The sequence below is a fragment of the Orcinus orca genome, chromosome X (assembly GCF_937001465.1).
Source record: "Orcinus orca chromosome X, mOrcOrc1.1, whole genome shotgun sequence".
In the NCBI taxonomy this organism is placed as follows: Eukaryota; Metazoa; Chordata; class Mammalia; order Artiodactyla; family Delphinidae; genus Orcinus; species Orcinus orca.
Window position 1 is genome coordinate 123,766,155 of NC_064580.1, and position 72,089 is coordinate 123,838,243.

Consider the following 72,089-nt stretch of genomic DNA (forward strand, 5'->3'; position numbering starts at 1 on the left):
AAAAAACCTCAAATGCTGACTTATAGATTTGCTGTTAGACATTATTGTAGAGAGGAGAGGTGAGAAGGAGGTTTCTTGGAAATGCACGTTCCTCGGTTCTACACCTGGAAATCTGGCATAAATTCAGGATCCTGTCTTTGGCTTGGAGGAGGCATCTTTCCTTTTGTCTGTGAAGCAAAGCTAGATTTTAGAACCACTGCATAATGGAAATAACGTTGCTTCATAGCCTAGCGCATATTTACAGCACCTCCCCCCAATTTTATATATACTGTGATAGGCACAATAATACCCCCCAATGATGGCTACGTTTCAACCCCCCAAACCTCTGAATGTGTTAATTTACATAGCAAAAGAGATTTTGTAGATCTGATTAAGTTAAGGATTTTGAGATGAGAAGATTATCCCGTATTATCTGGGCCCGTTGTAATCACAAGGTCATTATAAGTAGAAGCAGGAGAGTCAGAGAAGAGAGAGAGGTTTAAAGATGCCACACTGCTCTTTGATGTTGGAGGAGGGGCCATGAACCAGGGATTGTAGGCAGCCTCTGGAACCTGAAAAAAAAGCAAGGAAAGAGATTTCCTCCTAGAGTCTCCAGAAGAACACACCTTGCTGGCACCTTTATTTTAGCCCAGTAAGACACATTTTGGACTTCTGACATCCAGCACTACAGGATAATAAATGTTTATCGTTTTAAGCCACTAAGTCTGTGGTAATGTATTACGGCCCCCATATTAAATGTTCATACTGGTGTAATTGAATTTAACACCTTTTAGTCATGGGAAACCAAATTATTGCGATAACATAAATTCTGCCAATTTACAATCCATGGGTCTAGCTCTCTGCTGCCCTTAACACTAAGAACACAAAGGGGAGAGATTAGCAAGCTATGTTAGTGACACAGAAGCTAGGATCTTTGCTACTTGGCAAGGTTCCCAAAGCTTTGAATGCAGGTCTGCCTGACTGCAAATTTCAGGCTCTTTTATCCACATCAACTACCTCTCTGAGCATATACTGCATAACTATCACCACGCTTAGTTTACCACCTTATATCAGAATTACAATATAGGGGGTAAGTGAAGATGTGGAAGTGCTTCAATTTGGGGAAGTATTATCATCACTAAGAGTAATGTCATATTGTAGTGCAGCTGGAGGGAAGGGAGAAAAACACTATTCCTGGGAGAAAGACATGAACGGCTACTAGAACCAGCATTATGGCCGGTGGACGGGCAGAAAGACTCGTGAAGATCACACACACGAAACTGACTTATACAATGCCTAAAACTAAGGTTGAATCAGACTTCAGAGTTTACTTCCTTCACCCACTCCACTGCAATGCTAATAAGCAGTAAGTCAAAATAACGTTGAAATACAGCTGGTGGAGCTGTTGGTTAACACGTGGAGGTGCTGGGAGGGTGGTGCAGCTGGAGAAGGCACGGGAGTTCCATGCCCTTTCCCACATACCTGGCCCTGTGCATGTCTTCCATCTGCTTGTCCCTGAGTTATATCCTTTTAGAATCAACTGGCGATCTATGGTTGTGGTTGCCAGCAGCATGTTCCAGACCCAACGTTACTCACCCTCAAGGTTTTTATTGGCACCTCAGTGGGAAGATTCTTGTGGCCCAGCTTCAGCCTGCTAGTATCCCAGCACGTGGCATCCTGCGTGCCAGCACCAGCCCATGGCACCCCTGAGAACTTCACTGGAACCCCATCCAACGGCTTCTTGTGAACAAGCTCTAGTCTGTGACACCAAAGCAAACTCCTCCGCCATCCAGTAGCCTGCAGCCACACGCTCTCCATTGATGTTTAAATTTCAGCCTTGGGGTAGGAGGCTCTTCCAAGTCTGTTCCTTCCTTTGGGATTCTCCCAAGCTCTAGCTGCCCCTTACATGTGCTATTCCTATTTAGAGGCTAGCTAGTGGTTTTCATATTGACTTTTCACTGTTCAAATTACTGTTACGGTTTCTGTCTCTGGAATGGACCCTCACTGATACAATCTACTGTTTCATACTGAAGCACCTCCTGTAACGTGGCATTACCCATTGGACAGGATTTACCAACTGTACAAACCAAACACTATTAAAACTTAATTACAGTTACTTCTACAACCATTCTTTTAATGATACTTTAAGTAAAGAGCTGGAAGAAGTTTTAATTTCTTGAATGAAAGAAGGTAGTTTGATCTCTAGTCCAATATACCATGATAATGTAGACGCAAAAAATGATGGTGAACTGACATAATTACTACCAACTTCTAAGTCAAGCCTTGCTATGAAGGACCCTCTCACCTTCAAGGAATCCACTAAATCTCTTTGTCAAATACATTCTCCATTTCATGCCTGACAGTATAAAATCACTGTAGCCAGAACAAAGTCTCGTGAAAACCTAAAGGGAAAAGTATACTAAAGTGAGGAGCAACCGGGGGCTCTGAGGTTGGGGTGGGTGGAGGGAGGGGGCAGCTGCAGGGGTCAGGACTGCTCATCTTTCTCCCTGTTTGGAAGAAATGCCTGAGCAGGATCCAGGACACACAAGACCAGGCAGCCAGGAACAAGCAGTCGCTGCTGCCCATGCTGGATGGGTGGTGATGGTGGCAGTGGCAGGACATCAGTGGGAGCCAGGCCTGCCCCTGTGGGTGCTCAGACCTCTGCTGGGGCACAGGAGTCCAAGATGGCCTTTCTCCTCTGTGGGCTGCGGAGGGAGGTCAGACCCAGACCTTGCTGGAAACCACTGATTTTACAGTGTAAAGGCAAACAGGTAGTGGGACTTAGGGACAAAGGGTATACCGAAGAAAGTAGAGAATTTAAGTCAATAATAGTAAAATCAGTGGCTTCAAGCTGTATGGAAGTGAGGACAGCATTAGAGTTTGGGACCAAAGGGAATCTGGGCTGAGAATTTCAACTTTTAAACCAATCGGTACTCCATTCATTGACTCTGACCCGCGTGACCTTTTCAAACCAGAAAGAGGCATCTCCAGACCAATAATGAGTAAGGATATTGAATCAGGAATCAAAAAACCTCCCAATAGAGAACTCAGGACCAAATGGCTTCACTGATGAATTCTACGAAACATTTAAACAATTACCACCAATTTTTCTCAAACTCTTCCAAAAATAGAAGAAATATAGCTAACCACATTGACTCAGAGAGAAATAAAATACCTTAACAGGCCTACAGCTATTAAAGAAACCGAAGCAGTATTTAGAAACCTTTACAGAAGTTCCAGTTTCTGCTTGGGTATAGACACATCTGGAAAGCACACAGCTCCCATCCTTACAAGAAAGAAAAATAGACAAATTGCTAATTTGTGACTTTTCAACTTTTTTTTGACTGTATAATAGAGGTAAGGTTGCAGGAAACCCAAATAAGCCACAATCTGGAGAGAGCCACATGCAGAAACAGACTGAGTATGAATGCTGGCTTACCTGGGACAGAAGCTACTGAACACCGGTAAGAGAAATTCAGCTGTAACAGTTGACAGACAGGTAGATTCAGGCAGGCAAGAACATGTGAATCTCCTGGGGGCTGCAGGTCATACTCCTGAAGCGTTATTGTCTCTGGATCCTAATGGGTGCTCATAAGGAAGGCTGAGGAGAGTCCAGAAAGAGCTTCCTTTGTGGAGGGAGCCTAGGAGAAAAGAGTAGCTGCTGCAGGAGGGGCCCAGAACCCTCCAGGCCTCTTCCCTCATTTTACATAACAAAAGCCCCAATCTGTTTGTGGAAGAACAAAATCTGCTGGCCTGGTGCACTGTCAAAACCTAATGCATGTATCTTTTCGAATTATGGTTTTCTCCCGATATATGCTTAGGAGTGGATTGCTGGATCCCATGGTAGCTCTATTTTTAGTTTTTTAATGAACCTCCATACTGTTTTCCATATGTACAACGGATTCACTTTGCTGTACATCTGAAACTAATAGAACATTGTAAATCAAATGTACACCAATAAAAACTTTAAAAAAACAAAAACCCGGTTTCCGGGAAGATGGCAGAAGAGTAAGACGCGGAGATCACGTTCCTCCCCACACATACACCAGAAATACATCTACACGTGTAACAACTCCTACAGAACACCTACTGAACGCTGGCAGAAGACCTCAGACCTCCCAAAAGGCAAGAAACCCCCCCACGTACCTGGGTAGGGAAAAAGAAAAAGGAATAAACAGAGACAAAAGCATAGCGACGGGACCTGCACCACTGGGAGGGAGCCGTGAAGGAGGAAAGGTTTCTACACACTAGGAAGCCCCTTCGCGGGCGGAGACTGCGGGTGGCGGAGGGGAGAAGCTTCGGAGCCGCGGAGGAGAGCGCAGCAACAGGGGTGCGGAGGGCAAAGCGGCGAGATTCCCGCACAGAGGATCGGTGCCGACCGGCACTCACCAGCCCGAGAGGCTTGTCTGCTCCCCCGCCGGGGCGGGCGGGGCTGCGAGCTGAGGCTCGGGCTTCGGTCGGTCGGTCGGAGCGCCCAGAGAGGACTGGGGGTGGCGGCGTGAACACAGCCTGCGGGGTTAGTGCGCCACGGCTAGCCGGGAGGGAGTCCGGGGAAAAGTCTGGACCTGCCGAAGAGGCAAGAGACTTTTTCTTACCTCTTTGTTTCCTGGTGCTTAAGAGCGCTGCTTTAAGGAGCTCCAGAGACAGGCGCGAGCCACGGCGAAAAGCGCGGACCCCAGAGACAGGCATGAGACGCCAAGGCTGCTGCTGCCGCCCCCAAGAAGCCTGTGTGCGAGCACAGGTCACTATCCGCACCCCACTTCCGGGGACCCTGTGCAGCCCGCCACCGCCAGGGTCCCGGGATCCAGGGACAACTTCCGCGGGAAAACGCTCGGCGCGCCTAGGGTGGTGCAACGTCATGCCAGCCTCTGCTGCTGCAGGCCCGCCCCGCACTCCGTGCCCCTCCCCCTCCCCCCCCCCCCACGGCCTGAGTGAGCCAGAGCCCCCGAATGAGCGGCTCCTTTAACACCGTCCTGTCTGAGCGAAGAACAAACACCCTGCAGTGACCTACATGCAGAGGCGGGGCCAAATCCAAAGCTGAGCCCCTGGGAGCTATGAGAACAAAGAAGAGAAAGGGAAATCTCTTCCAGCAGCCTCAAAAGCAGCGGATTAAATGTCCACAATCAACTTGATGTACCCTGCATCTATGGAATAGCTGAATAGACAACGACTCATCCCAAAATGGAGGTGGTGGACTTTGAATGCAAGATTTATGATATTTTCGCCTCTTCCTCTTTTTGTGAGTGTGTATGTTTATGCTTCTGTGTGAGATTTTGTCTGTATAGCTTTGCTTCCACCATTTGTCCTAGAGTTTTATCCGTCCGCTTTTTTTTAAATTTTTATTCTTAATAATTAATTTTAATAACTTTATTTTATTTTACTTTATCTTCTTACTTTCTTCCTTTCTTTCCTTCCAACCCTCCTTTAGACAACAAATCATCCCAAATTGAGGAGGTGCACTTTGAGAGCAAGATTTATGATTTTTTTCCCCTTTTCCTCTTCTTGTGAGTCTGTATGTGTATGCTTCTGTGTGAGATTTTATCTGTATAGCTTTGTTTCCACCATTTGTCCTAAAGTACTATCTGTCCATTTTTTGTTTTTTTTATTTTTCATAATAATTATTTTTTAATTTAATAACTTTATTATATTTTATTTTACTTTATCTTCTTTCTGTCCTTTTTCCTTCCGTCCTCCCTCCCTCCCTCCCTCCTTTCTTTCTTTCCTTCCTTCTTTTCTTCTTTCTTTCTTCCTTCCTTCCCTCACTCCTTTCTTTCTTTCTTTCCTCCTACTTCTACCAATTCTTTCTCTCTACGTTTTCTCCCTTTTATTCTGAGCCATGTGAATGAAAGGATCTTGGTGCTGCAGCCAGGAGTCAGTGCTGTGCCTCTGAGGTGGGAGAGCCAACTTCAGGACACTGGTCCACAAGAGAACTCCCAGCTCCGCATAATATCAAATGGCGAAAATCTTCCAGAGATCTCCATCTCAACACCAGCACCCAGCTTCACTCAATGACCAGCAAGCTACAGTGCTGGACACCCTATGCCAAACAACTAGCAAAACAGGAACACAACCCCACCCATTAGCATAGAGGCTGCCGAAAATCATAATAAGTCCAAGACACCCCAAAACACACCACCAGACACGGACCTGCCCACCAGAGAGACAAGATCCAGCCTCATCCACCACAACACAGGCACTAGTCCCCTCCACCAGGAAGCCTACACAACCCACTGAACCAACCTTAGCCACTGGGGACAGACACCAAAAACAACGGGAACTACAAACCTGCAGCCTGCAAAAAGGAGACCCCAAACACAGTAAGATAAGCAAAATGAGAAGACAGAAAAACAGCAGTTGAAGGAGCAACATAAAAACCCACCAGACCTAACTAATGAAGAGAAAATAGGAAGTCTACCTGAAGAAGAATTCAGAATAATGATAGTAAAGATGATCCAAAGTCTTGGAAATAGAATAGACAAAATGCAAGAAACATTTAACAAGGACCTAGAAGAACTAAAGATGAAACAAACAAAGATAAACAACACAATAAATGAAATGAAAAATACTCTAGATGGGATCAATAGCAGAATAACCGAGGCAGAAGGACGGATCCGTGACCTGGAAGATAAAATAGTGGAAATAACTACTGCAGAGCAGAATAAAGAAAAAAGAATGAAAAGAACTGAGGACAGTCTCAGAGACCTCTGGGACAACATTAAACACTCCAACATCCAAATTATAGGGGTTCCAGAAGAAGAAGAGAAAAAGAAAGGGACGGAGAAAATATTTCAAGAGATTATAGTTGAAAACTTCCCTAATATGGGAAAGGAAATAGTTAATCAAGTCCAGGAAGCACAGAGAGTCCCATACAGGATAAATCCAAGGAGAAATACGCCAAGACACATATTAATCAAACTATCAAAAATTAAATTCAAAGAAAACATATTAAAAGCAGCAAGGGAAAAACAACAAATAACACACAAGGGAATCCCCATAAGGTTAACAGCTGATCAGTCAGCAGAAACTCTGCAAGCCAGAAGGGAGTGGCAGGACATACTGAAAGCGATGAAGGAGAAAAACCTGCAACCAAGATTACTCTACCCAGCAAGGATCTCATTCAGATTTGATGGAGAAATTAAAACCTTCACAGACAAGCAAAAGCTGAGAGAGTTCAGCACCACCAAACCAGCTTTACAACAAATGCTAAAGGAACTTCTCTAGGCAAGAAACACAAAAGAAGGAAAAGACCTACAATAACGAACCCAAAACAATTTAGAAAATGGGAATAGGAACATACATATCGATCATTACCTTAAATGTAAATGGACTAAATGCTCCCACCAAAAGACACAGATTGGCTGAATGAATACAAAAACATGACCCATATATATGCTGTCTACAAAAGATCCACTTCAGACCTAGAGACACATAAGACTCAAAGTAAGGGGATGGAAAAAGATACTCCATGCAAATGAAAACCAAAAGAAAGCTGGAGTAGAAATTCTCATATCAGACAAAATAGACTTTAAAATAAAGACTATTAGAAGAGACAAAGAAGGACACTACATAATGATCAAGGAAGGGATCGATCCAAGAAGAAGATATAACAATTGTAAATACTTATGCACCCAACATAGGAGCACCTCAATACATAAGGCAAACACTAACAGCCATAAAAGGGGAAACTGACAGTAACACATTGATAGTAGGGGACTTTAACACCCCACTTTCACCAATGGACAGATCATCCAAAATGAAAATTAATAAGGAAACACAAGCTTTAAATGATACATTAAACAACATGGACTTAAATGATATTTATAGGACATTCCATCCAAAAACAACAGAATACACATTTTTCTCTGTGCTCATGGAATATTCTCCAGGATAGATCATATCTTGGGTCACAAATCAAGCCTTGGTAACTTTAAAAAAATTGAAATTGTATCAAGTATCTTTTCCAACCACAACGCTATGAGACTAGATATCAATTACAGGAAAAGATCTGTAGAAAATACAAACACATGGAGGCTAAACAATACACTACTTAATAACGAAGTGATCACTGAAGAAATCAAAGAGGAAACCAAAACATACCTACAAACAAATGACAATGGAGACACGACGACCCAAAACCTATGGGATGCAGCAAAAGCAGTTCTAAGGGGGAAGTTTATAGCAATACAAGCCCACCTTAAGAAACAGGAAACATCTCGAATAAACAACCTAACCTTGCACCTAAAGCAATTAGAGAAAGAAGAACAAAAAACCCCTAAGTTAGCAGAAGGAAAGAAATCATAACAATCAGATCAGAAATAAATGAAAAAGAAATGAAGAAACGATAGCAAAGATCAATAAAAGTAAAAGCCGGTTCTTTGAGAACATAAGCAAAATTGATAAACCATTAGCCAGACTCATCAAGAAAAAAAGGGAGAAGACTCAAATCAATAGAATTAGAAATGAAAAAGGAGAAGTAACAACTGACACTGCAGAAATACAAAAGATCATGAGAGATTACTACAAGCAACTCTATGCCAATAAAATGGACAACCTGGAAGAAATGGACAAATTCTTAGAAATGCACAACCTGCCAAGACTGAATCAGGAAGAAATAGAAAATATGAACAGACCAATCACAAGCACTGAAATTGAAACTGTGATTAAAAATCTTCCAACAAACAAAAGCCCAGGACCAGACTGCTTCACAGGCAAATTCTATCAAGCATTTAGAGAAGAGCTAACACCAATCCTTCTCAAACTCTTCCAAAATATAGCAGAGGGAGGAACACTCCCAAATTCATTCTACGAGGCCACCATCACCTTGACACCAAAACCAGACAAGGATGTCACAAAGACAACTACAGGCCAATATCACTGATGAACATAGATGCAAAAATCCTCAACAAAATCCTAGCAAACAGAATCCAACAGCACATTAAAAGGATCATACACCATGATCAAGTGGGGTTTATTCCAGGAATGCAAGGATTCTTCTATATACGCAAATCAATCAATGTGATAAACCATATTAACAACTTGAAGGAGAAAAACCATATGATCATCTCAGTAGATGCAGAGAAAGCTTTTGACAAAATTCAACACCCATTTATGATAAAAACCCTGTAGAAAGTAGGCATAGAGGGAACTTTCCTCAACATAATAAAGGACATATATGACAAACCCACAGCCAACATCATCCTCAATGGTGAAAAACTGAAAGCATTTCCACTAAGATCAGGAACAAGACAAGGTTGCCCACTCTCACCACTCTTATTCAACATAGTTTTGGAAGTTTTAGCCACAGCAATCACAGAAGAAAAGGATATAAAAGGAATCCAAATCGGAAAAGAAGAAGTAAAGCTGTCACTGTTTGCAGATGACATGATCCTATACATAGAGAATCCTAAAGATGCTACCAGAAAACTACTAGAGCTAATCAATGAATTTGGTAAAGTGGCAGGATACAAAATTAATGCACAGAAATCTCTGGCATTCCTATATACTAAAGATGAAAAATCTGAAAGTGAAATCAAGAAAACACTCCCATTTACCATTGCAACAAAAAGAATAAAATATCCAGGAATAAACCTACCTAAGGAGGCAAAAGACCTCTATGCAGAAAATTATAAGATACTGATGAAAGAAATTAAAGATGATACAAATAGATGGAGAGATATACCATGTTCTTGGATTGGAAGAATCAACATTGTGAAAATGACTCTACTACCCAAAGCAATCTATAGATTCAATGCAATCCCTATCAAACTACCACTGGCATTTTTCACAGAACTAGAACAAAAAATTTCACAATTTGTATGGAAACACAAAAGACCCCGAATAGCCAAAGCAATCTTGAGAACGAAAAAAGGAGCTGGAGCAATCAGGCTCCCTGACTTCAGACTATACTACAAAGCTACAGTAATCAAGACCGTATGGTACTGGCACAAAAACAGAAAGATAGATCAATGGAACAGGATAGAAAGCCCAGAAATAAACCCACGCACACATGGACACCTTATCTTTGATAAAGGTGGCAGGAATGTACAGTGGAGAAAGGACAGCCTCTTCAATAAGTGGTGCTGGGAAAACTGGACAGGTACATGTAAAAGTATGAGATTAGATCACTCCCTAACACCATACACAAAAATAAACTCAAAATGGATTAAAGACCTAAATGTAAGGCCAGAAACTATCAAACTCTTAGAGGAAAACATAGGCAGAACACTCTATGACATAAATCACAGCAAGATCCATTTTGACCCACCTCCTAGAGTAATGGAAATAAAAACAAACATAAACAAATGGGACCTAATGAAACTTCAAAGCTTTTGCACAGCAAAGGAAACCATAAACAAGACCAAAAGACAACCCTCAGAATGGGAGAAAATATTTGCAAATGAAGCAACCGACAAAGGATTAATCTCCAAAATTTACAAGCAGCTCATGCAGCTCAATAACAAAAAAACAAACAACCCAATCCAAAAATGGGCAGAAGACCTAAATAGACATTTCTCCAAAGAAGATATACAGACTGCCAACAAACACATGAAAGAATGCTCAACATCACTAATCATTAGAGAAATGCAAATCAAAACTACAATGAGATATCATCCCACACCAGTCAGAATGGCCATCATCAAAAAATCTAGAAACAATAAATGCTGGAGAGGGTGTGGAGAAAAGGGAACACTCTTGCACTGCTGGTGGGAATGTGAATTGGTTCAGCCACTATGGAGAACAGTATGGAGGTCCCTTAAAAAACTACAAATAGAACTACCACACTTTGTTATAAAGCAGAAACTAAGACACCATTGTAAAGCAATTATACCCCAATAAAGATGTTAAAAAAAAAAAAAAGAACTACCATATGACCCAGCAATCCCACTACTGGGCATATACCCTGAGAAAACCAAAATTCAAAAAGAGTCATGTACCAAAATGTTCATTGCAGCTCTATTTACAATAGCCCGGAGATGGAAACAACCTAAGTGTCCATCATCGGATGAATGCATAAAGAAGATGTGGCACATATATACAATGGAATAATACTCAGCCATAAAAGGAAACGAAATTGAGCTATTTGTAATGAGGTGGATAGACCTAGAGTCTGTCATACAGAGTGAAGTAAGTCAGAAAGAAAGAGACAAATACCGTATGCTAACACATATATATGGAATTTAAGAAAAAAAATGTCATGAAGAACCTAGGGGTAAGACAGGAATAAAGACACAGACCTACTAGAGAATGGACTTGAGGATATGGGGAGGGGGAAGAGTAAGCTGTGACAAAGCGAGAGAGACGCATGGACATATATACACTACCAAACGTAAGGTAGATAGCTAGTGGGAAGCAGCCGCATAGCACAGGGATATCAGCTGGGTGCTTTGTGACTGCCTGGAAGGGTGGGATAGGGAAGGTGGGAGGGAGGGAGACGCAAGAGGGAAGAGATATGGGAACACATGTATATGTATAACTGATTCACTTTGTTATAAAGCAGAAACTAACACACCATTGTAAAGCAATTCTACCCCAATAAAGATGTTTAAAAAAATTTTTTTTTGGAAGAGATTAGGTAGGAACATTAGCCTCCTCCTCATATCAGGGAAGCTAAATCTTAATTTGAAGTGAGAGAAATATTTGAAAATATCCCCAGTTTATTGGGTCCCACAGGTATACCTAAAGGAGGGGCATCAGTATTTTCTTTAAACCCCTTATAGTTATAAAAATAGGTGCTACTCATTCATAAAGCACTTCTGGCCAGGCACTGTTATATATGCTTTAGATACATTAATTCGTTTAGTCCTTACAATGATCGTATTAAAAAGGTATTAACTGTATCCCCACTATGCAGATGAGGACACTGAGGCACAGAGAGAGATGAAGTGGATCGTCCACAGCCAGTTAGTAAATGGAAGACATGGAGTTTAAAATATGATCTCATACTACTCTTTAATTAGTATCATCTCTTGTTACTTTTCTTTCTTTGCTAGTTTTTTTTTCCCCTTAAGATGCACATCTCCCATATTTCCTCAACTGTACTCAAACCTCTTTGAGAATCTGAGGTTCTTTTATTTTTGTACCTCCCAGAGTACATAGCAAAGTGCTGTTATGACATACCATTTTGAGAGTAGAGTGATTACATTTTAATGTCAAATACTCCCTTATACACACAAATACAGACACAAACCCCTGCAACAGTTTAGACACAATGCAAGGAGTGACTGTACCCAAAATGGTGGTGTAAAATACTCATCCATCGTCACAGATATGAGAAGATGTTGGTCCCACATAATCTCTTTGATTTTCCTGATCTTGACAGAGAGAAGATTGTAGAGTCTTGAGATTGGAGAGACAATTCTGCACTAATACATGCCTACTTCCAGGGCTGTGAAGAGGATATTTGAAGGACGTAATGTTGTTTATATGTTAAATATTGCTTAGGACTCAGAACTTAAAGGCTGCATTTAAAAATACTTCACAAATACTATGAGCTTTTTTTCCCTTATAGGAACAAGAGCAAGACCAAACCAAGGGAAGTAAGTGCAATACCAGACACACAAACAACGGAAGAGACACCGTAAGAAGTCTCCAGGGCCACAGTTCTTAAGGATTATCAGCAACCTCTTAATGAGAAGAAATGACAGATGACAAGGAGAACTTCTCCACCCTACAGAGAGTTTGCGGCATCTACTTTAAACTGAATGGAATTCTCATTATGGTCTACACTGAGGTTGTACCCCTTCACATTATAGCTTTACTGGTCATCTTTACAATGACCCAAGTTCCAAACGGCCCTGGAATCATGTTCTATACAAATGACTGAACTGGCAATGGCGGGGGAGACCCAGCCTGAGGGGTGAAGACAGACACTAAGAGCCACAGAGAACAAACCCAAGTAAGCCACGCCCATTCGGAACTTGTTCTTTCATCAGGGGATATTCAATAAGTGTTAATCAGTGCTTGGTGTAGAGACCTGTACACAGCCCCTTATGGGCCTTTTTATCATACCTCCCTGTTCCAGGCTCTCGCATAATATACCGCGAGAGACAGCTTGTAATGGAAGCTGAGGTTGGACTCGATGTCTCCTTCCTACTGCCTCAGTTGCCAAGAGACATTAAGCAACAAGAAAATAAGGTCACATTTTTCCTTCATTTCAGCAGATAATAATAAGAGCTAGTTTTTATTTAAAAGTAGACGATGTAGCACATGTATTGATTGATTAATGGCATATTCCCTTGCAAAAAAAGGTAAATGCTGGGATCCCAGGTAACAAATGAGGAGACAGACAGAAATAGGTTTAGTGCTTTCCCAAGGCCACTCTCTATGTCACTCACAGCCACAGCTTTGACACTTTGCCCAACGCTCAGTCTCCAAAGATGAATTTCTGATCTTTAATAATAACGTAGTTGCTGGAGAAGAAACACTGTGCCTATTTCAAGATACTGAAACAATTAAATAGAAAAACATACTGTTTTTCCAGATTCTGGCATCTCCCTTAAGCACGTCCGAACTCATGTTTTTCCCCAAAATGTAGTGGTCAACATTTAGTGCCATGACATTAGTTCATCTGTATGAAAATGGTGGGATCACACCAAGGGCATGGAGTGAATTTTCACAGTAATCACTCAATAGGCACAGTTAGAACTCTCTCATTTTAGAGAAGCAGGGAAAGGCTTCTGGCTGAGCGTTCATTGAATAGTAAAGTCAGCCGTTGGCATCTGTGGTTCCACATCTATGGATTCAACTAGCCATGCACTGAAAATATTCAGAAAAAAGAGTTCCAGAAAGTTCCAAAAAGCAAAACTTGAATTTTCCATGCATCGGCAACTATTTACATAGCTTTTACACTGTATTGGGTATTATAAATCATCTAGAGATAATTTAAAGTATGCGGGAGGATGTACTTAGGTTACATGCAAATACTATGCCATTTTATATAAGGGACTTAAGCATCTCAGATTTCGGTATCCACTGGATCTTGGAACCAATCCCCCAGGGATACTTAGGGATGACAAACTTCATCTAAGGCATTTAGCCCAGCAGCTAGATTAAGGTACAAGTGAGGGGTACACACTGGGTACAGTCCTTCTAAAGTTCTGTTAACTTCACTATTTTTTTTGTATTGAAGTACAGTTGATTTACAATATTGTTAGTTTCAGGTGTACAGCAAAGAAAGTGTACATTCTTTTCCATTATAGGTTATAAGATATTGGATATATGTCCCTGTGCTATACAGTAAAATCCATGTAGTTTATTTTATATATAGTGGTATATACCTGTTAATCCCATCCTCCTCATTTATCCCTCTCCCTTTCCCCTTTGGTAACCATAAATTTGTTTTCTGTGTGTGTAGGCCTATTTCTATTTTGTATGTAGCTCATTTGTCTCATCTTTTTAGACTCCACACATAAGCGATTTGTCTGTCTCTGTCTGACTTTTTTCACTTAATATGATCATCTCTAGGTCCATCCACGTTGCAGCAAATGGCAATATTTCATTCTTTTTTATGGCTGAGTTAACTTCACTATTAACACAAATATCTCACCTGGGGAGCTTTTAAGAAATACATTCCCACACCCCACCCTTGACCTAGTAAGTCAGTATCTCCAAGGGAAGGGCCTAGGAATCTGTATACTTACAAAGCACTCCACTAGTCAATGCCCCTACATTCAGACAAATTCCTAGTTTTCAATGAGCAGATCCTTAAATGTTTGTGGTTGGCTACAGGGATCCTGCATGGAAGACGTAAACTATCCTTACTACTGATCAGACCACTCAAAGAGTTAAGCCTGAGGTGTCACATTCATTTTGACTACGAGAGGAGACTGGGGAAAAGTCTTCACGGGAAAGGCAAGAAATCATCCTTTCTCTCTGTGTTCAAATAGTATGATATAGCAGTCGTTAAGCACAGACTCTAGTGCCAGACTATCTGGGTTCAGATTCTGGCTCTGAACCTTATTAGCCTGACCAAGGGGGCAAGCCACTTAACCTCTCCCTGTTAGAGCATCTCCGACTATAAAATGGAGACAATGTTAGTACCTATTTCCTAGGGTTGTTATGTGCCTTAAAAGTTATTTACACATCCTAAGTACTTTAAAAAATATTAGGTTTTGTTGTATAGCATTCATGCTTTCAAAAAGGTTTTGTATATATCCTATGGGATAGGTTGGGGTCTGTCACCCCCAACTACTGAGATGACAAAACTTTCACACATAGACTAAATGATTTTTCCCATGTTACTCTGAAAATTCATGGAAGAGATGGTAGCAAACCCAAGGCTCATGCCTTCTAGCCTTTTCCTCTTTCTATTATACACATGGTTTCCCTTCACTCCCAATTCAGTATCCTCTTGGACTGTGAGTTATTATGTACACTACAGTCTGCCTACAAGAAGAACATATTAGGTTCCTCAATACATGACTTTTCACTAGCATGTACGGAAGAAAGCATTTAAAACAAACTCCTGAAACTTAATAGGGTAACTTTCAGTTGTGTGCAGAATTCAGCTATGCACAAATACGTATTTCCCGTGTTAGACCCAAGAAATACTTTCAAGCTTCATCTTGGAAAAAAAAATCACTCTGCTATTAATCTACTGTTGCGTGACATCAACAACCTCTATGACAACAGGTGACAGATAGTTGTCCAAGATGATAAGCAAAAGGTATTATAACTTTAGGCGTGTCAAGAAGCTTTGAGACAGACTTTGGGAAACAGATCTGAAACTGCCCTTTCCCCTACAGTGCTGTCTTTTACAAAGAGACATTTGAAAAAGAAATCTGACTCAATACCTGTCTTCAAATTACAACGTGGCAGCAAGTCAACACGACTGTCTTCAGCATGGCTCCTGCCACTACAAACAATGCCACTGCCTTAAGTAAGTGCTGGTTTTATGCCATCCAGAACTTGGCTAGGTGCCAAAGAAGGGTTGAACAGCTCAAATTTGTTCCATTTGAATAGAGAGTCTTACAGCAGCAGAAGTTAGTCAATTAGAGACCTCTCTGAGACTCACTCTATTGTCAACTCAGTGCCCCAGAGGGCACTGAAATCACTGGACGGGCCACCATGCAGACTTCTGCTCAATTAACTGGGGACCAGAGGGCTGGCAGGATGTTTGCCTCCGAGGGGCAAGAGGCCAGCATGAGCCTGGCTGTGTGCCTGGAAGGCTAAGCAATAAAAGGCTGAACAATGTTATTGATTCATTTTATTTTTAGATACTTTAAAGGAAACTCAATCTATTAATTAATCTTAATTAAGATGTTATAATTAGCAAAAAAAGTACAGACCAATATGTTTTCCTCCAAGTGCACATGGTATATATTTAACCAAGAAGAATTAGAACCCCAGTCAACAAAAGAACAACTTTTTAAACTGAAATGTTTTCCAGTGGAAGTTTATATACAGGCTATCATTACTACCCCTTCAATCTTATATAGTACCAAAATTATTGTAATGCTACATAATATATCTTGTTACTGTGGCTCAGAGTTTAGAATTTACTTATCCAAAACAAAATATGATTATTTAATCTTACATTTAAAATATCGATGTAAAAAAAAACCTTCATTTACAGGTTGTACACACAAACACAAAATAAAACTCAGAAATGCAGTATTAAAAGATGTGTCAACGTATACAACAGTGAAACAAGACTAAGGACTGAAAACTGGTCAGTGTTAAACAGATACGAAGAGGTGAGAAATGCGAAAAAGTCTCATTTGTTAAAGATGAATATGCCTAAAAGATTCATGTCAAAAAACCTAAACTTTTCCCCACAGACCACTTTTCTACAGAGCTCCACTGACTGTCTTCAAAGAGACAAGTGGATCAAACAGAATACGACTAAAAGGAAATGGAATTCATTATTCTGTTCAAAGGAAACAGAGCAAACAATACTAAAGGCAAGCCTAAGAGTGATCAGTCTGAACAGAAAGCATCATCTAATTATGCTAGGCCAGGTCCGACGGAGGACATGAGGGGCAAAGCAGCCGAATGTGGGCCATTCTGGCTCTCAGCCGCTCCCAGACCCAACACTGCAGAGAGACACGACAGGCATTCACCAGATTTCCCCGCAGTGGGGCCGATGACACCTTTTCCATCCCAACCACCAATAAATTCACACACTGGACAGCGAGGCACAATGGAGGTTACAGAAAAAGCAAGTGCTCCCCTTCAGGCAGCCAAACTTCCTTAGAGAACCTTTTCAAAGATTGCAAGCCATGTGCAAATTATTTATGAGATGTATCATCTCTGACCAGACCAACTAATTTACAGCCTGGTTTCTGTGCTTCGGATTTTCCGTTTGCAAAATACAGTATTAATTCGGGCCAACTCAATATGGCAGTATGGCTGCTGCCCTAAATAGTATGTGGATTGAGTATGCTGCAGTATGAGCCATCACGAACAAGGTGCTTCTCAATGAGCTTAGAACAGGGTCGCACTGCCATTCACTTCTAAAATGGGGTAAAATAAGACGTAGGCAAAGCATACGCACCTGTCGTAATGGCAGGAAATACCTGGGAACTGCAGCTACAAATGAGCACAGAAATAAACTACAGATCTGACAGAGCCAAAACCAGATGAAACTTAATTACTTAAGTGGCCAAAAGCCACCACTGCACTCCATGAGGGCTTTTAATCATGACCCTAGTCATAAACATTTGTTTGGGACCTATTCTGTATCTCAAATAGCGAGGGTTCAACGAATGGTTATTACTATTTCATTATTAACTTCACTATCTCATTCTGTCCTTACAATCACCCTTATAAAAAGGTAGGTGTAATTATCATACCCATTTTTAGCTAGATAAATTGTGGTGACAAAGAATTTAAGTGACATATCCAAGTATTAACAGCTAGTAAAGAGCAAACTCCAGGCCTATCTGATGCCAATGATCTTTCAAATACACCCCGTTGCTTCCCCAACAGTCTCAACGTGGCTCAGTGTATCCAGCGTAAAACATCAAGGATGGCTGTGTAGTATGCAGAGTAACGCACACCCCCAAATGTCCACACCCTAATGCCCAGAGCCTGTATTGTTTGTTTACAAGGTAAAAGGGGATTAGGTTATAGATGAAATTAAAGTTGCCAGTCAATTGATGTTGAGATGGAGAGACTGTCCTGGATTATCTGGACAATTATTACAACCTAATGTAATGAAGGGGAAGGCAAAAATGGGAGAACCAGAGAAATGGTAGCAAGAGACTCAACCAGCCATTGATACTTCTGAAGACAGAAGGGGGCTATCAAGCCAAGGAACGAGGGCAGCCTCTAGATGCAGGGAAAGGCCAGGAGCAATAACTCCAGAAAGAATGAAGTCCTGATGACAATCTTGATTTTAGACCACTGAGATCCATTAAGGAATTCTGACCACCAGAATTATAAACTAAATTTACATTGTTTTAAATCAATGTACATAGGAAACTAAATCCCAGGAAGCTCAAGAATTTATAAAGATGTGAAAACATGGTCACCCTCACTCATGTTTCAATTTTCATTTGTCCAAACAAGATAATCCTTTTCATCTTTGAGGTTTGACAAAAATGTTTGGTAAACCTAGTCCTGGCAAATTCTACCACAAATTTAGAATCTTACCAACACAAATCTATTATCTTACAGTTCTGAAGGTGCGAAGTTTGAAATGAGTCTTAAGAGGGCTAAAATCAAGGTGTCAGCGGGTTGAATTCCTTCTGGAGGAAGAGAATCCCTTTCCTTGCCTTTTCCAACTTCTAGAGGCCACCCACATCCTTGGGTTCCTGGCCCCTTCCTTGCATCATATCTTCACATCTCACTCTGAATCTAATCTTCTGCTCCTCTTATTATTTGTATGTTTTCTATATAACCTTGATACATATTTGTATGAGGTTTTTTTATATATTCCTGATAAGAATGATTTTTTAGGACATATATTAAGATTATTGTCCCAGTCTTTTACTTGCCTTTTCAATTTCTTTTTTTTTTTTTCCTCCCGGACCGGGGCACGAACCCGCGTCCCCTGCATCGGCAGGCAGACTCTAAACCACTGCGCCACCAGGGAAGCCCCTGCCTTTTCAATTTCTAAGCAGTACCTTTGATTAACGTTAAGTTTTAAATTTTGTTAGGTCCAGCTTATCATGTTATTCATTATTGCTTTTTCTATTATAAAAAATATTTTCTTGTCCACAGTGACAAAGCTATCCCCCCCAAAGCTTTCTTCTAGGATGTTTACAATGTAATTCTCACCTTTATTAATGTTTGCAAAACATTTCAACTTAATGTTTCTCTATGGTGTGGGATATGAGTGACTTTTTTTTCCTTTTAGATATTTAGTTCTTCCTGCACCATTCCTTGAAAATACTTTCCTCTCCCTAATGAATGGCATTGGTACCTCTGTCAGAAGGAATTGGACCATACATGTTAGGGGCTATTTCTGGATTCTCCTTTCCATTTCACTGATCTATTTGTCTATCCTTTAAGTCAATACATTATTACTACTGCTACTATTTCAACTACTATAGATTTGAACAAAGTCTTTATTTTTAATTGAAGTATAGTTGATTTACAATGTTGTGCTACGTACTAAGTCTTAAAATCAGGTAGTATAAATCCTCCAATTTGTAATTTCCCAGCACTGTTTCACCTATTCTAGATTTTCTGCATTCACATATAAGCTTTAGTGTAATCTTGACAATTTCTACATAAAAGTGTTGGAGTTTGGACTATAATTGCAATGAATCTATAGGTCAATTTGGGGAACACTGACAAGTTAAAATTAATTAGCCTCTATTCAATATCCTGCAATAAACCGTAATGGAAAAGAAAATGAAAAACATATATGTATAACTGAATCACTTTGCTGTACAGCAGAAATAACAACACTATGAATCAACTATACTTCAGTTAAATATTTTAAAAAATAGGAAAGAAAGCCTCATTTATCTCATTAAAACATATATTCCATAAAACTTATTTTTACTTAAAAGAGTAGTCTCTAATCTAGAAACATAGTATATGTATTTATGTAGATTCAGTTATTTTTCAGTTCTATGTTTTGTAGATCCGTGGTAGAGGCCTTACATATTTTTTTGTCAGATTTATTCCTAAGTATTTTGGGTTTTGATGCTATTGTAAATAGTATTTTAAGATATCATTTCCAGGTATCAATTATGAGTAAAATAAAATACAATACTTTTTGTTTCACTTTGAGTCCTGCAATCTAGCAGACTTCAAGTTTTAAGTCTAATACTTTGACTTACAATACTGTCTGTCAATACCAAGAGGTTTACTTTTTCTTACCAAATAGTTATGCCTTTCATTTTATCATTTCCCTATTATTTAGGCTAACACCTCCAGTACAAAGTTCAATAGAAGTTTAAGACTTTTCATTAAGTATGCTGTTTGCTTTAAGAATTGCATTATATCCCTTATCAGGTTGAAAAAAATTCCTTCTAGTTCATATATTATTGAGTGTTTTTTCATGAAAGGGTTTTAGATGTCATCAAATTTTTACATCTATTTATCTAACCACATTATTTTCCTGATTTGCTTTGTTACTGTGGTGAATTACACTGATCGAGTCTCATATGTTAAAGTAATCTTATATTCCTGGGACAGATCTCAGATGGTCACGATGCATTATGCCTTTTGATATTACTAAATTTGATTAACTAATATTATGTTAAAGATTCTTACATTTATATTCATGAAAGATATGACGAATTTTCTTTTCCTATAATGCTTTAAGTTTTGCTATTAGGGCTACACTGGGCTACCCTAATTTGTTCCCTAGAACAAATTAGAAAATGTTCTCTATTTTATGAAAGGGCTTGTGCAAAATGGTATTATTTCTTTTATATTTTTGATAGAATTATGCAATTATGCCTCCTGGACCAGAGTTCTCTATAGCAAAAGTTTTCAACTGTCTATTTCTTCAGGTATCAATTTTGGTCAGGAGAGAAAAAATATATACAACAGGCAAGACAAATAACAAGCACAAAATAATAGATATTTTCCTTGTCTCATGTTATGTGCCTCAGAAAACCTTGAAACCAATATTTAACAATGACCTTTAAGAAGTAAAAGTACAGGCCACTCACACTCATGACCATCGATCTAAAAAATTCTGAAATAAGACAAACCAATTCCAGTAATTTACAAAATGTCATGACCTGGTTGAGTTAATTCCACGAATGCAAGTTTTGTTTAACATTAGATAATTAATGTTGCTCACCATACTAAATACTCAGTAAATTAAAATAGAAAAATGATCATCTCAAAAATGTAGAAAAATTGATCAATTTTAACCCACCTATAGTTAAAAAAAAAAAAGTTTGACCTAGGAATGAAAGAGAACTGCCTTAATATTACAAAGTTACCTATAAAAACATTAAAAGACATATATTCAATGGTAAAATGTTGAAAGCTTTCCCTTGGAGATCAAGAACAAAACAAGTGGCAGGACGCGGAGACCACCCTCCTCCCCCCGGATACACCAGAAGTGCATCTACGCGTGGAACAGCTCCTACAGAACACCTACTGAACGCTGGGAGAAGACTTCAGACCTCCCAAAAGGCAACAAAAACCCCCACGTACCTGGGTAGGGCAAAAGAAAAAAGAATAAACAGAGACAAAAGGATAGGGACGAGACCTGCACCAGTGGGAGGGAGCTGTGAAGGAGGAAACATTTCCACACACTAGGCAGCCCCTTCGCGGGCGGAGACTGCGGGTGGCAGAGGGGGAAAACTTTGGAGCCAGGGAGGAGAGCACAGCAACAGGGGTGCAGGGGACAAAGCGGGGAGATTCCCGCACAGAGGATCGGTGCCGACCGGCACTCACCAGCCCGACAGGCTTGTCTGCTCCCCCGCCAGGGCGGGCGAGGCTGGGAGCTGAGGCTCGGGCTTCGGTCAGAGCGCAGGGAGAGGACTGGGGGTGGTGGCGTGAACACAGCCTGCAGGGAGTTAGTGCGCCACGGCTGGCCGGGAGGGAATCCGGGAAAAAGTCTGGACCTGCGGAAGAGGCAAGAGACTTTTTCTTACCTCTTTGTTTCCTGGTGTGCTGCTCAAAGGAGCACCAGAGACGGGCGCGAGCCGCGGCTAAAAGCGCGGACCACAGACACCGGCATGAGACTCTACGGCTGCTGCTGCCGCCACCAAGAATCCTGTGTGCAAGCACAGGTCACTATCCACACGCCGCTTCTGCGGAGCCTGTGCAGCGCGCCACCACCAGAGTACCGGAATCCAGAGACAACTTCCTCGGGAGAACGCACGGCACGCCTCAGGCTGGTACAATGTCACAAGGGCCGCTGCAGACCCGCCCCGCACTCCGTGCCCTTCCCTCCCCCCCCCCCCCGCACTCCGTGCCCCCCCACCCCCACCCCCCGGCCTGAGTGAGCCAGAGCCCCCGAATCAGCTGCTCCTTTAACCCTATCCTGTCTGAGCGAAGAACAGACGCCCTCCCTCCGGCGACCTACACGCACAGGCGGGGCCAAATCCAAAGCTGAGCCCCTGGGAGCTGTGAGAACAAAGAAGAGAAAGGGAAATCTCTCCCAGTAGCCTCAGAAACAGCGAATTAAAGCTCCACAATCATTTGATGTACCCTGCATCTGTGGAATACATGAACAGACAACGAATCATCCCAAATTAAGGAGGTGGACTTGGAGACCAAGATTTATGATTTTTTTCTCCTTTTCCTTTTTTTGTGAATGTGTATGTCTATGCTTCTGTATGAGATTTTGTATAGCTTCGCTTCCACCATTTGTCCGAGGGTTCTATCTGTCCGGGTTTTTTTAAATTATTTTTCTTAATAATTACTTTTTATTTTAATAACTTTATTTTATTTTATCTTAATTTTATTTTACTTTATCTTCTTTCTTTTTTTCCTTCCTTCCCTCCCTCCCTCCTTCCCTTGCTCCTTTCTTTCTTTCTTTCTTTCAAATTCTACTAATTCTTTCTCTCTACTTTTTCTCCCTTTTATTCTGAGCCGTGTGGATGAAAGGCTCTTGGTGCTGCAGCCAGGAGTCAGTGCTGTGCCTCTGAGGTGGAAGAGCCAACTTCAGGACACTGGTCTACAAGAGACCTCCCAGATCCACATAATATCAAACGGCGAAAATCTCCCAGAGATCTCCATCTCAACACCAGCACCCAGCTTAACTCAACGACCAGCAAGCTACAGTTCTGGACATCCTATGAAAAACAACTAGCAAGAGAGGAACACAACCACATCCATTAGCAGAGAGGCTGCCTAAAATCATAATAAGGCCACAGACACCCCAAAACACACCACCAGACGTGGACCTGCCCACCAGAAAGACAAGATTCAGCCTCATTCACCACAACACAGGCACTAGTCCCCTCCACCAGGAAGCCTACACGACCACTGAGCCAAACTTAGCCACTGGGGACAGACACCAAAAACAACAGGAACTACGAACCTCCACCCTGCAAAAAGGAGACCCCAAACACAGTAAGATAAGCAAAATGAGAAGACAGAAAAACACACAGCAGATGAAGGAGCAAGATAAAAACGCACCAGACCTAACAAATGAAGACAAAATAGGCAGTCTACCTGAAGAAGAATTCAGAATAATGATAGTAAAGATGATCCCATATCTTGGAAATAGAATAGACAAAATGCAAGAAACATTTAACAAGGACCTAGAAGAACTAAAGATGTAACAAACAACGATGAACAACACAATAAATGAAATGAAAAATACTCTAGATGGGATCAATAGCAGAATAACTGAGGCAGGAGAACGGATCAGTGACCTGGAAGATAAACTAGTGGAAATAACTACTGCAGAGCAGAATAAAGAAAAAAGAATGAAAACAACTAAGGACAGCCTCAGAGACCTCTGGGACAACATTAAACGCACCAACATTCGAATTATAGGGGTTCCAGAAGAAGAAGAGAAAAAGAAAGGGACGGAGAAAATATTAGAAGATATTATAGTGGAAAACTTCCCTAATATGGGAAAGGAAACAGTTAATCAACTCCAGGAAGCACAGAGAGTCCCATACAGGATAAATCCAAGTCCCATACAGGATATCCTGTATCCAATACAGGATAAATGGATCAGCTGTTTATGCATACAGGATAAACAGCTGATCTTTCAGCAGAAACTCTGCAAGCCAGAAGGGACTGGCAGGACATATTTAAAGTGATGAAGGAGAAAAACCTGCAACCAATATTACTCTACCCAGCAAGGATCTCATTCAGATTTGATGGAGAAATTAAAACCTTACAGACAAGCAAAAGCTGAGAGAGTTCAGCAGTACCAAACCAGCTCTACAACAACTGCTAAAGGAACTTCTCTAGGCAAGAAACACAAGAGAAGGAAAGACCTACAATAACGAACCCAAAACAATTTACAAAATGGGAATAGGAACATACATATCGATAATTACCTTAAATGTAAATGGACTAAATGCTCCCACCAAAAGACACAGAGTAGCTGAATGGATACAAAAACAAGACCCTTATATATGCTGTCTACAAGAGACCCACTTCAGACCTAGAGACACATACAGACTGAAAGTAAGGGGATGGAAAAAGATATTCCATGCAAATGGAAACCAAAAGAAAGCTGGAGTAGCAATTCTCATATCAGACAAAATAGACTTTAAAATAAGGACTATTAGAAGAGACAAAGAAGGACACTACATAATGATCAAGGGATCGATCCAAGAAGAAGATATAACAATTGTAAATATTTATGCACCCAACATAGGAGCACCTCAATACATAAGGCAAATACTAACAGCCGTAAAAGGGGAAATCGACAGTAACACATTGATAGTAGGGGACTTTAACACCCCACTTTCACCCATGGACAGATCATCCAAAATGAAAATAAATAAGGAAACACAAGCTTTAAATGATACGTTAAACAAGATGGACTTAATTGATATTTATAGGACATTCCATCCAAAAACAACAGAATACACATTTTTCTCAAGTGCTCATGGAACATTCTCCAGGATAGATCATATCTTGGGTCAGAAATCAAGCCTTGGTAAATTTTAAAAAATTGAAATTGTATCAAGTATGTTTTCCGACCACAACGCCATGAGACTAGATATCAATTACAGGAAAAGATCTGTAGAAAATACAAACACATGGAGGCTAAACAATACACTACTTAATAATGAAGTGATCACTGAAGAAATCAAGGAGGAAATCAAAAAATACCTAGAAACAAATGACAATGGAGACACGACGACCCAAAACCTATGGGATGCAGCAAAAGCAGTTCTAAGGGGGAAGTTTATAGCAATACAAGCCCACCTTAAGAAGCAGGAAACATCTCGAATAAACAACCTAACCTTGCACCTAAAGCAATTAGAGAAAGAAGAACAAAAATACCCCAAAGCTAGCAGAAGGAAAGAAATCATAAAGATCAGATCAGAAATAAATGAAAAAGAAATGAAGGAAACGATAGCAAAGATCAATAAAACTAAAAGCTGGTTCTTTGAGAAGATAAACAAAATAGATAAACCACTAGCCAGACTCATCAAGAAAAAAAGGGAGAAGCCTCAAATCAATAGAATTAGAAATGAAAAAGGAGAAGTAACAACTGACACTGCAGAAATACAAAAGATCATGAGAGATTACTACAAGCAGCTCTATGCCAATAAAATGGACAATCTGGAAGAAATGGACAAATTCTTAGAAATGCACAACCTGCCAAGCCTGAATCAGGAAGAAATAGAAAATATGAACAGACCAATCACAAGCACTGAAATTGAAACTGTGATTAAAAATCTTCCAACAAACAAAAGCCCAGGACCAGATGGCTTCACAGGCGAATTCTATCAAACATTTAGAGAAGAGCTAACGCCTATCCTTCTCAAACTCTTCCAAAATATAGCAGAGGAAGGAACACTCCCAAATTCCTTCTACGAGGCCACCATCACCTTGATATCAAAACCAGACAAGGATGTCACAAAGAAAGAAAACGACAGGCCAATATCACTGATGAACATAGATGCAAAAATCCTCAACAAAATACTAGCAAACAGAATCCAACAGCACATTAAAAGGTTCATACACCATGATCAAGTGGGGTTTATTCCAGGAATGCAAGGATTCTTCAATATACGCAAATCTATCAACGTGATACACCATATTAACAAACTGAAGGAGAAAAACCATATGATCATCTCAATAGATGCAGAGAAAGCTTTTGACAAAATTCAACACCCATTTATGATAAAAACCCTGCAGAAAGTAGGCATAGAGGGAACTTTCCTCAACATAATAAAGGCCATATATGACAAGCCCACAGCAAACATCATCCTCAATGGTGAAAAACTGAAAGCATTTCCACTAAGATCAGGAACAAGACAAGGTTGCCCACTCTCACCACTCTTATTCAACATAGTTTTGGAAGTTTTAGCCACAGCAATCACAGAAGAAAAGGAAATAAAAGGAATCCAAATCGGAAAAGAAGAAGTAAAGCTGTCACTGTTTGCAGATGACATGATCCTATACATAGAGAATCCTAAAGATGCTACCAGAAAACTACTAGAGCTAATCAATGAATTTGGTAAAGTATCAGGATACAAAATTAATGCACAGAAATCTCTGGCATTCCTATACACTAATGATGAAAAATCTGAAAGTGAAATCAAGAAAACACTCCCATTTACCACTGCAACAAAAAGAATAAAATATCTAGGAATAAACCTACCTAAGGAGACAAAAGACCTGTATGCAGAAACTTGTAAGACACTGATGAAAGAAATTAAAGATGATACAAATAGATGGAGAGATATACCATGTTCTTGGATTGGAAGAATCAACATTGTGAAAATGACTATACTACCCAAAGCAATCTACAGATTCAATGCAATCCCTATCAAACTACCACTGGCATTTTTCACAGAACTAGAACAAAAAATTTTGCAATTTGTATGGAAACACAAAAGACCCCAAATAGCCAAAGCAATCTTGAGAACGAAAAAAGGAACTGGAGGAATCAGGCTCAGACTATACTACAGACTATACTATACTATACTACAAAGCTACAGTTATCAAGACGGTATGGTACTGGCACAAAAACAGAAAGATAGATCAATGGAACAGGATAGAAAGCCCAGAGATAAACCCATGCACATATGGACACCTTATCTTTGATAAAGGTGGCAGGAATGTACAGTGGAGAAAGGACAGCCTCTTCAATAAGTAGTACTGGGAAAACTGGACAGGTACATGTAAAAGTATGAGATTAGATCACTCCCTAACACCATACACAAAAATAAGCTCAAAATGGATTAAAGACCTAAATGTAAGGCCAGAAACTATCAAACTCTTACAGGAAAACATAGGCAGAACACTCTATGACATAACTCACAGCAAGATCCTTTCTGACCCACCTCCTAGAGTAATGGAAATAAAAACAAACATAAACAAATGGGACCTAATGAAACTTCAAAGCTTTTGCACAGCAAAGGAAACCATAAACAAGACCAAAAGACAACCCTCAGAATGGGAGAAAATATTTGCAAATGAAGCAACCGACAAAGGATTAATCTCCAAAATTTACAAGCAGCTCATGCAGCTCAATAACAAAAAAACAAACAACCCAATCCAAAAATGGGCAGAAGACCTAAACAGACATTTCTCCAAAGAAGATATACAGACTGCCAACAAACACATGAAAGAATGCTCAACATCATTAATCATTAGAGAAATGCAAATCAAAACTACAATGAGATATCATCTCACACCAGTCAGAATGGCCATCATCAAAAAATCTAGAAACAATAAATGCTGGAGAGGGTGTGGAGAAAAGGCAACCCTCTTGCACTGCTGGTGGGAATGTGAATTGGTTCAGCCACTATGGAGAACAGTATGGAGGTTCCTTAAAAAACTACGAATAGAACTACCATATGACCCAGCAATCCCACTACTAGGCATATACCCTGAGAAAACCAAAATTCAAAAAGAGTCATGTACCAAAATGTTCATTGCAGCTCTATTTACAATAGCCCGGAGATGGAAAGAACCTAAGTGCCCATCATCGGATGAATGGATAAAGAAGATGTGGCACATATATACAATGGAATATTACTCAGCCATAAAAAGAAACGAAAGTGAGCTATTTGTAATGAGGTGGATAGACCTAGAGTCTGTCATACAGAGTGAAGTAAGTCAGAAAGAAAAAGACAAATACCGTATGCTAACACATATATATGGAATTTAAGAAAAAAAAATGTCATGAAGAACCTAGGGGTAAGGCAGGAATAAAGACGCAGACCTCCTAGAGAACGGACTTGAGGTTATGGGGAGGGGGAAGGGTGAGCTGTGACAGGGCGAGAGAGAGTCATGGACATATACACACGTATATACAAACGTAGTAAGGTAGATAGCTAGTGGGAAGCAGCCGCATGGCACAGGGATATTGCCTCGGTGCTTTGTGACAGCCTGGAGGGGTGGGATAGGGAGGGTGGGAGGGAGGGAGATGCAAGAGGGAAGACATATGGGAACATATGTTTATGTATGACTGATTCACTTTGTTATAAAGCAGAAACTAACACACCATTGTAAAGCAATTATACCCCAATAAAGATGTTAAAAAAAAAAGAAATATTAAAAAAAAAAAGATACCAGTAATACCAGAAGAGCTTGCTAAAGATTTTACAAGAGAGAACAATAAGCCTCAGTGCCTTCCAATCTCTAATACTTGCTCCAAACAATAATATGTTTAAAAAACCATATCAACTATAAGCCATAAAGAAAAAAATATAGCTTACTAGAAAAGAATTAAGGATGTCTACATGCCAGAAAGATGATGAACACATTTCTCAAAAGACAAATGGGAATCTGGGTACCATTTTAGACAGATCCATTTGACAAACAAAAGGTAATTTTACATAATACAGTATGACCTTCACACAATTAAAGAGTAATTACTTTATACAAATAGAGAAATTAAGGACAAAGAGGCCCAAGGAAAGGGACATGAATAAGGACATCAGAGGAAAGAAACACCAATGGCTTACTGGCATGTATAAATATGTATTAGTCTTAATGAAATGCTTATTTAAACAAAATGAGGATTATTCAACACAATAATCATAGATGATGATGTGAAAGTTAACATTTAGTGCTTCCCAGTAGCAGTATTCTCACGGGTGCCTATTTGTTTATTCATGTGATCATTCACTCACTCATCCAAGCATTTACTGAGCCGTTGTTACATGTCCACTGCCTGAATAGAGAGCAAAGCCTCCCACTTTCTGTTCACTAAAATCTCACATTATAATAATAAAAGTAAAGGTGTGAAAGATCAGAATCAACTGTGATTAAAAATTTCTGAGCTGGGGGAAATCTCAAATGTTTCAGTTCTACTCCCCACAAGCACAAATGTAGGGGGATTTCCCCTCCACTCACTAGGGGTCCAGAGACCTATACATTTTTCTAATTCTTGCAGATGTTCCGGGACTTCGCAGTGAAGGTTCAGCCTAGGGCCATCAGATGGACACCTGGAAAAGTTTTTAGGCTCAGGCAACTGTCCAACTAGATTAGTCAGCGGAGGAGGTACTGACTGCTGACCAAGGGTGGTCCTCATCAGAATTATGGTGGGTGAAGGGGAAGAGATGGAAATCATTATGCCAGGCAACAAGAAACCAAAGGAGAAGGAGAGAAAAAGCAAAGATAGAGGATCTGAATAATAGAATTAATAAGCACAAACTGGTATAGAGAAAACTTACCCTCCACAAGTAGAGGATACACATTCTTTTCAAGCACTCAAGGAATAGTCTCAAAAGTTTACCATGTACAAGTTTACAAAGAAAGTCTCAGAAAACTTTAATGAGTTAATATCCTACAGACTGTGTTGTTTGACTATAATAAAATTAGGTCTTTTAAAGGATAGCTTAAACACCTAACATGCTTAGAAACTAAAATCATACTACCTAATAATCCTTGGATGAAAGGAGAAATAATAAAAATGAGATACTCCTAACATGAATTAGCAGGAGAAGATTTGTGACTTGTAGCTAACACAGAACTCTGTGAGAAAATTGCTGCTCTGAATACGTTTATCAGAATTCAAAAAAGTATATTGAAGACAAATAAGCTTTGTGTTCAATTTAACAAGCTAGAATGAAGGGCAACAGACTAAATGTGAAAGAAACCATAAAGGAGGAAATAGATATAAACAAACAAATGAGGAAATACAGACCAAAAATAAAGAATAATTATAAAATCAAGAAATGATTACTTTAAAAGATTTACAAGATAAACCATGGGAGACATCAGGGAAAAAAAAGAGCCAAGACTAAAGCAAAATATGAATGAGAAAAGTAAAAATACTATAGCAATTTAAAAAGTAACGAAATAATATTATGAATTCGTGTATGCCAATAAGCTTGAAGCCCAAGAAGAATGAGCATACTGCTGGGGGAAATAATATAAATGGCTAAATTTTGCAGAGAAAAACCTGAAAAGGCCAATTGTTTGGGAGACTCTCACTTGTTCTAGTATAACTTTTTATTTTATTTTACTTTATTTTTGGCAGCGCTGTGTGGCATGTAGGATCTTAGTTCCCCAACCAGGGACTGAACCCGTGCCCCCTGCAGTGGAAGCATGGAGTCCTAACCACTGGACCACCAGGGAATTCTCTCTGGTCTAACTTTTAAACACATTTAGCCTCACTCGCTTCTCGCCAGGAAGAGACAGGGATTTCTTTGGTAAAATTGTAAGCAGCAGTGGGGCATGCTTCACCCAGCCCCTTCGGATCCACTCACTTTTCACAGGATCAACCTACCAGCTGAATGATGAATTCTGATCTGCCACGTAGTAAGGAGTGGAGCAAATTCAGGGGTGAATTATTAGCAAGTCTGCTTGGCTAGAGATCTAAAGTCACAACTTGCAGTCAGCTTTATCTATGTCTCTCTGATGCATACGTATCTACCAATAGGTTCCAAACTCGGAAAGGGAAGAAATGGGTATTATTAATTAGCCCATCTCACAAATCCAAATGCCTGTAACTATTACAGAAATAAAACAGTCATCAGACTCACCCTTGTCCACTGCTCCACATACAGGAAAGCCCTAGATCTATATAGCTTTAGAGATATATTGTACAAAATGTTCAAGGAACAGATAATTCCACCTCTCACACAAGCTGTTTCAGAAGATAAAAAATGAGAGAAACCTTACCAACCCGTCTTATAAGGCTCGTATAAACCTTGGTTTCATAGCTGAGATAGAACGGATCATACAATGAAATTTAAAGGCTATCTCCCTTATGAACATAGATACAAAACTGTAAAATAATATATGATAATAGGATAATGCATCATAATCAAGTAAGATTTGTCTTAGGAAGAGAAGACTGATTTAAGATAGGAAAATACGTCTGTGTGATCCCCCACCCTAAGAAGATAAGGAAAACATTTAATTTAAATAATCATCTCAATGGGGAGATCAAAAGCATTTGGTAAAGACACATGATTTTTTACAAAGTGCTTTCCAAAACCTAAGAATACCAGGAAACTTCTTTAACATGAGGTAGTCTCTGTAGCAAATAAAACAAAATAAAACCCAGAAAACCTTCTCCTAATTACTATAACACATTAGGCACATAAATTTCAGGATATCCATGTCTGATATTGTCTCTACATTCAACCTAGTACTAGAGGCCATGATCAATGAAATAATACCCCTTCAAACTAAAAGGTATATGATAAAGATATCACCACATACCACATGGTGCAGGAACTCTATGTGGAGGATAACACAAGTATTGAACATTACCCAAAGCATATCAAAGTTCACTAACAAAGAATTAGTATCCATAAAATACAAAGGAATGGTAAAACCAACATGAAAAAGAGAAGAAATCCAACAGAATGAGAAACATTATTAACCAAGAAACAATTTAAAGAATAGAAAATCTAAATAGCTGAATCACTAGTAATCACAGAAGTGAAAGGAGATTACACTATTTACCAATCAGAGTTTTTTAAAATTAAAAGTCGGGTAATACTAAGTGTCTTTGTTATCACTTGTTGTGTAAAAACTTACCCCAAAACTTAGTGGCTTGAAACAACAGAATCTATTATCTCAGAGTTTCTATGGATCAAGAATATGGGTGCAGCTTAGCTAGTCCTCTGGCTCTGCATATCTTATAAGGCTACCTCATCTCAAGTCTCAGTTGGGAAGGATCTGCTTCCCTAATTCGGTGTTGGTAGCACGCAGCTCCTTGTGGGTCGTTGCACTAAAAAGCTGAGGTCCTCAGGAGCTGTTCCTTGATATGCGAGTCTCTTCACTGAGCACCACACAATATGCTTTCATCAGAATGAGAAAACAAGGGGGCAAGAGAGACCGTCAGCAACAAAGTTCTAGCAAGAGGAAACTTAATCATGTTGATCACATCCTATGACTTTTGCTGGCTTCTATTGATTCAACTCATTAGAAGCAGGACACTAGGTACAGCCCACACTCAAGGAGAGTGGATTACACAAGCATGTGAACATCAGGAGGCTGGGATTATTGGGAGTCATATCAGAAGCTGCTTCCACACTGTGTATTGATGAGTATGCAGGGAAACAAGTAATAATAGAATTCTATTGGGAAAACAGACTGGTACTGTCACTCTGGAGAGCAACCTGGCAGTATTTAGAAAAAAATATTGCTTATAGACAATGTTTGTGTCCCTCCAAAATCCATATGCTGAAACCCTAGCCCTCTAGATGTGATGGTATTTGGAGGTGGGGCTTTTGGGAGAAAACTAAAGTTGGATTAGGTCATGAGGATGGGGGCCTTATGATGGCATTAATGCCCTTGGAAAAAGAGGAAGACACAGGAGATAGCTGTCTCTCTCTTTGTGTGTACACACTGAGCTAGGCCATGTGAGGACACAAGCAGGAAGAGGGCCCTCACCAGAACCCAACCATGCTGGCATCCTAATCTTGGCCTTTCAGCCACCAGAACTGTGAGAAGTAAATGTTTGTTGCTTAAGCCACCAGTCTATGGTATTCTGTTCTAGCAGCTCAAACGGACTAAGGATATCTATGACCTAGAAATTCTATTCCTGAGCGTATATTACAGAAAAATATATGCAGAAGTCCATAGGGAGACCATGAATGAGAATGCTCCTCATAGCAATGTTTCTGGCAGTGGAGTGGAGAGCCAACATAGATGTCCCTCAAAAGAGGAAGGAATGGACAAGTTATACTTGGGATATTCGTTCTAATGGAATATGATGCAGCATTAGAAACAATTAGCTAGAGATACATATAGCTACATAAGTTGAACTTAAAAGCATAAGGTAAGAAACAGAACGAGGTCTATGGCACAATGCACCATATTCACACACACACACATTTCATAAGGCTATATGTTTCGCAAGAGTACAAACATATACGAGGGCATGATTCAAACACATCCGAGTAGGTGCCTAATTGTGGGAAGGAAATGAGTGTTGGACTCTAGGATGAAAGAAAAATAGAAAAACTGTAGGAGAAAGAACCTTGTCAAACTCAATGATGACAATATGGCCAGAGTCCAAGAATAGAATAAAAGAAAAAATAAAAGCAACCTTCATGAGTGGGCAGTTAATTCTAATCCCTGCCTTTAAGTCGCAGAGCGGGCAGAAGATAATTTAATCAAAATCAGCAGGCTTTAATGCCAGATGCTCTAGGTAGGGAGATGTTTATTCATGGGAGCTGTCTTTTTGTTAGTTTGTAAGATGATTCATATCTCCACCAATATTTAAATTCAGCCATACAGCTTTTGGAGGGATTTTAAGTAAGATATCCAAAACACTAGCTGATAACTAAGGGTGGGAGATCTCAGAATAAACCACTGAGTAGGGGTGGCCTTGGAGAATAGCTTGGAGGAAAGGTTTGTTCTCTATCATGTGCACCACCACAACTGAACATAGGGATATGAGGAGGGTGGCAGTTCGGCTTGGGAAGACTCTTCTCTCTAACTGAGCCATCCTGGCCTCATCATCATCCCCCCCCCACCCCGCCTCATCATCATCCCCCCCCCACCCCGCCCCAGGTGTCAGGAATGGTTCTTTGAAATGTCTGAGCTACATCAACAGACGTGTCACAAGGGCTGCTTTGTGATGGCTAAGTCCCTCCTTAGCCACCATTGGCTGAGGGTACGGACCCTTCATCGTCCTGGGGAGCTGTATATATAGCGTGGTCAGTAGGCCCAGAGTAGACCACTGGTAGGCTTCAATACAGCTGAGGCGTGCCAAAGACTACGAGAGCCTGATACAGACATGGATCGAAAACCCTCGAGAGACAAACGGAGGAGGGTGGATGAGGCTCCCTATAACCTCAGACCTAGACGTGGTGGCCACGTAAGATGACCCTACCCAAGCTGTTTTCTTCATGGATTCCCTCTCCCCCAAGAATCCTACCCTCTCCCTGCCTGGCACAAACCCCCTCCTCAGCCCTGACCCCTTCTCATGAAGTCTCCCTTTCCATCAATAGCCCATCTTCTTCTCCCTAATCCAATGTCCTTTTGACCTCACTCTGTTGTCCTTCCAGGTGCTGAAGACAGCCAGGACCGTGACGAAACCCCGTCAAAGGAGTCTGAATAAAAAAGCCTCTAAGAAAGCTGTCAACCCCACAAAACAGCAGAAGAAAGCTACAAGACAAAGACTCTCCAGCTGTTCTCACAGGCTGGATGAGACACTAAATCAACATCAGAATAATGCAGAGCAGAACCAAGAGGCCGAGCAGAACCAAGAGGCCGTGCAGAACCAAGTGCCGTGCGGCAACACCCCTCCAAGCAAAGAGCTGGTGAGCCAGTAAAGCTCAGGGGGAGGCCAGAGACCTCAGAAATATCTGCCAAGTCTGAGGTCTGAGAAATGGCCAACTGTGTAGAAACGGAATTTTATAGCATCAGGGTACACGGATGCTAATTAAATAAAAATCAACTTGTGAAAATTTCTGTGTGTTTCTGCAAGTTCTCTCATGGTGGGAGCAGGGAAGGAAGGAAAGAGGCAGGTGTGTGAGGAGGGAGGGACATTGAGTCCTGCAAGGTTGCGGGGGACACTGGCAGAATCACAGTTAACCAGACAGTGGGGATAAGGAATGGGTCAGGACTGAGTGCTGAAGATAAATTTCCTACTTAACACTTGAACCCACAGGCAAGGTGGAAAGGGGCTTGGCGTTTCTGTCTTTGGGGTAGGGGGCTGGACGAGGGGCACGACAAAGTGTACATTGCCAGATCCTATGTGGTTTGAGGTGTGTAGGTGGCAGTATCATCCCAAGAAATAGACAAATCACTTCCAGGCCACCTACGTCATACAAGTGTTTGCTACATCTCACCCTACGATGCCAGCGACTAAAGGTCCTCCAGAGGGCCAAAATTCTCACCCTACTAAAAGTTATTGAAAGCACCCTGAGGACTAAAATAATGGTGGATGGAAGCCACAAACTCAACACTGATCAGCCCACTTTCTAAAGAAACTTAAGGTGGAGCAGTGGCTTCCCAAGGGCAGGGAAGTAAGAGCTGTCTGCTCTCAGTACAGGCAACTGTCTACAAAGAATTCTAAAACAACATCATCTCCCCTCCAAACATCTTTTATCTCTATTCCTTCCAAAGTTGTTGTTTTTTCTCTGAAGAGACGATCCTTTTAAGTGGTTTTATTGAAGTATAATTGACATATAATAAATTGCACATGCTTAAAGTGACCGCTGAATGAGTTTGGTCATATGTGTATACTTGTTAAACCATTACCACAATTATAAGTGTGAAAATACCCATCACCCCCATAAGTCTCCCCTTACCCCCTGACAATTGCTTCCTCTTGTCCCTCTCTGCACCCCCATCCTCAGATAACCACTGATTTGCTTGCTGTCTCCATAGATTACATGTTCTGGCATTTTATATAAATGGAATCAGTATGTACTCATTTTTATCCAGCTTCTGTTACTCAGCATAGAGAGTCAATGTTCTTGTGTACATCAATATTACATTTCTTTTTAATATTATGATTGTTATTTTGTTGAGAGTTTAGTAGCATTTAAATGATGCCACAAACTTGCTTTAATTTTATTTAAAAATTAAGATCATCGTCAAGCCATGTGCAGTCATAAGAAATAGAAAGATACCTTATACCCTTAAATGTTGCATATAATGCAACATTTAATAATCTCCCACTACATAATTTTCTCTTTACATCCCATTTTAACCCCCAGTATCTACCTCATGGGTTTCACTGAAGTATATCTGTCATATACAAAGAAAGAGAGAGAGAAAGAGGGAGGAAAGGAGAAAGAGGGAGAGGGAGAGGAAGGAGGGGGTCGGCGGGGGAGGGAGAGAAATTCCACTATAATGCCCTGTATGGGGTGTTTATTTTATTTTCCTATAAACATTAGAACACACTATGCACATCATTATGCAGCTCATTTACTCTTCAGATCACTCCATGGACATCCATGCCAAGATGCATATATATCACTGGATAGATACATAGATTTATGGATATAGACAGCAGATTTTAAAATTTAGCCTCCGTAAACCACAATGTCTTGTGGGAAGAGCTAGTTTTTGTAAAATGGAATCGATTTTTCAATGGGAGATTCAAATTTCTCTAACAGCATTTTATGTGTTCATTTATTTTCCTACTGTACACATCATTAAAACTCTAGCTATAAATATATATTAAAAAAACTCTAGGTAATGCCATATTTTAAAAATGCACGTAGGACAGAGCCTTCATATACTCTGGTTTCTGCTATTGCCAATCTTCTCAGCAGGCTCCTTTTTTATGGTAAATCTAGAAGATTTTTGTTAAGACTTCATGTGGCAACTAACTAAAAGTTGCGCAGGTTTGCAAATACCAGTTGTGTTGACTGGAGATTTGACTTATAAAAAGTGAAAATAAAATGAAATATCCAATATTTGGGGGGAAAAAGATAAAAGCTGTGACCACTGGTGAGAATAGGAGAGTAATAATATAATAATAGCCCAATAAGATAATGAGGAATTATGATATATACATTATAAGCAGGGGTCCTAGAATCTGGGAGACTGGATCTAAGTCTCAGCTCTGTCAGTTACATATTAGTGTGAATTTGGGCAGGTTACTGGACTTCTCTGAGATTCACTGTTCTGATCTATAAAATACTGGGTCAGTAAACATTTTCTGTAAGGGGTCAGGTAGTAAATACTTTAGGCTTTGTAGGCTATATAGGTTTCTGTTGTGTTAGCACAAAAGCAACCACAGACACTATGTAAGTAAAAGTGTACAGCTATGTTCCAACAAAGTTTTATTTGTAGAAATAAGCAGCTGTGGTCTATATTTACCCCCACATGGACACTGGTTTTCTGGCCCCTAAATCCCAGTGACTATATATATATATATATATATATTTGTTTTTTTCAATAACTGCCATCGAGAAAGAACTCAAGCAAGAATGTAAAATATCCCAACATATTAAATACCCATAAAAGAGATTTTAAAGTGAAGGATTACTATAAGCCACGCTAAGATAACAGGTTTGAAAAATGCAGTCTGATCGATTTCCTTAAGATTATAAAATACCAATTTTCACATATTAAATTTCAAAAAAAGGAAAGAAAAGCAGAATAACCGACCCAACTATAAAATTATTAAATGTATTCTATAAGTCTCATTTGGTCCTTATTAAAAATATAATAAAGGAGATTTCATTCTAAAGGTTGTTTATAATGGAAAGGCAAAGCTCTGACAATCTGGCCCATCAATACAACCCCCAAATGATTTAATTGTGATGCAAATAAGATAAAATGTGGAAGTACAATATTACAGAAAACATTTGATTTTTTAAAAATATATTTAAAAAATTATTTGTCAGCCCTGGATTTATATTTAGAAAGATAGATTTCTCATATCCTGAAATTGCTTTATCAGGGGGAGAGCATATATATATACTTTTTACCAGTAATAAGAAATATTAATCAGGTCATTACTGACAGTCCAGTCCTATATTGACTATTTCTTGGTACTCCATGCAAAAAGGATAATTTACTCATTAATATTTTACTATTAGAAGTTCTTCCGGGCTTGAAAAGTTAGTTCAGGTTCCAGAAAGACCTAATTGTAAATATTGAGTTAGGTAAAGATCAACATTTAAACATTTGAAAATATTCCTCCTTTGTTTTAAGGTTTTTGCTGTTTTTAAGTGGATTCTGAGGCTGCAGCAGAAAATTACGGCACCATCAATTAGCTATGCTTTCATATATGCATTATGGTGGTTGTAGAAATGTCATTTCCCTACCTATTTTTAGCATGAAAGACAGACACTAACAAAAAACTATTAAAACTTGTGAAAAATGTCATAAAAGACATGTATATAAGACAAAAGGTACTTAAAGATGTCACGGGGGGACCTTGAAGATGACGGAAGACTAAGACGCGGAGATCACCTTCCTCCCCACACATACACCAGAAATACATCCACACGTGGAACAACTCCTACAGAACACCTACTGAAGGCTGGCAGAAGACCTCAGACCTCCCAAAAGGCAAGAAACTCCCCACGTACCTGGGTAGGGCAAAAGAAAAAAAGAAAAAAACAGAGACTCAAGGATAGAGACGGGACCTGCACCAGTGGGAGGGAGCTGTGAAGGAGGAAAAGTTTCCACACACTAGGAATCCCCTTCGCGGGCGGAGACTGCGGGAGGCGGAGGGGGGAGCTTCGAAGCCGCGGAGGAGAGCACAGCCACAGGGGTGCGGAGGGCAAAACGGGGAGATACCCGCACAGAGGATCGGTGCCGACTGGCACTCACCAGCCCGAGAGGCTTGTCTGCTCACCCGCCGGGGCGGGCGGGGCTGCGAGCTGAGGCTCTGAGGCTTGGGTTTCGGTTTCAGACGGAGCGCAGGGAGAGGACTGGCGTTGGCGGCTTGAACATAGCCTGAAGGGGTTAGTGCACCACGGCTAGCCGGGAGGGAGTCCGGGGAAAAGTCTGCACCTGCCGAAGAGGCAAGAGACTTTTTCTTCCCTCTTTGTTTCCTGGTGCGTGAGGAGAGGGGTTTAAGAGCACTGCTTAAAGGAGCTCCAGCGACGGGCGCGAGCCGCGGCTAAAAGCGCGGACCCCAGAGACGGGCATGAGACGCTAAGGCTGCTGCTGCCGCCACCAAGAAGCCCGTGTGCGAGCACAGGTCACTCCCCACACACCCCTTCCCAGGAGCCTGTGCAGCCCGCCACTGCCAGGTTCCCGGGATCCAAGGACAACTTCCCCGGGAGAACGTACGGCGCGCCTCAGGCTGGTGCAACGTCACGTCGGCCTCTGCCACCGCAGGCCCGCCCCGCGCTCCGTGCCCCTCCCTCCCCCCGGCCTGAGTGCGCCCCCGAATCAGCGGCTCCTTTAACCCCGTCCTGTCTGAGCACAAAACAGACGACCTCCAGCGACCTACACGCAGAGGCAGGGCCAAATCCAAAGCTGAGCCCCTGGGAGCTGTGAGAACAAAGAAGAGAAAGGGAAATCTCTCCCAGCAGCCTCAGAAGCAGCGGATTAAAGCTCCACAATCAACTTGATATACCCTGCATCTGTGGAATACCTGAATAGACAACCAATCATCCCAAATTGAGGAGGTGGGCTTCCAGGGCAAGATCTATGATTTTTTTCCCCTTTTCCTCTTTTTGTGAATGTGTATGTGTATGCTTCTGTGTGAGATCTTGTCTGTATAGTTTTGCTTCCACCATTTGTCCTAGGGTTCTATCCGTCCATGGTTTTTTTTAAAAATTTTTTTCTTAATAAATTTAATAACTTTATTATACTTTACGTTCTTTCTTTCTTTCTTTCTTTCCTTCCTTCCTTGCTTCCTTCCTTCCCTCCCTCCTTTGGACAACGAATCATCTCAAATTGAGGAGGTGGTCTCTGAGAGCAAGATTTATGATTTTATCCCCTTTACCTCTTTTTGTGAGGGTGTATGTGTATGCTTCTGTGTAAGATTTTGTCTGTATAGCTTTGCTTCCAACATTTGTCCTAAAGTTCTATCCGTCCCTTTCTTTTCTAAATAAGTATTTTTTAATTCAATAACTTTATTATACTTTATTTTATTTTACTGTATCTTCTTTCTTTCTGTCTTTTTTCCTTCTTTCCCTCCTTCCTTCCTCCCTCCCTCCCTCCTTTCTTTCCTTCTTGCCTTCTTTCCTTCTTTCTTTCTTTCTTCCCTCCTTCCTTCCTTCCTTCCTTCCTTCCCTCCTTTCTTTCTTTCTTTCTTTCTTTTTTCATACTTCTACTAATTCTCTCTACTTTTTCTCCATTTTATTCTGAACCGTGTGGATGAAAGGCTCTTGGTGCTCCAGCCAGGAGTCAGGGCTCTGCCTCTGAGGTAGGAGAGCCAACTTCAGGACACTGGTCAACAAGAGACCTCCCAGATCCACATAGTATCAAACGGCGAAAATCTCCCAGAGACCTCCATCTTAACACCAGCATCCAGCTTCACTCAACGACCAGCAAGCTACAGTGCTGGACAACCTATGCCAAACAACTAGCAAGACAGGAACACAACCCCACCCATTAGCAGAGAGGCTGCCTAAAATCATAATAAGGCCACAGACACCCCAAAACACACCACCAGACGTGAACCTGCCCACTAGAGAGACAAGATCCAGCCTCATCCACCACAACACAGGCACTAGTCCCCTCCACCAGGAAGCCTACACAACCCACTGAACCAACCTTAGACACTGGAGACAGACATCAAAAACAGCGGGAACTACGAACCTGCAGCCTGCAAAAAGGAGACCCCAAACACAGTAAGATAAGCAAGATGAGAAGACAGAAAAACACACAGCAGATAAAGGAGCAAGATAAAAATGTACCAGACCTAACAAATGAAGAGGAAATAGGCAGTCAACCTGAAAAAGAATTCAGAATAATGATAGTAAGGATGATCCGAAATCTTGGAAATAGAATGGACAAAATGCAAGAAACAGTTAACAAGGACCTAGAAGAAATAAAGATGAAACAAGCAACGATGAACAACACAATAAATGAAATTAAAAGTACTCTAGATGGGATCAATAGCAGAATAACTGAGGCAGAAGAACGGATAAGTGACCTGGAAGATAAAATAGTGCACATAACTACTGCAGAGCAGAATAAAGAAAAAACAATGAAAAGAACTGAGGACAGTCTCAGAGACCTCTGGGACAACATTAAACGCACCAACATTCGAATTATAGGGGTTCCAGAAGAAGAAGAGAAAAAGAAAGGGACGGAGAAAATATTTGAAGAGATTAGAGTTGAAAACTTCCCTACTATGGAAAAGGAAATAGTTAATCAAGTCCAGGAAGCACAGAGAGTCCCATACAGGATAAATCCAAGGAGAAATACGCCAAGACACATATTAATCAAACTGTCAAAAATTAAATACAAAGAAAGCATATTAAAAGCAGCAAGGGAAAAACAACAAATAACACACAAGGGACTCCCCATAAGGTTAACAGCTGATCTCTCAGCAGAAACCCTACAAGCCAGAAGGGACTGGCAGGACATACTGAAAGAGATGAAGGAGAAAAACCTGCAACCAAGACTACTCTACCCAGCAAGGGTCTCATTCAGATTCCATGGAGAAATTAAAACCATTATAGACAAGCAAAAGCTGAGAGAGTTCAGCAGTACCAAACCAGCTTTACAACAAATGCTAAACGATCTTCTCTAGGCAAGAAACACAAGAGAAGGAAAAGACCTACAATAACAAACCCAAAACAATTAAGAAAATGGAATAGGAATATACATATCAATAATTACCTTAAATGTAAATGGACTAAATGTTCCCACCAAAAGACACAGAGTAGCTGAATGGATACAAAAACAAGACCCTTATATATGCTGTCTACAAGAGACCCACTTCAGACCTAGAGACACATAAGACTGAAAGTAAGGGGATGGAAAAAGATATTCCATGCCAATGGAAACCAAAAGAAAGCTGAAGTAGCAATTCTCATATCAGACAAAATAGCCTTTAAAATAAAGACTATTATAAGAGACAACGAAGGACACTACATAATGATCAAGGGATCGATCCAAGAAGAAGATATAACAATTGTAAATATTTATGCACCCAACATAGGAGCACCTCAATACATAAGGCAAATACTAACAGCCATAAAAGGGGAAATCGACAGTAACACATTCATAGTAGGGGACTTTAACACCCCACTTTCACCCATGGACAGATCATCCAAAAGAAAAATAAATAAGGAAACACAAGCTTTAAATGATGCATTAAACAACACGGACTTAATTGATATTTATAGGACATTCCATCCAAAAACAACAGAATACACATTTTTCTCTGTGCTCATGGAACACTCTCCAGGATAGATCATATCTTGGGTCACAAATCAAGCCTTGGTAAATTTAAGAAAATGGCAATTGTATCAAGTATCTTTTCCGACCACAACGCTATGAGACTAGATATCAATTACAGGCAAAGATCAGTAAAAAATACAAACACATGGAGGCTAAACAATACACTACTTAATAACGAAGTGATCACTGAAGGAATCAAAGAGGAAATAAAAAAATACCTAGAAGCAAATGACAATGGAGACACGGCGACCCAAAATATATGGGATGCAGCAAAAGCACTTCTAAGAGGGAAGTTTATAGCACTACAATCCTACCTTAAGAAACAGGAAACATCTCGAATAAACAACCTAACCATGCACCTAAAGCAATTAGAGAAAGAAGAACAAAAAAACCCCAAAGTTAGCAGAAGGAAAGAAAGCATAAAAATCAGATGAGAAATAAATGAAAAAGAAATGAAGGAAATGATAGCAAATATCAATAAGAGTAAAAGCTGGTTCTTTGAGAACATAAGCAAAATTGATAAATCATTAGCCAGACTCATCAAGAAAAAAAGGAAGAAGACTGAAATCAATAGAATTAGAAATGAAAAAGGAGAAGTAACAACTGACACTGCAGAAATAGAAAAGATCATAAGAGATTACAAGCAACTCTATGCCAATAAAATGGACAACCTGGAAGAAATGGACAAATTCTTAGAAATGCACAACCTGCCAAGCCTGAATCAGGAAGAAATAGAAAATATGAACAGACCAATCACAAGTAATGAAATTGAAACTGTGATTAAAAATCTTCCAACAAACAAAAGCCCAGGACCAGATGGCTTCACAGGCAAATTCTATCAAACATTTAGAGAAGAACTAACACCTATCCTTCCCAAACTCTTCCAAAATATAGCAGAGGGAGGAACACTCCCAAACTCCTTCTACGAGGCCACCATCACCTTGATACCAAAACCAGACAAGGATGTCACAAAGAAAGAAAACTACAGGCCCATATCACTGATGAACATAGATGCAAAAATCCTCAACAAAATCCTAGCAAACAGAATCCAACAGCACATTAAACGGATCATACACCATGATCAAGTGGGGTTTATTCCAGGAATGCAAGGATTCTTCAATATACGCAAATCAATCAACGTGATACACCATATTAACAAACTGAAGGAGAAAAACCATATGATCATCTCAATAGATGCAGAAAAAGCTTTTGACAAAATTCAACACCCATTTATGATAAAAACCCTGCAGAAAGTAGGCCTAGAGGGAACTTTCCTCAACATAATAAAGGCCATATATGACAAACCCACAGCCAACATCGTCCTCAATGGTGAAAAACTGAAAGCATTTCCACTAAGATCAGGAACAAGACAAGGTTGCCCACTCTCACCACTCTTATTCAACATAGTTTTGGAAGTTTTAGCCACAGCAATCAGAGAAGAAAAGGAAATAAAAGGAATCCAAATCGGAAAAGAAGAAGTAAAGCTGTCACTGTTTGCAGATGACATGATCCTATACATAGAGAATCCTAAAGATGCTACCAGAAAACTACTAGAGCTAATCAATGAATTTGGTAAAGTAGCAGGATACAAAATTAATGCACAGAAATCCCTGGCATTCCTATACACTAATGATGAAAAATCTGAAAGTGAAATCAAGAAAACACTCCCATTTACCATTGCAACAAAAAGAATAAAATATCTAGGAATAAACTTACCTAAGGAGACAAAAGACCTGTATGCAGAAAATTATAAGGCACTGATGAAAGAAATTAAAGATGATACAAATAGATGGAGAGATATACCATGTTCTTGGATTGGAAGAATCAACATTGTGAAAATGACTCTACTACCCAAAGCAATCTATAGATTCAATGCAATCCCTATCAAACTACCACTGGCATTTTTCACAGAAGTAAAACAAAAAATTTCACAATTTGTATGGAAACACAAAAGACCCTGAAGAGCCAAAGCAATCTTGAGAACAAAAAACGGAGCTGGAGGAATCAGGCTCCCTGACTTCAGACTCTACTACAAAGCTACAGTAATCAAGACAATATGGTACTGGCAGAAAAACAGAAACATAGATTAATGGAACAAGATAGAAAGCCCAGAGATAAACCCACACACCTACGGTCAACTGATCTATGACAAAGGAGGCAAGGATATACAATGGAGAAAAGACAGCCTCTTCAATAAGTGGTGCTGGGAAAACTGGACAGCTACATGTAGAAGAATGAAATTAGAACACTCCCTAACACCATACACAAAAATACTTTCAAAATGGATTACAGCCCTAAATGTAAAACCAGACACTATAAAACTCTTAAAGGAAAACATAGGAAGAACACTCTTTGACATAAATCACAGCAAGATCTTTTTTGACCCACCTCCTAGAGTAATGGAAATAAAAACAAAAATAAACAAATGGGACCTAATGAAACTTCAAAGCTTTTGCACAGCAAAGGAAACCATAAACAAGACGAAAAGACAACCTTCTGAATGGGAGAAAATATTTGCAAATGAATCAACGGACAAAGGATTAATCTCCAAAATATATAAACAGCTCATGCAGCTCAATATTAGAAAAACAAACAACACAATCCAAAAGTGGGCAGAAGACCTAAATAGACATTTCTCCAAAGAAGACATACAGATGGCCAAGAAGCACATGAAAAGCTGCTCAACATCACTAATTGTTAGAGAAATGCAAATCAAAACTACAATAAGGTATCACCTCACACCAGTTAGAATGGCATCATCAGAAAATTGACAAACAACAAATGCTGGAGAGGGTGTGAAGAAAAGGGAACCCTCTTGCACTGTTGTTGGGAATGTAAACTGATACAGCCACTATGGAGAACAGTAATGGAGGTTCCTTAAAAGACTAAAAATAGAATTACGATATGACCCAGCAATCCCACTCCTGGGCATATACCCAGAGAAAACCATTATTCAGAAAGACACAGGCACCCCAGTGTTCATTGCAGCACTATTTACAATAGCCAGGTCATGGAAGCAACCTAAATGCCCATCAACTAACGAATGGATGAAGAAGATGTGGTACATATATACAATGGAATATTACTGAACCATAAAAAGGAACAAAATTGGGTCATTTGTAGAGACGTGGATGGATCTAGAGACTGTCATACAGAATGAAGTAAGTCCCAAGGAGAAAAACAAATATCATATATTAACGCCTATATGTGGAACCTAGAAAAATGGTACAGATGAACGGGTTTGCAGGGCAGAAATAGAGACACAGATGTAGAGAACAAACATATGGACACCAAGCGGGGAAAGTGGCGGGGGGGTGGGGGGGGAGTGTGATGAACTGGGAGATTGGGATTGACATGTATACACTGATGTGTATAAAATGGATGACTAATAAGAACCTGCTGTATTAAAAAATAAATTAAATGAAAGCATAAAAAAAAAAAGTCAAAGTATTAACTCCTGAGACGCTCACACACATATGCACTATACATACAGTTACGTTTATAGCGGCATTGTTTGTATTCACCCCAACTTGGAGACAACTCCAAAAACCATAATATGGGTAAACTGTGACATATTTGCGCTGAAAATATTACATGGATACAAAAGTGACTTAACTACTGGTACAAGCAGATTAACGTATTAATCTCAGAAAAAGGGAAATGTTGAAGGAAAACCTTAACACATAAAATTATTATATTAAATTATATCTTAGGGATGTATGAAAAAATAGTAAAAGTGTCAAGATAAGCAGGGAAATAATTATCCCAAAAGTCAGGATCATGGTTATTACTAAGGTTGAGGGTTAGGATTATGATTAGGGAGGGACATACAGAGTTTTCTGATACATTATTAATGTTCTATTTTCTTGACCAGAGTGGGGCTTAAATATATTTTCACTTTTTAATTAAATGTTAATTTGAACATATGTTTTCTATACATGTCTGTATGCCAATTATATTTAAAATTAACCTCAGTTGTTTTAAAATAAAATAACTAACTACATGACAAGATACACAAAAATAGAAGGAGAGAAGGGCATAATAATCATAAAATACCTAATCTCCCCAAATGAATCAATACAATTCTCATTAACGTTCCAAAAGCAAACTTCTGATTTTGCAAACTGATTCCAAAGTTCCTACGGAAGAACATTTCAAGAATAGCTGAGGCTGTTCTAAAAAGAATAAATTAGACTATTCCTATCAGATACTGGCTGTACAAAAAATATCATACAACTATAAGGATCAAGACACAATAGTACTGGCACACAGAGTTAAGAAATGACCAATAGAAACAGAAAAGATAATCGAGAAATATACCTAAACATATATTGGCTCTTGATAGAAAAGTAGTATGCCAAAGAAACTAAACCCAAGAAAATCACAATAAAACTCCTTTGTTATCTTTTATAAAATTATTTTTTCCAGCTTTGAGATATAATTGACACATGACATTGTGTAAGTTTAAGGTGTAGAATACAATGATTTCATATATTGCAAAACACATAGATGAATGCAACTGATCAAGAGCCCAGAAATAAACTCATGCATAAATGGTCAACTAATATTTGACAAAGAAGCCAAGAATACTCAATGGAGAAAAGGTAGTCCCTTCAATAAGTGATGGTGGGAAAATTGGATATCTATACGCAAAATAATGAAATGGGACCCCTATCTTACACCATTCACAAAAATTAACTCAAAATGGATTAAAGACTTAAATGTAAGACCTGAAACCATGGAACTCATAGACTAAACCAGGAAAAAAAACTCCATGATATTGGTCTCAGCAATGATTTTTTTGGATATTACACCAAAAGCACAAGCAAAAAAAGCAAAAATAAATGAGACTACATCAAACTAAAAAGGTTATGTACAGCAGAAGGGAAAAATCAACAAATGAAAAGACAACCTAAGGAATGGGAGAAAATATTTACAAATCACATCTGATAACAAGCTAATATATAAGGGAACTTATGTAACTCAAGAGCAAAAAAAAAAAATTCAGATTAAAACATGGGCAAAGAACCTGAATAGACATTTTTTCAAAGAAGATATACAAATAGCCAACAGGTACATGAAAAGGTGCTCACACATCACTAATCACCAGAGAAATGCAAATCAAAACCATGATGAGATATCATCTCACACCTGATAGAATGGCTAGTGACAAAAAGACAAGAGATAACAAGCACTGGAAAAGATGTGGAGAAACTGCGTTGTTTTCAATCTCAGCTCTGCCATTTACTAACTATGTAGTTTTGTGCTATTTATCTTCTGTGCCTTAATTTATTCAACTACATAATGGAGATACTACTACTATCCATTTCATGGATTATTGCTAATACATGTATAAAACATTTGAAAGAGTGCCTGATGTGTATTAAGGACTAAGTAAAGGTTATCAATATCTTATCTATTATGACTACTCTTTTTATTATTTCTTTTATTACAAACCAATAGTCAGAATGGGTTATTCAACTAATGCTGTTGCAACAATTAGCTTTCCACAAATTAGAATGCTAATCCAAATGGACTGAAGATATAAACATTAAAAACAAACTTTAAAATAATGAAAGAAAATATAGGAGTTTTTTGATAGGAACAGAAAATGCAAAATATGTGCAGAAAGCATAAAGAAAATATTGATGAAATTTAAGTCTGATATAACCATAATTTATGTATGAAAATCAACACAACAAAGTTTAAGAAAAGCAATAGCCTTGGAGATGATAATCGTATAACCTAGGAAATACAATGACTCAAAATGTTACAAAAATTTCTACAAATCACATAGAAAAAGACAATCAGCCCAATAGATAAAAGAGCAAAGGATGCGGGCAAGCAATTTATATAACTCACAGACATGGAAATGACAAACAACAGTGATATACTATTTCACACATACTATATTTTGTTTCCAGTATGATAGCTGTTTTTGATTAATTGATGGGTCATAAAGGCATGGTGTCAAGGATGTAGGGAAATGATAAAACTCATACCGTGCTGCTGGGTTTTATACTTTAAAGGGAGATTTGGTGATACTATTAAATTAGAAAATATTCATACCCTATGACCTGTCAGTTTCTCACACTAGTAAACAAGAGGGCATGTAGGAGGATGTTTATTGCCCTACTGTTTATATTAATAAAAATACTTAAAACAATACAAATGGCCTTAAGTAAGATATTGGATAAACTGTGGTATACATTTAAATATTATACAGCAGTTTAAATGGTAATACATCTCTCTCTCTCATATATATATACATATACACACACATAAATATACACAAATATATAAACACAAATGAATGTGTATACGTATGTACATATGTGTGTTTATGAATACAAATACACCTCAAAAATAGTTCTCAAAAATTAAGATGTAATTTTTGGAAAATAGAACTGAGGGATCAGGAAGGGATTTTTATGTTCTGTGTCAGAAAACTTGCAGCATTTGATCTGTAACTATGTTAATAAAAATTTAACTATGTTAAATAAAAAATTTAAGACAGAAGCAAAAATGAAATTTAAGAAATAGGAACTTCTGCATTGGCCATAAAAGAGTAATAGAGATCAACTTTTTTTTATTCTTTTCTTTTTTCCCCCTTGGCCACTCCACATGCTTTGTGGGATCTTAGCTCCCGACCAGGGATTGAACCCTGGCCTGTTAGTGAAAGCGCTGAGTCATCACCACTGCACCACCAGGGAATTTCCCTGACAGGGACCAACTTTAGTTTACTGTCTCACCTTAAACTGAAATACAAGACAAAAATGAGTATATGCTGTATGATTTGATTTGTATAAATTTCTAGAAAACACATAACAATCTACAATGACAGATTGGTGGTTGTCTAGGCATGGCAGTAAAGGGATGCTGGAATACAAACAGACTCAGGAAAACCTAAGGGAATGCAAATATTGGTTATCTTGATTGTGGTGATGATTTCATGTGTGTGTGTGTGTGTGTGTGTGTGTGTGTGTGTGTGTGTGTGTGTGTGTGTGTGTGTGTGTCAAAACTCAAAGTGCATACCATAAATTATTGCAGTTATGTTAACGATACCTCAGTGAAGTTTTTTTATAAAGCAATAGGTAGGATGTGGGGGAAAAAAATAACCCACATAGGATAACAGAATTCCTGGATTCAAGGAAGAAAAGGGTGTGAAGATTAAGGAAAAGTTCAAATCATGCAACAACTATTAACTATAATGTACCAAGCACTTTGTTCTGCGTTTTTCTCAACCATTATATGCTCTTATGAAATCTTGCTTGTTTCCTGCAAATTACTTACATCAGTTCACATTAATATCATACATTTATTAAACATGATTAATATCTGCCACTACCACTGATCTGTAGTATCTATGAGGATAAGTATTTTTATCCTCCTTTTTTTTAAAAAAAAAAAACAAAAATACTATCATTTCCCAGTGTTAATCCACTGGCTGGCAATTTTCAGGTCAATAAATATTCACTGAAAGACTACTAGCCTTAGGTTCTCAAATATATATATAGGATAGTCCCTGACCTCAAGAAGCTCACAGTCTTAGTTATCAAGTTTTATTAAATCCACAATTAGTAAGAAGAATGAGTTCTAAAAATAGCACTTGAATTCATTAATAAGTTAGACTTTCATGGTATTAAAAAAGAACAGTGGTAAGACAGATAGATAATCAGATGTCCATCAAATGTTCTGTTGTGTGGATGCTACTGGACTGAAATTAAGTCCCTCTTTTAACTTCTGCAAAGCCAAAAAGCTTTCATATCAACACCATCTTGATACTTTGACATGGCTGTTGCATTATCTGGACCAGATAAGCACAGGTTTGTAAGGTCAGGGGGAACTCATTTTTATACCTATACAGCCATAACTCAGACATTGCAGGTTCGGTTCCAAACCACTGGCAGAATCAACAAATACACACGAATTTGTTTGTTTCCCAGTGCACATAAAAGCTATGTTTACACTAGACTGTAATCAATTGAGTGTAAAATAGCATTATGTCTAAATAAACACTGTACATACCTTAGTTTCAAAATACTTTATTACTAAAAAACAAAATGCTAACCATCATTTGGCAAAGCAGGGTTGCCACAAACCTTCAATATCTGTGAAGTGCAATAAAAGCGGGGTATGCCTGTAGTTGTTTTCTGAAGCCTGCTCTTTTAAGGTACTGGTATGTTCTCACAAATATATATACTTATTAAAACAGTACTGTGAAAATAAACAAGTAGAAGGAAAAGGTTGTCCTGTATGGCATTAGTCCTATTGTCCCTCATAGAATAACACAGTGTAGATCACAAGCATAGAAATACAGTGGACATGAAGGTAATTTCATCATGGAATCTTCACCAAAATCCTATCTCTGGAATTACATACTATCTCTGGAATTTTACATCCTTTATGGCACTTCAGCTCATTTCCTATTTTTTACTATTTTCCAACCTTTCTGGATGTATCTGTCAGGAAATATTAGGATATGCTGCAGTAACAAATGCCACCCCCTCAAAGTTTAATGGCATAAAACAACAAAGGTTTATTTCTCACACAATGTATCCATAAACATGGATACGGAGTTCTGATCCTCTGTATGACAGTAATATCCTCACTCAGGGACCAGGCTGATGGCTCAACCACCATCCTGAGCATTGCTGCTCACTACAACAGAGTCAAAGATTTAAGCAAAATTTGTACTGTTTTAAAACTTCTATCAATACACTGAAGTGGCATACGCTGCTTCCACTCACACTCCACTGGCCAAATCCACTCATATAACCACTCCTGAGTTCACCATGGTTGGCATGTAGAAACCTTCCACAGAGCGAGGCCCTGGCTATTGGTGACCAGGAACAGAGCTAACCACACTCAAGTTTCACCATATTTAATCAGATTCGGTTTACTCGCTGAGCAGTTATTACAGCAGTAGAGCATGAAGAGCTTGTGCAGAATATGAAGTAAGCCTCTGGAGTATATCTGCTCAGGGTTTAATCCTGCCTCCGTCGCTGATCAGCTGTTTGATTTTGGCTAATTATCTTCTCTGTACACCCAATCCTTAATTTTTCAAAATGGGGATCGGAACAATAATACATACCTTGTAGGACCACTGTGAGTTTTAATGTATTGAATAGATAGTATATGTGATCCTCTTAGAAAAATATGTGAGACATAGTAAATGCTCAGTAAATTTTTGCTGGCATTGTTCTTATTACTACTACTACTATGCCACTACTGCTACAACAACAACATTATAGATATTGGCACACATCTCATTTAATCTAAATTTATTCCAAGATTTCTATGAGACGTATTCATATGCTCATTTGACAGACGAGAGAACAGAAGTCAAAGCAGTATCACAAGCAGAAAGATCTAATTATAAGCTCACATTTAGCAAAGCTGCAATTTGAATACAGATCTGCTAGACTACAGACCCTTTGCTAGTCCCTATGGCTTTAATATATTTATTGATATCCTATTGCTCAATACTTTACTTGGAACATAAATCTAATATTTATAATTTCTCCAACTGACTATCACACAGGCACTGTCATACTGTGCAGAGAATTCTTTATAGCCAAAATTTGCAAGCCTTGCATTTTCACAGTTGCCACATACAGTCTTTGATCATAAACACATTGGACAGACTTTCTTGCCTCCAAACCCAAGGAAAACCCTGATGCTGCAGGGATGGGAACTCAAGTACTTCCCTCCTTCTCCTCTTAATCCTGCACCCAGTGCTCTAAGGACTGAAAAGTCTGTTGATTTTTTTTTTCTAAAATGATTTCATAGACCCCGACAATCCTTGTTACTAAGTGCCTGACTGGAGAAATTAGGTTTTACAGACATCTATTTTTCTTACTTATATCAGCATATTCATTATGGTGTGCAAAGCCATAAATCCATCTTACATATGACATATAACATTTATATTTCAAGATCAGCTTTAATTCAGTGTTATTTTTGTTGTTAGCATGTAGTAACTATTAACCCTCATGTATTCACTCAACATATAATAAAGCAACTACTTTGTATTTACAATGTTCAGGAAGATATATTCCCTGCTCTCAGGCAGTGTACAGTCTAGGGCAGCATGTATAATGAAGGGTTACAGCATCATAGCTATTTGAAGTGCTTGTTAAAATGCAGGATTCTGGGCCGCACCCAGCCTTAACAGAATCCGAATCTCTCGGAATGGACCTCAAGAACATCTACGTGTTGGTAAGATCCCTCAAGTGATTTTGATGTAGAATGAAGTGCATTAATGTCAAATTCATAAAATATCAGTATTGGTTTAGATAAGCTGAAAAACAATGCGGTGACCTTCTGGTGTAACATAAAACTTCATTTTACACATGAGAAACCTGGGATCCAGAAAACGGCTTGTCCAAAGTCATTTGTCCTTCCTCTGGGCATATCCACAACTAAACGCTGGGTCTCATCATCCTAGGTTTACCATGTAATTTATTGCCCAAACTGGGACAATTGTGAGAGGGAAAAGGGTGAACTATTATTAAGAATTACACTGGGATGACAGATATAAATTGGAACTTTCCTGGGCAAACCAAGTCCTATGATCACCTTCCCTAATCCCCAAATTAATGTTTCATAATTCTATATTCACATAGAGGGTAACCTACAACCAAATGTTTTCCTTCTTTTAGAATCAATTTCTTACTGTCCAGCACAGCCACTTATAAGTTCTCCCACTGGCACCCCCTGCCCACTTGAACTTAGTGGAAATGTATTTCCCTCTCTAACAAAGAAGAGATTTGACCCTGATCTTCCCATGTCACATGAGGGGTTCGTAGTAGAGTACAAGTTTTAAGAGTTCAGGCACTGGGATCTTTTATTTCTGAGTCTGGATCATAGCTGTACCAGATACTAGACGTGTGACCTTGAGAAACCTACTTAATCTTTCTGGGACTCAGTTTCCCCACTGCAAAGGTGTTGAGAGGGTTATTTACATTAATGCAAGTAAAGTGATTGGAAGAATGGGTGATATATATGGTAAGCACTTAGATATTCTTCCTAATTGTTGCTATTAATAAAACTTGCCAAGTTGATCTTTTAAAACATTTTGTGGACAGGAGATATACGTGGGAAGACTAACTAGAACGTCAGACACTTTGTATTCTCTTGGTAGTTTCTAATCAGGCCAACCCAACTTTGAATTCCGACCTAACAATTACCTGTGTGTCCTTGGGCAAGTTACTTCCTAGGCCTAAAACCTCAGTTTTCTCAACTATAAAACAGGAATAATGCTACCACCTATCTTAGAGTCATGTTGTGACATTTAAAAATCATCACAAGTGATTTCCACAGAACGCTGAATAGTAGGCACCCAATAAATATTAGATCCCATTATTCTGTTAACACTTTTGTTATTATACATCAATACTTGTCATTCAGCTTTAAAATAAAAGGAAATTAAAAAGGACACAAAGTTTAGAATGTTTTATAAATATCCTTATTCAAAACCTAACTCTTAAAACTGGCAGCTTTTGTACACATATTTATTTTTCCTGTTGTATTTTCATAAAAACAATATCTGGCTTGCCCATTCCAAATTGTTTTTTAATAAGTGAAGTTGGACAAAGTTGAGTCTTCAGAATGTTACTCAAAATAAATGGCCAAATGTCCACCCTCATATATGCAATAATATACTTTTTTGTTTGTTTCTGGCTTTGGAAAGGATGATACATAATTTAAGATTCATTTTAGAAGTACCAACCAAAAAGCATATTCCTCTGAAAACTATTAATCCTTTTATAACACTCGATATCAGCATAATCCACTTGCAACCAACTTTCTATCCTCTAAATATTTTAACATCACTAGTGGGATAATTAGGACTTAACTAGAATTTATAAATTTTTGAAACACGCATTTTTAAAAATTTGACTACAACTCAAGGTCAGTGAATGAGATCATTAACAAGCCCTCATTACTTAGCCGTGACCTCTAATGGTATTCATTTTAACTTTGCCTTTGGGGGTTTTAATTGTTCTTATGCGACTGTGGTTCCTCATTACTTATCATACATGTCATTGTAAACATTAAAAATCTCATTCTGAGGAAAATTTCAAGAATGACATTGGGATGAGACCTGACCTTCAAAAGTTATACCATGTACTTGAGGCATTAGAATGATACACTGCTCCCAAAAGAGGGTGTGCTTCTGCGTGGGCACATAAGAATGTATGTGTGTATCCAATTCCATACTGTATGTCAAAGACATTTTAACCTTGAACATTGAGAAACCTGGGATCCAGAAAGTGGCTTGTCCAAAGTCATTTTTATAACTATATTAGTAATTATGTTTGTCATATGAAAATCTCACAGCTTATCCATTCTCAGTAATACATGCACTCAGTTGCTCTTCCAAGGATGGGGACGAGTTTGCACAAACAAATCCAGGGGTTCTGGCATGAACCCTTTTATGTAAAACATTTTTGCAAAACACTGGGCTCAGTTTAGACGTTCTGATCCTGGCTCTAAAATGAAGTTTCACCAAGTGCAAGGTTAAAGGCTCCATAGGACAATTTAACTACCATGTTTAAAACCTAAGATGTGTTCTTCATCGGCCCTAATTGTTACATCCATGAAGGATTCAGAAATGTCATTTTTTTGTTTTAGGATTCATATATGATTATCTCTTTTCTATACTTTTACTCCCGAGTTTAGGTATTGTTAAATTATAGTTACTAATGTGTTACTAATGTGTAATCAGCTCCCCCAAATTGACGTTATCTCAAAGATGACGGGTATATTTTAAGCAAACTCTCACAACAATACTAAGTTTAGGTACTGGATAAAAACACTTATTTAAGAGTGTCATTTTATTTTATGCCATTTTACCCAACCAAATATATGCTGTAGCAAGTGCAAGCACAGTTGCAAGTCCTTGTCATGACTGTTCTGCTTAAGAAGATGAGATGTTCATGAATATTTCATAAGAGCACATGGTCTTAGGAATTTCTAATTGCCAACATAATTTCTTGAATGGTGGAATATAGAAGTGATACATTAGAAGTAGAGGGCATTTTTAGAGGTTGCTATAGCACATATCTGCCGTTTCTATTCTATAATCTTGAGCTATTAGTTGGAATAAACAAGGTTGCCATTCATCCAAAGAATTCCTGAGTACCTGCTATGTACCAGGTACTTTTCTAAGTGCGAAGGATAGAAAGAAGAAACGGATATAGTCATAAGCTTTGAGGTTACATCCGAGCTTATATTTCATCAGTTTGAAAGATTTTACATCGCTTTTTATAAAACATTTCCCAGTCATACGATTATGTGTCAACTGTACTTCTTCTCCACTAGGAGTGGAATTCCCCTTAATTAAGGTTAAAACAATTATCTACAAGGAAATAACATTGTAAACGCACAGCATTTCTTTCAATTCTTAAGTTTTAGAAATCTTGGATGGATTTAAAATTGTGTTTCCTCATCTGGCTCCTGCTCTCTGCCAGTTTGTGTCTTGATCTTATTCTAATTGCTATCTGGTTCTTCTCCCTCCCTCACCAGTCCTGGTACAAGCATGACTTTGGCATGCTTTACTTATTCTCTAGAATTCCAACTTGGCCAGATGTTTCCTCAGTTTGTCTTTTAGACTCTGGGCTGGATTTCAGTCCAGATTTCACACTAAGTAATGTCACCCAGAGAATATGCTAGAACCCCAAAAGAAAAATAATCAACAGGTCATGACTAGAAAGCAAAAAAGATTAAAGACAAAAAAAATGATGTTGATAAATTCCCTCCCTTTGCTGTAAAATTTATTTTACTTTTTAATCCTGGCTTGTGTGCCGTAAGAGACAGTTTGCATTTGGATCAGTGTTTTGTTAGTAAAATTTCAATAGAGTTATCATGACATTATATGCTTAATGCATTTACATTATTAGGTCATGTAGATCTTTAGACGGTCAACAGTAAATATAGTCAATAGTAAATGAATATCAAGAAGTAATATAAGCTGTAGTAAACATCAAATCTGAAGTATGTCTACATTTACTGACCCTTGACCCAGAAAACAATTTCTGTCTTTAAAGAAAATCATATTCATTTCAGGTTTAAGATAAGAATAGGAATATCAGTGCAATGAGATACTGCCCTTAGAATCAGGAGTCTAAACTGTTCACAGTGAAGACACTGAACGAGTCAAATAATAAAACACCCCTCCGAGTATTTGTTCCCATACCTCAAAACAGAGCTAGGCTTACTGAAGAGCAGGAAGAGGTGTGTAATAATTCTGTAGGCTGCCATATAAAACAAAAGATGTTTTAACCTACCAGTTTGGCAAATACTAAAGAAACTGACAAACACAAGATATGCTGGTGGGGATTAAATTGGTATAACCCTTTTTGAGGCCAATTTTCAATATTCAAATTATTTTAAATTTGCATACACTTTGACCCTGCAACTCAACTTCCAGGATTGTAACTAAAGAATTTTAACACAATGGGCTTCCCTGGTGGTGCAGTGGTTAAGAATATGCCTGCCGGGCTTCCCTGGTGGCACAGTGGTTGAGAGTCCACCTGCCGATGCAGGGGACATGGGTTCGAGCCCTGGTCCGGGAAGATCCCACATGCCGCAGAGCAACTAAGCCCATGCGCCACAACTACTGAGCCTGCGCTCTAGAGCCTGCAAGCCACAACTACCGAAGCCCGCACACCTAGAGCCCACGTTCCACAACAAGAGAAGCCACTGCAATGAGAAGCCCACGCACGGCAACGAAGAGTAGCCACCACTCGCCGCAACTAGAGAAAGCCCGTGCACAGCAACAAAGACACAACTCAGCCAAAAATAAAATTAATTTTTTTAAAAAAAGAATTTTAACACAAAAGATTATGAAAAAGAAGTAAATGAATACCACCACAAAAAGTCATTAAATCACAAAGGAAGAGAGCAAGAGAGGAAAAAAAAACCAAACAGGATCTACAAAACAGACAACAATTAGCAAGTGGCAATTATAAATCCCTACCTATCAAAAATTACTTTAAATGTAAATGGATTAAATTCTCTAATAAAAAGATATATAGTAATCAAAACAATATGCTACCAGCATAATAACAGATACACAGACCAACAAAACAGAATGGAGAACCCAGTAATAAATCCACACATGTACGGTCAAGTAATATTTGACAGGAAGCCAATAATACTCAATGGGGAAAAGACAGTCTCTTCAGTACATGGTGCTGGGAAAACTGAATATCCACATGCAAAAAAATGAAACTGGACCTCTATTTTACACCGCTCACTTAAATTAACTAAAATGAATGAAAGACTTAAATGAAAGACCTGAAACTGTAAAACTGCTAAAAGGAAACTTAGGGCAAAAAGCTCCATGACATTGGTCTCAGCAATGATTTTTTTGGATATTACACCAAAAGCACAAGCAAAAAAAGCAAAAATAAATGAGACTACATCAAACTAAAAAGCTTCCACACAGCAGAAAAGAAAAATCAACAAATGAAAAGACAACCTAAGGAATGGGGGAAAATATTTACAAATCACATCTGATAAGAAGCTAATATGTAAGGGACTCATACAACTCACGAGCAAAAAAAAAATGACATTATAAAATGGGCTAAGGGGGCTTCCCTGGTGGCACAGTGGTTGAGAGTCCACCTGCCGATGCAGGGGACAAAGGTTCGTGCCCCGGTCCGGGAGGATCCTGCATGCCGCGGAGCGGCTGGGCCCGTGAGCCATGGCCGCTGAGCCTGCGCGTCTGGAGCCTGTGCTCCGCAACGGGAGAGGCCACAACAGTGAGAGGCCCACATACCAACAAAAAAAAGGGCTAAGGACCTATACAGACAGTTTTCTAAAGAAGATAAACAAATTGGTAACAGGTAGATGAAAAGGTGCTCAACATCACTAATCATTAGGGAAATTCAAATCAAAACCACAATAAGATCTCACCTCACACCTGTTAGAATGGCTATCGACAAAAAGACAAGATATAACAAGCACTAGAAAGGATGTGGATCAAAGGGAATCCTTATGGACTGTTGGTGGGAATGTAAATTGGTACAGCCACTATGGAAAACAGTATGGAGGTTCCACAAAAAATTCAATATGAAATTACTATATGATACAGAAATTCCACTTCTGGGGAAGGAAGGAAATGAAACCATTATCTCAAAGAGATACCTGCACCCCCATGTTCACTGTTATATTATTTATAACAGTCAAGAATGGAAACCACCTAAGTGTCAGTCTATGGACGGACAGATGAAAAAACTGTGGTGGTGTGTGTATACACACATACACATACAGTTGACCCTTGAACAATGCAGGGTTTAATCCGTGTATAATGCAGTTGGCCTTCCATATCCATGGATTCAACCAACAACAAACCATATAGTACTGTAGTATTTACTACTGAAAAATATCCGTATGAAGTGGACCCGAGCAGTTCATACCTGCATTGTTCAAGGGTCAACTGTACGATGGAGTAGTATTCAGCCATAAAAAAAGAAGGAAATCCTGCCATTTGCAACAACATGGATGAACCTTGAGGGCATTATGCTAAGTAAAATAAGTCAGACGTTAAAAGAAAAATATTCTATGATCTCACTTTTATGTGGGATCTAAAACAGATGAGCTCATAGAAACAGTAGATTAGTAGTTGCCAGAGGCGGCGGTGTGGGGGAAACGGGTGAAGATAGTCAAAGGGTACAAACTTCCAGTCATAAGATGAGGAAGTTCTGTGAATCTACTGCACAGCGTGGTGACTACAGTTAACAATACTGTATTGTATACTTGAAAGTCGCTGAGAGACAGTAAAATTTCTTAACACACACACACAAAAAGGCAACCATGTAAGGGAGTGGTTGTGGTAACTAACCTTACTGTGGTAATCATTTCACAATATATATGTATATCAGATTATCATGTTGTACACCTTAAACTTATACAATATCATTTTTATCTCAATGAAGCTGGAAAAATTATACTTCAAAGCAGGTGCTTATTTCCTCCTGAGGCAATTAATCCTAAAACTTCTTTAGGAATTAGTTTCCTTTCTCTACACTCTAGGAAGAGTATGATGTATATGGGAAAAGAGACAAAATGGTATAAATACATTGCAAGCTACTGCCTGGTCCTGGGCTCTACAGAAGTTTCTGAGCTCGACAAAGGATTTATTGTTTTGCTGCCAGTGTTGTCAGTGGAACTTTGTGAACAATGAAAATGAATGCTAGCCCATTTGATTCTTGCCCTAAAGTCACTGTTGAGTTAGGTGATGGCCAGAGTTTGAAGAATATTCAGATCATTCTAATCTAACCTATTTCCCTTAATAGTGAAAATCCAGCCCAGAGAAGTCTCTTAGGCAAGAGCACAGAGTAAATCAGTAATTGACCTAAAACTTGAATATATTTCTGTTTCAACTCTAATTGAGCTCATTTCCCCACACACACACACCCCACCATGGTATCTGTATTTCTCACTAATTTTAATCACACACCAACATGTACTCGCCGTAAGGGCACACGCCTGGTTTTAATAATTTTACGTAATAACATATTATAGCACAGGGTGGTCACAAAGCAGATGTTTGATAAGACATTATCTAAATAAAAGAACTACCCCCAGAGAGGTGGTAACTAAAAGAGGCGATAAAGAGACAGACAGAAGATCCGAGTTTGAGCCTTGGGTATGTTCCCAGTTGGAGAGTAGGCCGACAAGGAAGAGTTAATGAAGTGGCCAAAGGAGGAGAAAAAGTACACCATGTTCTCAAGGAATCCAAGTTAGGAACCTGAAGAACTCCTAGTTTATACAGCCCTGGACGGCAAGGACCCAACATCATCACGTTTGACTCATATAACCCCTAAGCCTCCCAGACCTACATCAGAGCCAATTTATGTGTGAAGAGAAATTTCTTTTCACAGGCAAATATTTGAACTGTTTGATGACTATCCTAACAAGACTGTAAGTTACACCAAGATTTTTCCAACATAAGCAACTCAAACACTTTCCACGTGCTGCCGCTGCCACTGCCACGAGTGAGTGAATGTTCAGTAAGCATTTCTTGACACTGATAAGAAAAGGTGTCTCGGAATACTGTGTGCTCACGCAGACATTACATGAACGAGCCTGAGGCATGTAATAATCAAGATACATTTGGCCAGAATAATAACCGCGGTAGCAGAATCTTCCCCAAAGTTCTGTAGGGTCACACCAAACACATTCCTCCCAGGAGAAATCTGGCCTTGGCCTCTGATTACGGTGTAGCACACTATGGATTAAGTAGTAAGACTGCTATTGCTGCTGGTAATAAACCGACTAGGGCTCATTTGCGAATACAGCATTTCAAGATAGAGTAATTAGGTTCCAACTAAAAACGACATGTAAGGTTATTATTTCTGGGTTCTAGCCATTTCCCTCTATGTGGAAAACAGATGATTTGTTTCCCAAAAAGGCCGAGTTGAGAAAAATACATTGTTGAACTTCCTCAGAATTACAGGAGGAAATGCAGAGTATCCTTACCTTCTGCTCCTCGCTGCTGGTAGCCAGCTTTAAGAGTAAGCAGATCTCCTGTTGCTAATAAACTGAAATTAAACACAAAGCCCATAAACTACCGTGTTTATGAATCTAATGTAAGTTACATGAAATTCGAGAATATCTCCTTCAGTGAGCTATCCAATGTAAACAATACGCATCTTTTTCACCATTTTCATTTAAAGTCTTTTGACATCAACCATTTCATTAATACAAGAAACAGACCAACTTAACAGACACGGTATAAATTTTTTTGGATAGAGACATACCATTACATAAATTAATTAAATTTCCAGTGACATGCAATCTGAAAGACTGGTGAAGTAGTGTTTACAGTGAACATATTCCACAAGGATCTGGCTCAATTGTGTATCATCTGACACTTTGGAAATAAATTCCTTGTTAAATTGAAAGTGATAAATTTGGTTTACAGTAATTATACATAGACCATATAACTAAAATGTAATAACATTTCAACTCTTAAAAATGGGTTCTATTTGAGACTTTACATTGTGGCAACTTGGAGATACCATGAAATATAAACTTATTTTTAATAATTTTCTAAAAATTCTAATTAAGGGGAGAACATGGAAACCTCAGACGACTGAATAGGGCATACAGAACAGAAAGATCAAAGACTTTTTAATACTATGAAAATACCTCATTCTGACCCCTATTACCTGTATATTACATAGAGGAGAAGAACTGCATAAAACATAGTTGTTGTTTTTTAAATAACAGCTAATCCAAAAATAATTCATACTTATATTCTGGGAATTCACAACTTTTCAGTAAAATATTGAACGAGAACTTAAAGGAAACCTTTAGGGACAAAATGTCAATTCGTTTTAACAGTTATTGAATATGTACCAGGAGCTCAGAAGGCTCTGGAGGTATAAAGAACAGTAATATCAAGATGTCTGCCCCTGAAAACAGCAGTCATGAAGGAAGTCAGATGTGTAAACAAGTTTTTTAAGAAAATGTAATGACTTCTATACTCCTCAGAGGCACATAGTGCCATGAGGGCACAGATGAGGAATTAATTAATTCAACATGGTTTGAGGGATCCAGGGGAAGCTACAGAGAGAAAAGACCCTAGATCAGACTTCAGAAATGAGCTCACCAGGTGGGGAAGCATGAAGAGGGCATTCTAGGAGTATGACATCATGATCAAAGACCTAGGAGGACTTCGTGTGTTTGCACAAGAGCATGGCAGGAGTTGAGGACATTTATGCTCAAACCAGAGTATGAAAATCAATCCCATCAGAATCTCCTATGGAGTTAAATGAAAACAAAAAGATTCTTCAGTCCCACTCATAAAGTTTGTTTCACGAAGACTGGGATATGGCTCAAGAAACTCTTTAAAATCTTCTGAGCTGATTTAATGCCCAGTAGTTTTGATTCGATAGATCTAGATTGGTCTCTGGACCATATGGCAGAGACACTGGCTTAGAGGGTTGGGGGCAGAGAGGTGGAGAGACTAGCATTGAGGCTGTAAACCTAGATCAAGAGGAAAATGTGGGAGATTTCTTATTCCACAGTAAGTAGTCTGGTCTTTATTTTGTGACAATGGAAAGTTACCAAAAAGGAAGTGGCTTTAAAAGACAACTAGTTATTTAGCTCACAATTCTGCAGATTGGCTCAGCTGGCTGCTTCCTCCGATCTGTTTTCTCCCTCAAGCATCTGGGTACAGATGTGGCTCAGGTAAGCAGCTTTGCTGATCTGCGCTAGCGCTCCAGCCTCTGGTGCTTCAGCTAGCACGAAGGGACCGACTCAGCTCTGCCCCAGGGGGTCTCTCCTCTTCTAGGAGGCTAGCCCAGGCTTGCTCACGTCACAGGGACTGGATTCCGAACCAAAAAGTGGAAATGCTTGAGGACTCTTGAACCTAGGATTGTAACTGACACAGCATTCAAATCTGCCATGTTCTATTGGTCAAAATAAGCCACAAATCCACACCGGATTTAAGGGCTGTGGAGGTAGATGACCTCTGGATGGGAGTGAAGGGGAGCAGAATTTGCAACTACAAAAACCAGCTTCTTTGGCATAAGGATTATCTTGAGCAGGTTATTTTTAAAGACAGCAGACAAAGGAAAAGCTCTGAAAACAGTAGAAGTTACCCTTTTGTAAGAGATCCTTACATTTACAAGGGAAATCTCCATTTGTAAGGGTGTAGGAGGGCTAAATGTCTGGAAACTCTACCAGTGGAGAAGGCAAAAACTTAGCCTTAGATCTGCCTTACTCTTATTTACTGTGATTTTCCTGGTCACCTACCATAAGTGCCTCCCATGTAACACTCCAACATCTTCAGTCTTTAGCTGGAAATAGTACTTAAGGTGACAGCTTGGGAATTACTCAGTTTCACGGAGGTATTCAGTTATCCTGGGTGTCTCCCATGTATACAGGAGGTTTATATGTTATTAAACTTCTGTTTTTGTCCTGTCAATCTACTTTATTACAGAGGCTTCTCAGCCAAGAACCTAGAAGGGCAGAAGGAAAATTATTTTTCCTCCCCTACAGTTGGAACTGCAAAGTCATATTGTAAAGGGGCAAGGGTCAAGGGGAGTAACTGATCAGAGGCATCACTGCCCATCAATTCACCACTGAAGTCACCACAGGTCTTTTTGTTCCGTTTCTCCTCATTCTCATACATAAATCGCCTAGTAGGGCCTCTGGCACAAGTTAGGAACTCAGTAGATGGCTGCCACTTTTTCCTCTCCCTTATTAAACAGGATAGAGATGTTAGCGTAGCAATGTTTCCAGAAGATTCCACTGACAGTGCCGTCGAAAATCAATTACCAGTAGTGGAGACTAGAGACAGAAAATTATCTCATATTTTAGCAATAAGCCAAGAGAAAGGTAAGAATAATGCAGATTGAAGCCATGGCAATGGAAAAGGAGAGAATGGAGTTGAGAACTATTTTGTAGGAATATCCAACTGGTCAGTATAGCAGAGTGGCTGAGAATATGAACTTCGGATTCAGGCAGATCTATGTTCACATGCTAACCATGTCACCTTGATCAAATCATTTAATTTACCTAACCTCCAATTTCTTTATCTGTAAGATGAGAATAAGAGTAGTCCCACCTTATCTTGGTTACTGATTTGTGATAAGTGATCTATAATTGAACCTTGATAATTATCATGATTGAATTACATCATGGAGGTAAGGATATGGACGCAGGCTTTGGCACAAGGCTTGAAGATTGGAATTGGGAGGTGACCAAGGAAGCCATCAAGGATGACTGAGATATCTTAGTTGCACAACTGGTTACAGGGCAGAGCCCTTTCTGGATATTAGGGAAATAAAGAAAAGCAGTGATTGTGAAGAGGAATACACATCAGTAGTATGGACCTGTGAGATATCCAGGTGGAAATGTCTATAGCTCCGCAGACACTGGGAGGGACAAATAGCCCTCCTAACAGGTAACAGGGCTAGAGAAGTACATGATATACCACAGGGAAAGCATACAGAACAGTATTTCAACTTCTTCTTTTAAACCAATGATCCTTTCTAATAGACATAGTTATCTATTGCTTCCCACTTACTGCCTCTGTATCTGTTTCATCTTCTCACCAATACAGGTATACACTCTGCTTTCCTATGGTAGCTTGTTCTCTATTTATCTGCAACAGCCAAAAAGTCCGATACCTTATGACTAATGAGAAAATTTACACGAAATATGCTGAGATAATTTAAACACCAGACGGCACATGAGTTCATATACAAAGTGGAAGTATTATTACAAATAAGATTGACAAGATCCTTTATATTTTAAAGGAAACAACTGTGTGTCACTTCCTATTATAAATATGTTACATGGGTTTTGTGGTCACCACACATCTTGAGGTTAAAGGTTTCATTTCTGGAAGTTATTATTTTCCTGTTTCTAAATAACCTTTAGCAGTAAAAACAAAGAGAACTTTACACTTGAATTAGACCTTTGCCTCAAAACTGGTTAGTCTCCAATGGAGTTCTTTGTTTGGTGTGCTTCCCGGATCATTGGATGGTAAATGTTCTGTGCTCCCCTTTTCCTTCCCTCACTTAGCTTGCCCGAGAAGGGCAGGCCACACAGGGCTTTGAATTCTCTAAGTATTTATATCAACAAGATTATTTCACCTTGAGGTTTCTCATCGTATATCATTGTGACTTATATTTTCTTTTGATTTTAGCCAAGACTGAATCAAAGTGTTTTTTAAAGATTAATACCTTCTATTTCCAACTAGAACATTTTAAGATATTAAGTTATAGATTTTCTTCCTATATTCCCCCTCTCACTAACCTCCATTCAAACAGATAATATACTCTGTGTTTCACGATCTTACAAAACGGACGTGCCTCTGCTGAGAGCCGGTACAGCGTGTTGGGCTCCCTGCTTGAAGGAAATAAATAGTAGTTGTGTAGAAGAAGCTGTGACACAGGGGTTTCCCCCAAGACTAAAAGAGTGATTCCCTCCAGGAATGGAGGAAGGAGAAAAACCAATGGGTCAGTTAAAGCAGATCTGTGCTCGCTACTCTTAACGGCACCTCAGGAATATAGCAGGATCTCAGAACTAATGGTTACATGGTACAGGAAGCTGCATCTGGGCCTGGGGTTCCAAAAACACAGCGGCAATACAGCAGAGAGCCCTTACACACATGGAACTTCCGCGGCCTTGAATGAAGGCCTATTAGCACTAACCATGTCGGGCCAGAGCCTCTTCATGCTTTTTCCCATTACCATGGAGGTCTCTGGAACTCTGGTTCCAAGACAGGGTGGAAGACAGGACATCCAAAAATACCAGTGACAGAATATCTCACCAAATTAGTGGGATGAGGGTCCAGGATGCAAAGAAAGTTGATCAAAAGGGAAAAGACAGTAAACTTTCTGTCAAGTTGGTGAACTGAGATTCACACCCACAAATGAACTTTAGGTAGTTTGTGTCATGAAAATAGCATTTAAATTTTTCAAAATGAAATATTATTTCATTCCTGAATGAACCTTGGCAAATTGTACACGCTACCAACCTGTGGCCCTGACATTCTGATACCGTCACTTCCCAAATCCTTGCCACTTCGAAGACCCAAGAACAGAGCTTAGGGCAACAGCAAACTCCAAGGTTACAAGCAGAGGGCACGTAGTTTGAAAAAGAAGATCAGTCAGAGAAATTCAGCCAGAGATTAAGTAATTGGCACCTGCTTCCGCTTAAATTTTGCTGACGGCAGGAGCTTTCCTGAAGTTCCCGGCAACTGCAGTGCATGAGGGAGTACCTGTGTGGAGAGGAAGGCGGGGAGACTCACATACACACAGTTTTCATGGCGTTTGTGGGAAGCAAAGGAGTCTGGAAGGTTCCCACGATTCTAAAGCAGATGACACAGGATTAGTTGAAGGCAAGAGCTGTCACGCCAACCATTTAGGCCCTAAGCTGACTGATGGAGCATGCCCCCAGAGAGGAGTGCCACACATGTACGGCCAGGACCGGGGCTCCAGAAACACTGCCCCTCTGAAGATCCTCCAGGCAAGGATCTGGAACAAAGATGAAAGCTGCTCAAAGAAACCACACGAACAATCTACGTAGAAGCCACATTATTTGCAGAAATTACCAACATGTGGTTCAAGAATACGAGAGCATGCACTCTATCCTGCTGCCATCAGAGGACCATATAGTCAACTCTAGACATCAGCTGCCCCAGAACCCAGTCGACGGCAAGCCGTTGACATTAGCAATAGGAGGAAGACCAAATGGACTGAGTGAGAACAGCTGCCCTCCCCCACACACATTTTAAAAATGGAACCCCACTATACATACTGTTTTCTCAACTATTTCCCCCTGTGTACCATGAACACATGTCAATGCTGAAATATACACACTTCTAGTAAATCATTTTTGAGAGCTCCATAAAATTCATTGACTAGAGGTACCATTAATTAACCAATTCCCATTTGGGGAAAATGTTTTTTGCTTTATTATGTATTTTTTTTCCCTTAACAATTGTATCCTATTATAGAGAGGACTATACACACTAGATTTTTTTTTTTATATATACAGCAGGTTCTCATAAGCCATCCATTTTATACACTTCAGTGTATACATGTCAATCCCAATCTCCCAACTCATCACACCACCAAAACGCCCACTGCTTTGCCCACTTGGTGTCCATACGTTTGTTCCCTACATCTGTGTCTCTATTTCTGCCCTGAAAACTGGTTCATCTGCACCATTTTTCTAGATTCCACATATATGCGTTAATATACGATATTTGTTTTTCTCCTTCTGACTTACTTCACTCTGTATGACAGTCTCTAGGTCCACCCACGTCTCTACAAATGACCCAATTTCGTTCCTTTTTATGGATGAGAAATACTCGATTGTATATATGTACCACCTCTTCTTTATCCATTCGTCTGTCGATGGGCAGTTAGGTTGCTTCCATGACCTGGCTATTGTAAATAGTGCTGCAGTGAACATTGCGGTGCGTGTATCTTTTCGAATTATGGTTTTCTCTGTGTATATGCCCAGTAATGGGATTGCTGGGTCATATGGTAATTCTATTTTTAGTTTTATAAGGAAACTCTTACACTGTTCTCCATAGTGGCTATATCAATTTATATTCCCACCAACAGTGCAAGAGGGTTCCCTTTTCTGCACACCCTCTCCAGCATTTGCTGTTTGTAGATTTTCTGATGATGCCCATTCTAACTAGTGTGAAGTGATACCTCATTGTAGTCTTGATTTGCATTTCTCTAATAATTAGTGATGTTGAGCAGCTTTTCATGTGCTTCTTGGCCATGTGTATGTCTTCTTTGGAGAAATGTCTATTTAGGTCTTCAGTCCATTTCTGGATTGGGTTGTTTTTTTGATATTGAGCTGCATGAGTTGCTTGTATGTTTAGAAGATTAATCCTTTGTCAGTTGCTTCATTTGCAAATATTTTCTCCCATTCTGAGGGTTGTCTTTTCGTCTTGTTTATGGTTTCCTTTGCTGTGCAAAAGCTTTGAAGTTTCATCAGCTCCCATCTGTTTATTTTTGTTTTTATTTCCATTACTCTAGGAGGTGGGTCAAAAAAGATCTTGCTGTGATTTATGTCAAAGTGTGTTCTTCCTATGTTTTCTTCCAAGAGTTTTATAGAGTCTGGGCTTACATTTATGTCTGTAATCCATTTTGAGTTTATTTTTGTGTATGGTATAAGGGAGTGTTCTAATTTCATTCTTTTACATGTAGCTGTCCAGTTTTCCCAGCACCACTTATGGAAGAGACTGTCTTTTCTCCATTGTATATCCTTCCCACCTTTGTCATAGATTAGTTGATCATAGGTGCGAGGGTTTACCTCTGGGCTTTCTATCCTGTTCCATTGATCTATATTCCTGTTTTTGTGCCAGTACCATATTATCTTGATAACTGTAGCTTTGTAGTATAGTCTGATGTCAGGGAGTCTGATTCCTCCAGCTTGGCTTTTTGTCCTCAAGATTGCTTTGGTTATTCGGGGTCTTTAGTGTCTCCATACAAATTTTAGGTTTTTTTGTTCTAGTTCTGTAAAAAATGCCATTGGTAATTTCATAGGAATTACATTGAATCTGTAGATTGCTTTGGGTAGTACAGTCATTTTCACAATATTTATTCTTCCAGTGCAAGCACATGGATCATCTCTCCATCTGTTGGTATCATCTTTAATTTCTTTCAACGGTGTCTTACAATTTTCTGCACACAGGTGTTTTGTCTCCCTAGGTAGGTTTATTCCTAGGTATTTTATTCTTTTTGTTGCAATGGTAAATGGGAGTGTTTCCTTAATTTCCCTTTCAGATTTTTCATCATTAGTGTATAGGAATGCAAAAGATTTCTGTGCATTAATTTTGTAACCTGCAACTTTACCAAATTCATTGATTAGCTCTAGTAGTTTTCAGATGGCATCTTTAGGATTCTCTATGTATAGTACTGTCATCTGCAAACAGTGACAGTTTTACTTCTTTTCCAATTTGTATTCCTTTTATTTCTTTATCTTCTCTGACTGCCATAGCCAGGACTTCCAAAACTATGTTGAATAATAGTGGTGAGGGTGGACATCCTTGTCTTGTTCCTGATCTTAGAGGAAATGCTTTCAGTTTTTCACCATTGAGAATGATGTTTGCTGTGGGTTTGTCGTATATGGCCTTTATTATGTTGAGGTAGTTTCCCTCTATGCCCACTTTCTGGAGAGTTCTTATCATAAATGGGTGTTGAATTTTGTCAAAAGCTTTTTCTGCATCTATTGAGATGATCATAAGGTTTTTATCCTTCAATTTGTTAATATGGTGTGTAACATTGACTTGTGTATACTGAAGAATCCTTGCATCCCTGGGATAAATCCCACTTGATCGTGGTGTGTGGTCCTTCTACTCTGCTGTTGGAATCCGTTTGCTAGTGTTTCGTTGAGGATTTTTGCATCTATATTCATCAGTGATATTGGTCTGTAATTTCCTTTTTTTTGTAGTATCTTTGTCTGGTTTTGGTATCAGGGTGATGGTGGCCTCATTGAATGAGTTTGGGAGTGTTCCTCCCTCTGCAATTTTTTGGAAGAGTTTGAGAAGGATGTGTGTTAGCTCTTCTCTAAATGTCTGATAGAATTCACTTGTGAAGCCATCTGGTCCTGGACTTTTGTTGAAGATTTTTAATCACAGTTTCAATTTCATTACTTGTGATTGGTCTGTTCATATTTTCTATTTCTTCCTGGTTCAGTCTTGGAAGGTTATACCTTTCTAAGAATTTGTCCATTTTTTTCAGGTTGTGCATTTTATTGGCATAGAGTTGTTTGTAGTAATCTCTTACAAACCTTTGTATTTTAGCAGTGTCAGTTGTGATTTCTCCTTTTTCATTTCTAATTTTATTGATTTGAGTCTTCTCCCTTTTTTTCTTGATGAGTCTGGCTAATGGTTTATCAATTTTGTTTATCTTCTCAAAGAACCAGCTTTTAGTTTTATTGATCTTTGCTATTGTTTTCCTTGTTTCTATTTCATTTATTTCTGCTCTGATCTTTATGATTTCTTTCCTTCTGCTAACTTTGTGTTTTGTTTGTTCTTCTTTCTATAGTTCCTTTAGGTGTAAGGTTAGATTGTTTGAGATTTTTTTGTTTAAGGTAGGCTTTTATAGCTATAAACTTCCCTCTTATAACTGCTTTTGTTGCATCCCATAGGTTTTGGATCATGTTTTCATTGTCATTTGTCTCTAGGAATTTTTTGATTTCCTCTTTGATTTCTTCAGTGATCTCTTGGTTATTTAGTAACGTATTGTTTAGTCGCCATGTGTTTGTGCTTTTTACGTTTTTTCCCCTATAACTGAATTCTTATCTCATAGTGTTGTGGTCAGAAAAGATGCTTGATATGATTTCAATGTTCTTAAGTTTACTGAGGCTTGACTTGTGACCCAAGATGTGATCTATCCTGGAGAATGTTCCGTGCACACTTAAGAAAGAGTAATCTGCGGTTTGTGGATGGAATGTCCTATAAATATCAATGAAATCTCTCTGGTCTATTGTGTCATTTAAAGCTTGTGTTTCCTTATTAATTTTGTTTGGATGATCTGTCCATTGGTGTAAATGAGGTGTTAAAGTCCCCCAATATTATTGTATTACTGTCGATTTCCTCTTTTAGAGCTGTTAGCAGTTGCCTTATGTATTGAGGTGCTCCTATGTTGGGTACATATATATTTATAATTGTTACATCTTCTTCTTGGATTGATCCCTTGGTCATTATGTAGTGTCCTTCCTTGTCCCTTGTAACAGTCTTTATTTTAAAGTCTATTTTATCTGATATGAGTATTGCTACTCCAGCTTTCTTGTGATTTCCAATTGCATAGAATTTCTTTTTCCATCCCCTCACTTTCAGTCTGTATGTGTCCCTAGGTCTGAAGTGGGTTTCTTCTACACAGCTTATACATGGGTCTTGTTTTTGTATCCATTCAGCGAGCCTGTGTCTTTCGGTTGGAGCATTTAATCCATTCACATTTAAGGTAATTATCAATATGTATGTTCCTATTACCATTTGCTTAATTGTTTTGGTTTTGTTTCTGTAGGTGCTTTTCTTCTCTTGTGTTTCCCACCTAGAGAAGTTCCTTTAGCATTTGTTGTAAAGCTGGTTTGCTGGTGCTGATTTCTCTTAGCTTTTGCTTGTCTGTAAAGCTTTTGATTTCTCCATCGAATCTGAATAAGATCCTTGCTGGGTAGAGTAATCTTTGTTGTAGGTTCTTCCCTTTCATCACTCTAAGTATATCATGTCACTCCCTTCTGGCTGGTAGAGTTTCTGCTGAGAAATCAGCTGTTTACCTTATGGGAGTTCCCTTGTATGTTATTTGTCATTTTTCCCTTGCTGCTTTCAATAATTTTTCTGTCTTTAATTTTTGCCAATTTGATTACTATGTGTCTCGGCATGTGTCTCCTAGGGTTCATCCTGTATGGGACTCTGTGCACTTCCTGGACTTGTGTGGCTATTTCCTTTCCCATGTTAGGGAAGTTTTCGACTATAATCTCTTCAGATATTTTCTCGAGCCCTTTCTCTCTCTCTTCTCCTTCTGGGACCCCTATAATGCAAATGTTTTTGTGTTTAATGTTGTCCCAGAGGTCTCTTAGGCTGTTTTCATTTCTTTTCATTCTTTTTTCTTTATTCTGTTCCTCAGCAGTGAATACCACCATTCTGTTTTCCAGGTCACTTATCCGTTCTTCTGCCTCAGTTACTCTGCTATTGAATCTTTCTAGTGTACTTTTCATTTCAGTTATTGTGTTGTTCATCTCTGTTTGTTTGTTCTTTAATTCTTCTAGGTCTTCGTTAAACATTTCTTGCATCTTCTTGATCTTTGCCTCCATTCTTTTTCCGAGGTCCTGGATCATCTTCACTATCATTATTCTGAATTCTTTTTCTGGAAGGTTGCCTATCTCCACTTCATTTAGTTGTTTTTCTGGGGTTTTATCTTGTTCCTTCATCTTGTATATAGCCCTCTGCCTTTTCATCTTGTCTCTCTTTCTGTGAATGTGGTTTTTGTTCCACAGGCTGCAGGATTGTAGTTCTTCTTGCTTCTGCTGTCTTCCCTCTGGTGGATGAGGCTATCTAAGAGGCTTGTGCAAGTTTCCTGATGGGACTGGTGGTCGGTAGAGTTGGCTGTTGCTTTGGTGGGCAGAGCTCATTGAAACTTTAATCTGCTTGTCTGTTGATGGGCGAGTCTCGGTTCCCTCCCTGTTGGCTGTTTGGCCTGAGGTGACCCAACACTGGAGCCTACTTGGGCTCTTTGGTGGGGCTAATGGAGGTCTCTGGGAGGGCTCACGCCAAGGAGTACTTCCCAGAACTTTTGCTGCCAGTGTCCTTGTCCTCACAGTGAGACACAGCCACCCCCTGCCTC